The sequence below is a fragment of the Ranitomeya imitator genome, chromosome 10, assembly GCF_032444005.1.
Source record: "Ranitomeya imitator isolate aRanImi1 chromosome 10, aRanImi1.pri, whole genome shotgun sequence".
NCBI lineage: Eukaryota > Metazoa > Chordata > Amphibia > Anura > Dendrobatidae > Ranitomeya > Ranitomeya imitator.
In genome coordinates this window covers 67,209,274-67,281,362 of record NC_091291.1, presented here as the reverse complement: position 1 = coordinate 67,281,362, position 72,089 = coordinate 67,209,274, and positions in this window count along the sequence as shown.

Below are 72,089 nucleotides of genomic sequence, written 5' to 3'. Positions count from 1 at the left end.
TATATACCGTACAGTTGCTAAGGTGGGGCCCCGACATGAGATACTCACCACACACGGGGATATAAACACACACACAAAATGCGCCACACACTACCACATGCTTGAACACATATTACCCTCAGCACACATTTCACCACAAATACACCAACCTCGCCACATAAAAGTCGAAACACAAAAGTCGCCACTCAAAACTCGCCATGCGCAGAACTCGCCACATGCAAAAACTAGGCTCTTGCAAAACTCACCACAAGTGCAAAACTCACCTCATGGAAAACTCGCCACACGCAAAACTTGCACACGCGGAAAAATTGCCACATGCACAAAAGTTGCAACACATGCAAAAGTTGCCTCACACAAAACTTGCACATACTGAAAAGGCACCACACATAAAACTCGCCACGCGCAAAACTCGCCATGCACAAAACTTGCTGCACACAACTTGCTACACTAACCTGTCACATGCAATTTGACACACAAAAAGTTGCTACACGCATGTTGCCACACAAAACTCATCTCACAAAAGTCGCTACATGCATGTCGCCACACGCAACTCAACACACACAACTTGACAAACGAAACTCGCCCTAAAACACACACAAGTCTGGTATTATCCTTCAAAAATAAAAATCTGATTAATAAGCAGACAAACTACAACAAATGTACCATATAGGAAATATGGCAGCTGTCAGTCACATGACCTGTCTATTATGTGTATGTGTGAGCTAATATATACTGCCAGGGGGAGGGCTTCCTGTTGGCTGGGGATTTATCAGGCTGCCAATTTAGCTTACAAATACTGAGGTAAAAATACTGAGCAAATAACGTGTGAACGAGGTCTAATACAGGAGGAGATGACACACAGGTATATACTATATACAGGGGAGATGACACACAGATATTTACTATATACAGGAGAGATGACACACAGGTATATACTATATAGAGGAGGAGATGACATACAGGTGCATACTATATACAGGAGGAGATGACATACAGGTATATACTATATACAGGAGGAGATGACACACAGGTATATGCTATATATAGAAGTTGACATACAGGTATATACTATATACAGGAGGAGATGACACACAGATATATACTATATACAGGGGAGATGACACACAGGTATATACTATATACAGGAGGAGATGACATACAGGTATATACTATATATAGGAGGAGATGACATACAGGTATATACTATATACAGGGGAGATGACACACAGCAGGTATATACTATATACAGGGGAGATGACATACAGGTATATACTATATACAGGAGATGACATACAAGTGTATACTATATATAAGGGAGATGACACACAGGTATATACTGAGGTGAAAATGAGAGGTGTGAGGTGAAAATGAAAAGGTGTGAGTGCAAAATGAGAGGAGTGAGGGAAAATAGTGGAGTGATCAGAAAATGACAGATGTGAGGTCGAAATGACAAGTGTTAGGGGGGAATGAGAGGAGTGAGGGAGAAAATGAGAGGTGTGAGGGAGAAAATGAGAGATGTGAGGCGGAAAATGAGAGGCATGATGGGAAAATAAGAGAAGTGAGGTGCTATAACTAACCACAGATATTTACTATGCCCAGGCAACGCCGGGCTCTTCAGCTAGTATATATATATATATGTATAGTGCCACGAAATTTTATTGTCAACATACAAATATATGGGCCAATATGTCATGATAAGTGTATACCCACTACATACATGAAGGCAAAGAACAATAGTTTCTTTAAGGAATCCCTTAAGTCATCTACTATATAAAGCTGAATGTGTGTGTGTATGTGTGTGTGTGTGTATGTGTGTGTGTATGTCCGGGATTGGCATCTGCACCGTCGCAGCTACAGCCACAAAATTTTGCACAGTCACACGTCTGGACCCCGAGAGCGTCATAGGCTATATTGTGAGGCGAAATTTTAACCCCGCGCGTTCCAATTCACCAAACAATTTTGCCCCTATCTACATAATGGGGAAAAAAGTGAAAGGAAAAGTGTTGGAAGCGTCGCAGCTACAGCAACAAAATTTTGCACAGTCACATGTCGGGACCCCGAGAGCGTCATAGGCTATGTTGTGAGGTGAAATATTAACCCCGCGCTTTCCAATTCACCAAACAATTTTGCCCCTATCTACATAATGGGGAAAAAAGTGAAAGGAAAAGTGTTGGAGGCGTCGCAGCTACAGAAACAAAATTTTGCACAGTCACACGTCTGGACCCTGAGAGCGTCATAGGCTACGTTGTGAGGTGAAATTTTAACCCCGCGCGTTCCAATTCACCAAACAATTTTGCCCCTATCTACATAATGGGGAAAAAGTGAAAGGAAAAGTGTTGGAGGCGTCACAGCTACAGCCACAAAATTTTGCACAGTCACACGTCTGGACCCTGAGAGCGTCATAGGCTATGTTGTGAGGTGAAATATTAACCCCGCGCTTTCCAATTCACCAAACAATTTTGCCCCTATCTACATAATGGGGAAAAAAGTGAAAGGAAAAGTGTTGGAAGCGTCGCAGCTACAGCAACAAAATTTTGCACAGTCACACGTCTGGACCCCGAGAGCGTCATAGGCTATATTGTGAGGCGAAATTTTAACCCCGCGCTTTTCAATTCACCAAACAATTTTGCCCCTATCTACATAATGGGGAAAATGTGAAAGGAAAAGTGTTGGAAGCGTCGCAGCTACAGCAACAAAATTTTGCACAGTCACACGTCTGGACCCCGAGAGCGTCATAGGCTATGTTGTGAGGTGAAATATTAACCCCGCGCTTTCCAATTCACCAAACAATTTTGCCCCTATCTACATAATGGGAAAAAATGAAAGGAAAAGTGTAGGAGGCAAATTCACAGCTGCCAGATGTGAACAAGGGGGACTTAAAGAATGAGAGCGATGGCGCCAAAGAGTATATATCGTACAGTTGCTAAGGTAGGGCCTCGACATGGGATACTCACCACACACGGGGATATGAACACACACAAAATGCGCCACACACTACCACGTGCTTGAACACATATTACCCTCAGCACACATTTCACCACAAATACACCAACCTCGCCACATAAAAGTCAAAACACAAAAGTCGCCACTCAAAACTCGCCACGCGCAGAACTCGCCACATGCAAAAACTAGGCTCTTGCAAAACTCGCCACAAGTGCAAAATTCTCCTCATGAAAAACTCGCCACACGCAAAACTTGCACATGCGGAAAAATTGCCACATGCACAAAAGTTGCAACACATGCAAAAGTTGCCTCACACAAAACTTGCACATACTCAAAAGGCACCACACATAATACTCGCAACGCGCAAAACTCGCCATGCGCAAAACTTGCTGCACACAACTTGCTACACTAACCTGTCACATGCAACTCGACACACAAAAAGTTGCTACACGCATGTTGCTACACAAAACTCATCTCACAAAAGTCGCTACATGCATGTCGCCACACGCAACTCAACACACACAACTTGACAAACGAAACTCGCCCTAAAACACACACAAGTCTGGTATTATCCTTCAAAAATAAAAATCTGATTAATAAGCAGACAAACTACAACAATTGCACCATATAGGAAATACGGCAGCTGTCAGTCACATGACCTGTCTATTATGTGTATGTGTGAGCTAATATATACTGCCAGGGGGAGGGCTTCCTGTTGGCTGGGGATTTATCAAGCTGCCAATTTAGCTTACAAATACTGAGGTAAAAATACTGAGCAAATAACGTGTGAACGAGGTCTAATACAGGAGGAGATGACACACAGGTATATACTATATACAGGGGAGATGACACACAAATATATACTATATACAGGAGAGATGACACACAGGTATATACTATATAGAGGAGGAGATGACATATAGGTACATATATATACAGGAGGAGATGACATACAGGTATATACTATATACAGGAGGAGATGACATACAGGTATATGCTATATATAGAAGATGACATGCAGGTATATACTATATGCAGGAGGAGATGACACTCAGATATATACTATATACAGGGGAGATGACACACAGGTATATACTATATACAGGAGGAGATGACATACAGGTATATACTATATATAGAAGGAGATGACATTCAGGTATATACTATATATAGGGGAGATGACACACAGCAGGTATATACTATATACAGGGGAGATGACATACAGGTATATACTATATACAGGAGATGACATACAGATGTATACTATATATAAAGGAGATGACAAACATGTATATACTGAGATGATGAGGTGAAAATGAGAGGTGTGAGGTGAAAATGAAAAGGTGTGAGTGCAAAATGAGAGGAGTGAGGAAAAATAGTGGAGTGATCAGAAAATGACAGATGTGAGGTTGAAATGACAAGTGTTAGGGGGGAGTGAGGGAGAAAATGAGAGGTGTGAGGGGGAAAATGAACGATGTGATTGGGAAAATGAGAGGCGTGATGGGAAAATAAGAGAAGTGAGGTGCTATAACTAACCACAGATATTTACTATGCCCAGGCAACGCCGGGCTCTTCAGCTAGTTAATTTATATATTTTCCGATAGAACGACCAGGTTGTTCATAACTTTTATGGATACCATCCATACAGTTAGCCCAAGGACCGTGTAATTTCACCTCTTTTTCTTTCCTCATCATATGTCCTGATGAGTGTACTATTTCCATATGCTTCTCATGATCCTTTGCTAGGTGAAGAGAATGGGGCATCAGACTGCGCCTGTCAGGATAATGTACCAGAGAAGTCCAAGTAGATGTAATAGAGAATAGACTTTATTTCTACGCGTTTCGTGGTGATCACACCACTTCCTCAGGACAGTCTATACACATACAGGGTCTTGTATTTATAGCAAAAGAAGGCACATGAGATGCCTCCTGTCAAAAAAACGCCACACCCTGTGGGCGGGGAATCGGCACATATTCAAACACAAATGTACATCATAAAACACTTGAAACAATCATCTATATATACAATTGTCTAAGGGGTACTTCCGTCTGTTTGTCTGTAATGGAAATCCTGGGTCGCTGATTGGTTGCAGCCGGCTGGCCGCGACCAATCAGTGACAGGTGCAGTCCGGCTGCAAATTGGCCCCTCCCTACTCCCCTCCAGTCAGTGCCCCCTCCATTCTCCCCTCCAGTCAGCGCCCACATAGCGTTTTAGGACTGCGTTACACCGCGGCATAATGCGGTGTAACGCAGTTCGTTAACGCTGCCATTAACCCTGTAAGTGTGCCCAACTTTTCACTACTATGCAGCATCAATGGTAAAAACATATAATATTAAAAAATAATAATAATAAAAAAAATCATTATATTCTCACCTTCCGCCGTCCGCGCCAGCCTTTCCTGCCCCTCGCGACACCCCGGTCCCAAAAATGCATTGCGGCAATGACCGGAGATGACGTAGCGATCTTGCGAGACCGCTACATCATCACGTGTTATTGCCGCAAGGCATTTCTGGACACGGAGCGTCGCAAAGAACATCGCTAAACACCTAGGCTGGATCCAGGGGCCACCGGAAGGTGAGTATATAACTATTTTTTATTTTTATTCTTTTTTTAACAGGGATATGGTGCCCACATTGCTATATACTATGTGGGCTGTGTTATATACGACATGGGCTGTGTTGTATACTGCGTGGGCTGTGTTATATACTGCGTGGGCTGTGTTATATACTACGTCGCTGTGCTATATACTATGTGGCCTATGCTATATACTATGTTGCTGTGCTATATACTACATGGGCTGTGTTATATACTGCATGGGCTGTGCAATATTCTACGTGGGCTGTGCAATATACTACGTGGGCTGTGCAATATACTGCGAGGGCTGTGCAATATACTACATGGGCTGTGAAATATACTATGTGGGCTGTGCAATATACTACGTGGGCTGTGCAATATACTACTTGGGCTGTGCAATATACTATGTGGGCTGTGCTATATACTACATGGGCTGTGTTACATACTGCCTGGGCTGTGTTATATACTGCGTGGGCTGTGCTATATACTACTTGGCCTGTGTTATATACTGCATGGGCTGTGCTATATACTATGTGGCTGTGCTATATACTACGTTGCTGTGCTATATACTACGTGGCTGTGCTATATACTACGTGGCTATGCTATATACTACCTGGCTGTGTTATATACTATGTGGCTGTGCTATGTACTACGTGGCTGTGCTATATACTATGTGGCTGTGCTATATACTATGTGGGCTGTGTTACATGCTACGTGAGCTGTGAGACTCTTTCGCCCGGGGCCCTCAAAGACCTGGAGCTGGCCCTGGCTTCACTGATTAGTCATGCCCAGCCGACCACGCACAATCAGCGACAAACACAGTCCGGCCATGAATTGGCGCGGGATTTGAACCAAGCTTCGCTGATTGGTCACGCCTGGCCGGCGGAATCCTGTGTATTCATTGCATTATTCTGAAATCTTCATAAATAATCTAGATACATATTCTAGAATACCAGATGCGTTAGAATTGGGCCACCATCTGGTAAAATATAATTGAGTATAGCACTTAAAACCATTGCTCAAACATGTAAAAATCTAAATACAGAGAGGAGTGCTTGAACAAACGGTGTTAAAACATATATTCTTTGTTAGGACCCTGCTACTGATGCTTTGAACCATTGCGCCATGGGTGGATTTAATTGGATTGCTTTATTTGGTGATAGTTTCACAAGAGTCTGTGAAATCAAAGAGATAACAGTGGAAAACAAAAGAAATCCCCCCCCACGCCTCACACACCGAAAAAAGTCCCTGAGAATTTTTTTCTTCCTTTTCTTCTTCCTCCCTCCTTTTCTCCCCTTTCTTCTTTTCCCTTTTCGTTTTGCAAAAAAATAAATAAACACAAACGTTATAACGTGCGGAGGAATAATGAGGTTCTACATGGAAACATGTTGTGAATTCTGTGGCTGAGTTCACTTCTGTGGTCACAAGTGGTATTGCAGTCTCTGGGCTTCCTCCCTCAGGTGTTTTGGTGAGCTCGTTGGCTGCCTTGCTATTTAGCTCCACCTGAGTCTGTCTTCCTTGCTCCTTGTCAATGTTCCAGTGTTGGATCTGAGCTACTGCATCTTTCCTTGGGCCTGCTGCTCTGCTAGATAAGTGCTTCTAGTTTGTTTTCTGTTTTTTCTGTCCAGCTTGTTATTATCTTTTGCTGGAAGCTCTGAGAAGCAAAGGGGTGCACCGCCGTGCTGTTAGTTCGGCACGGTGGGTCTTTTTGCCCCTTTGCGTGGTTTTCGTTTTAGGGTTTTTTGTAGACTGCATAGTTCTCTTTGCTATCCTCGCTCTGTCTAGAATATCGGGCCTCACTTTGCTGAATCAATTTCATTCCTACGTTTGTCTTTTCATCTTGCTAACAGTCATTATATGTGGGGGCTGCCTATTCCTTTGGGGTATTTCTCTGAGGTAAGTCAGGCTTGTATTTCTATCTTCAGGCTAGTCAGCTCCTCAGGCAGTGCCGAGTTGCATAGGTAGTGGATAGGCGCAATCCACTGCTGCTTCCAGTTGTGTGAGGATAGATCAGGTACTGCAGTCTACAGAGATTCCACGTCTCAGAGCTCGTCCTATTGTTTTGGGTTATTGCCAGATCTCTGTATGTGCGCTGATTACTGCACGCTGTGTTGCCTGATTGCCAGCCATAACAGTACAAGGAGCCATTCAATGATTTCCAATAGAGGGAAAAAAGAAATCCTGACATCATTTTTTTTTCTTAGCTCTGTCTTCAGTCTTTTTTTTCCCCTAGACATTAGAGTGCTTCAGGACACAGCTGTGGACATGGATATTCAGGCTCTGTGCTCCTCAATGGATAATCTCGTTGTAAATGTACAAAAGATTCAAGATACTATTGATCAGAAATCGATGCTAGAACCAAGAATTCCGATTCCTGATTTGTTTTTTGGTGACAGAACTAAGTTCCTGAGCTTCAGAAATAATTGTAAGCTATTTTTGGCCTTGAAACCTCATTCTTCTGGTAATCCTATTCAACAGGTTTTGATTATTATTTCTTTTTTGCGCGGCGACCCACAGGACTGGGCGTTTTCTCTTGCACCAGGAGATTCTGCATTGAGTAATGTTGATGCATTTTTCCAGGCGCTGGGATTGCTTTACGATGAGCCTAATTCAGTGGATCAAGCTGAGAAAAATCTGCTGGCTTTATGCCAGGGTCAGGATGATGTAGAAGTATATTGTCAGAAATTTAGAAAATGGTCAGTACTCACTCTGTGGAATGAATCTGCACTAGCGGCTTTGTTCAGAAAGGGTCTCTCTGAAGCTCTTAAGGATGTAATGGTGGGATTTCCTATGCCTGCTGGTTTGAATGAGTCTATGTCCTTGGCCATTCAGATCGGTCGTCGCTTGCGCGAGCGTAAATCTGTGCACCATCTGGCGGTATTGTCTGAGAGTAAACCTGAGCCTATGCAGTGCGACAGGACTATGACTAAAGTAGAACGGCACGAACACAGACGTCTGAACAGACTGTGTTTCTATTGTGGTGATTCTACTCATGCTATTTCTAATTGTCCTAAACGCACTAGGCGGTTCGATAGCTCTGCCGTTATTGGTACTGTACAGTCCAAATTCCTTTTGTCCATTACCTTAATGTGCTCTTTGTCATCATATTCTGTCATGGCGTTTGTGGATTCAGGCGCTGCCCTGAATCTGATGGATTTGGATTATGCTAAACGTTGTGGATTTTTCTTGGAGCCTTTGCGGTGTCCTATTCCGTTGAGAGGAATTGATGCTACACCTCTGGCCAAGAATAAGCCTCAGTACTGGGCCCAGCTGACCATGTGCATGGCTCCTGCACATCAGGAAGTTATTCGCTTTTTGGTACTGCATAATTTGCATGATGTGGTCGTGTTGGGGTTGCCATGGCTACAAACCCATAATCCAGTATTGGATTGGAACTCTATGTCGGTAACCAGCTGGGGTTGTCAGGGAGTACATGGTGATGTTCCATTTTTGTCTATTTCGTCATCCATTCCTTCTGACATCCCAGAGTTCTTGTCGGACTTTCAGGATGTATTTGAAGAGTCCAAGTCTGATGCCCTACCTCCGCATAGGAATTGTGATTGTGCTATCGATTTGATTCCTGGTAGTAAATTCCCTAAGGGTCGTTTATTTAATTTGTCCGTACCTGAACACACCGCTATGCGCAGTTATGTGAAGGAGTCCCTGGAGAAGGGACATATTCGCCCATCGTCGTCACCATTGGGAGCAGGGTTCTTTTTTGTAGCCAAGAAGGATGGTTCGCTAAGACCGTGTATTGATTACCGCCTTCTTAATAAGATCACTGTTAAGTTTCAGTATCCCTTGCCATTGATTTCTGACTTGTTTGCTCGGATTAAGGGGGCTAGTTGGTTTACTAAGATTGATCTTCGTGGTGCGTATAATCTGGTGAGAATCAGGCAGGGAGATGAATGGAAAACGGCATTTAATACGCCCGAGGGTCATTTTGAGTATCTGGTGATGCCGTTCGGACTTGCCAATGCTCCATCTGTTTTTCAGTCTTTTATGCATGACATTTTCCGTGAGTATCTGGATAAATTCTTGATTGTTTACTTGGATGACATTTTGATCTTCTCAGATGATTGGGAGTCTCATGTGAAGCAAGTCAGAATGGTTTTCCAGGTACTGCGTGCTAATTCCTTGTTCGTGAAGGGATCTAAGTGTCTCTTCGGTGTGCAGAAAGTTTCATTTTTGGGGTTCATCTTTTCCCCTTCTACTATCGAGATGGATCCGGTTAAGGTTCAGGCCATCCAGGATTGGACTCAGCCGACATCTCTAAAAAGTTTGCAGAAATTCCTGGGCTTTGCTAATTTTTATCGTCGCTTCATCTGTAATTTTTCTAGCATTGCCAGACCATTGACCGATTTGACCAAGAAGGGTGCTGATTTGGTTAATTGGTCTTCTGCTGCCGTGGAAGCTTTTCAGGAGTTGAAGCGTCGTTTTTGCTGTGCCCCTGTGTTGTGTCAACCTGATGTTTCTCTTCCGTTCCAGGTCGAGGTTGATGCTTCTGAGATTGGTGCAGGGGCGGTTTTGTCACAGAGAGGTTCTGGTTGCTCAGTGTTCAAACCATGTGCTTTCTTTTCCAGGAAATTTTCTGCTGCTGAGCGTAATTATGATGTGGGCAACCGAGAGTTGCTGGCCATGAAGTGGGCATTCGAGGAGTGGCGTCATTGGCTTGAGGGTGCTAAGCATCGCGTGGTGGTTTTGACTGATCATAAGAACCTTACTTATCTTGAGTCTGCCAAGCGCTTGAATCCTAGACAGGCCCGTTGGTCGTTGTTTTTTGCTCGTTTTGATTTTGTGATTTCATACCTTCCGGGCTCTAAAAATGTGAAGGCGGATGCTCTGTCTAGGAGTTTTGTGCCCGACTCTCCGGGGTTATCTGAGCCGGCGAGTATCCTCAAGGAAGGAGTCATTGTGTCTGCCATCTCCCCTGATTTGCGGAGAGTGTTGCAGAAATTTCAGGCTAATAAACCTGATCGTTGTCCGGCCGAGAAACTGTTCGTCCCTGATAGGTGGACTAGTAAAGTTATCTCTGAACTTCATTGTTCGGTGCTGGCCGGTCATCCAGGAATCTTTGGTACCAGGGAGTTGGTTGCTAGATCCTTCTGGTGGCCATCTCTGTCACGGGATGTGCGTGCTTTTGTGCAGTCCTGTGGAATTTGTGCTAGGGCTAAGCCCTGCTGTTCACGTGCCAGTGGGTTGCTTTTGCCCTTGCCGGTCCCGAAGAGGCCTTGGACACATATTTCGATGGATTTCATTTCTGACCTTCCCGTTTCTCAAAAGATGTCTGTCATTTGGGTGGTCTGTGATCGCTTTTCTAAAATGGTCCATCTGGTGCCCTTGGTTAAATTGCCTTCCTCCTCTGATTTGGTGCCTTTGTTCTTCCAGCATGTGGTTCGTTTACATGGCATTCCTGAGAATATTGTTTCTGACAGAGGTTCCCAGTTTGTCTCGAGGTTCTGGCGAGCCTTTTGTGGTAGGATGGGCATTGACCTATCTTTTTCCTCGGCCTTCCATCCTCAGACTAATGGCCAGACCGAACGAACCAATCAGACCTTGGAAACATATCTGAGATGTTTTGTTTCCGCTGACCAGGATGATTGGGTGTCATTTTTGCCGTTGGCTGAGTTCGCCCTTAATAATCGGGCCAGCTCGGCTACCTTGGTCTCTCCATTTTTCTGCAATTCTGGGTTCCATCCTCGTTTCTCTTCAGGACAGGTTGAGTCTTCGGACTGTCCTGGTGTGGATAATGTGGTGGACAGGTTGCAGCAGATCTGGACTCAGGTAGTGGACAATTTGACCTTGTCCCAGGAGAAGGCTCAGCTTTTCGCTAATCGCAGACGCCGTGTGGGACCCCGACTTCGTGTTGGGGATCTGGTTTGGTTATCTTCTCGTCATATACCTATGAAGGTTTCCTCTCCTAAATTTAAACCTCGTTTTATTGGTCCGTATAGGATTTCTGAGATTCTCAATCCGGTGTCTTTTCGTCTGACCCTCCCAGACTCCTTTTCCATACATAATGTATTCCATAGGTCGTTGTTGAGGAGATACGTGGCACCTATGGTTCCGTCTGTGGAGCCTCCTGCCCCTGTTTTGGTGGAGGGGGAATTGGAGTATATTGTGGAGAAGATTTTGGATTCTCGTGTCTCTAGACGGAAACTCCAGTATCTGGTCAAATGGAAGGGTTATGCTCAGGAAGATAATTCCTGGGTTTTTGCCTCTGATGTCCATGCCCCAGATCTTGTTCGTGCCTTTCATGTGGCTCATCCTGGTCGGCCTGGGGGTTCTGGTGAGGGTTCGGTGACCCCTCCTCAAGGGGAGGGTACTGTTGTGAATTCTGTGGCTGAGTTCACTTCTGTGGTCACAAGTGGTATTGCAGTCTCTGGGCTTCCTCCCTCAGGTGTTTTGGTGAGCTCGTTGGCTGCCTTGCTATTTAGCTCCACCTGAGTCTGTCTTCCTTGCTCCTTGTCAATGTTCCAGTGTTGGATCTGAGCTACTGCATCTTTCCTTGGGCCTGCTGCTCTGCTAGATAAGTGCTTCTAGTTTGTTTTCTGTTTTTTCTGTCCAGCTTGTTATTATCTTTTGCTGGAAGCTCTGAGAAGCAAAGGGGTGCACCGCCGTGCTGTTAGTTCGGCACGGTGGGTCTTTTTGCCCCTTTGCGTGGTTTTCGTTTTAGGGTTTTTTGTAGACTGCATAGTTCTCTTTGCTATCCTCGCTCTGTCTAGAATATCGGGCCTCACTTTGCTGAATCAATTTCATTCCTACGTTTGTCTTTTCATCTTGCTAACAGTCATTATATGTGGGGGCTGCCTATTCCTTTGGGGTATTTCTCTGAGGTAAGTCAGGCTTGTATTTCTATCTTCAGGCTAGTCAGCTCCTCAGGCAGTGCCGAGTTGCATAGGTAGTGGATAGGCGCAATCCACTGCTGCTTCCAGTTGTGTGAGGATAGATCAGGTACTGCAGTCTACAGAGATTCCACGTCTCAGAGCTTGTTCTATTGTTTTGGGTTATTGCCAGATCTCTGTATGTGCGCTGATTACTGCACGCTGTGTTGCCTGATTGCCAGCCATAACAGAAACAGCAGAATCCATACAAATATCCAAATCAATTGAACAAATCAGTTGTTTCGTTGAGTCCATGGGGATTTATAGTGTTCAGCTTGTCTGGACTCTATTAGGATTATCAAGGGGGACATGGTCAATAGGGATCACCCTGAAGGGGGTCCTTTGGTTGTGATATATTGCATAATGCCTGGAAAGGCCATGCTGTAAAAATCCTTCTTTTATATTATACCTGTGCGAGTTTATTCTTTTATGCAGGTGGTGCAAATGGCCTTTTTGTAGTTATCGGCAACGTCTTTGAAAAACAACCAGACTTGGGAAGACCTAACAGTTATACTGTGAACTTCCGTCATGTTGGTGTTGCAGGGAACGGTTGACTGTCTTCTGTCTGCGGCCACCACACTGCTTCTTCCTGCCTGTTAGGGTGCTACGCCTCCCTCCCCATGTGTGCTGCTGTCCTCGCTCTGCATGTCCTCCTGCCAGGTTGCGTCAGTTACTATATCATCCACCATCTCATCTTCCACTTCCGCACCCTGGTCCTCCTCCTGATGTCCAAAAGAAAAAAGGGGAACTTCATCCCTGCATAGATTATAGGGGTCAGAACAGGACCAAAATGGGACAAGAAAGCAGCCCTGCCACACAAACCCCACCAGCCCAAATACTATAACAATCCTCACCCCGATCAGTAAATTTTGCTTTACTTTGTCGTGCCCCTCAGTCTCCTAAAAGGAGATATTTTAAGAGCCACAATAGTGCGTATGATCGACTACAGCTGCATTTACATGGTGCTCTACAGAGCTCCTATGTTCAGGATCATGGAGGTCCCAGCAGTCAGATCTCCAGCAATTGGAAAGTTATCCCCTAACCAGAGGAGAGTGGGTTACTTGGGATAATCAATTTAAACAGCTTTTCCAATATTTTATTTTTATTTGGCCATAGTAATATTGAAAATACTAAACCAATATTGACCCTCCCAAAGTCCAATGTCGCCTCTTCGACAACTGGAAAGGAGAAGTGGTACTGTGCAGTGTATACAGGGCAGGCTCCTGGTTTTTGTGGACCTTAGGTGGAAGAGTCTCAGTGGGCCCCTTTAACACATATCACAATTCATAATGCACAGATATAGCAGAGAAATATAGGTATAGAACAATGCCAAAGATTTCACTTCTTACTTTACATGAGTGATATCTATTGTAGATTCTACAATAAGTCATAAATCAGACAGTAAAGTCCTCCATACAGTACTATGGGCACCACATAGCGCTACATACAGCATTCTGTGCACCACATAGCCCTCCATACAGAATAACATGCCCCATATATTGCTCCATACAGTATAATGAGCCCCATATATTGCTCCATATAGTATTATGGGCACCACACAGCGCCCCATACAGTATTCTGGGCACCACATAGCCCTCCATACAGAATAACATGCCCATATATATTGCTCTATACAATATAATAAGCCCTATATATTGCTCCATACAGTATTATGGGCATCACATAGCGCTCCATAGAGAATAATGAGTCCCATATATTGCTCCATATAGTATTATGGGCACCTCATAGTGCTTCATACAGTATTATGGGCACCACATAGTGCTCCATACAGTATTATGGGCACCACATAGCCCTCCATGCAGAATAACATGCCCCATATATTGCTCCATACAGTATAATGAGCCTCATATATTAATAATAATAATAATAATAATATTTTTTATTTATATAGCGCCAACAAATTCCGCAGCACTTTACAATTAAGCGGGGACATGTACAGACAATAAATTCAGTTAAGACAATTTAAACAGTGACATTAGGGGTGAGGTCCCTGCTCGCAAGCTTGCAATCTACAATACACAATATATGGCTCCATACAGTATTATGGGCACCACATAGTGCTCCATACAGTATTTTGGGCACCACATAGCCCTCCATACAGAGTAGCAAGCCCCATATATTGTTCCATACAGTATAATGAGCCCTATATATTGCTCTATACAGTATTATGGGCACCACATAGCGCTCCATACAGAATAATGAGACCCATATATTGCTCCATACAGTATTATGGGCACCACACAGTGCTCCATACAGTATTATGAGCACCACATAGCGCTCCATACAGTACTATGCTCCATACAGTATTATGAGCACCACATAGCGCTCCATACAGTACTATGGGCTCCACATAGTGCTCCATACCGAATTCTGGGCACCACACAGCCCTCCATACAGAATAACACGCCCCATATATTGCTCCATTCAGCATTATGGGCACCACATAGCGCTCCATAGAGAATAATGAGTCCCATATATTGCTCCATACAGTATTATGGGCACCACATAGTAACATAGTAACATAGTTAGTAAGGCCGAAAAAAGACATTTGTCCATCCAGTTCAGCCTATATTCCATCATAATAAATCCCCAGATCTACGTCCTTCTACAGAACCTAATTGTATGATACAATATTGTTCTGCTCCAGGAAGACATCCAGGCCTCTCTTGAACCCCTCGACTGAGTTCGCCATCACCACCTCCTCAGGCAAGCAATTCCAGATTCTCACTGCCCTAACAGTAAAGAATCCTCTTCTATGTTGGTGGAAAAACCTTCTCTCCTCCAGACGCAAAGAATGCCCCCTTGTGCCCGTCACCTTCCTTGGTATAAACAGATCCTCAGCGAGATATTTGTATTGTCCCCTTATATACTTATACATGGTTATTAGATCGCCCCTCAGTCGTCTTTTTTCTAGACTAAATAATCCTAATTTCGCTAATCTATCTGGGTATTGTAGTTCTCCCATCCCCTTTATTAATTTTGTTGCCCTCCTTTGTACTCTCTCTAGTTCCATTATATCCTTCCTGAGCACCGGTGCCCAAAACTGGACACAGTACTCCATGTGCGGTCTAACTAGGGATTTGTACAGAGGCAGTATAATGCTCTCATCATGTGTATCCAGACCTCTTTTAATGCACCCCATGATCCTGTTTGCCTTGGCAGCTGCTGCCTGGCACTGGCTGCTCCAGGTAAGTTTATCATTAACTAGGATCCCCAAGTCCTTCTCCCTGTCAGATTTACCCAGTGGTTTCCCATTCAGTGTGTAATGGTGACATTGATTCCTTCTTCCCATGTGTATAACCTTACATTTATCATTGTTAAACCTCATCTGCCACCTTTCAGCCCAAGTTTCCAACTTATCCAGATCCATCTGTAGCAGAATACTATCTTCTCTTGTATTAACTGCTTTACATAGTTTTGTATCATCTGCAAATATCGATATTTTACTGTGTAAACCTTCTACCAGATCATTAATGAATATGTTGAAGAGAACAGGTCCCAATACTGACCCCTGCGGTACCCCACTGGTCACAGCGACCCAGTTAGAGACTATACCATTTATAACCACCCTCTGCTTTCTATCACTAAGCCAGTTACTAACCCATTTACACACAATTTCCCCCAGACCAAGCATTCTCATTTTGTGTACCAACCTCTTGTGCGGCACGGTATCAAACGCTTTGGAAAAATCGAGATATACCACGTCCAATGACTCACCGTGGTCCAGCCTATAGCTTACCTCTTCATAAAAACTGATTAGATTGGTTTGACAGGAGCGATTTCTCATAAACCCATGCTGATATGGAGTTAAACAGTTATTCTCATTGAGATAATCCAGAATAACATCCCTCAGAAACCCTTCAAATATTTTACCAACAATAGAGGTTAGACTTACTGGCCTATAATTTCCAGGTTCACTTTTAGAGCCCTTTTTGAATATTGGCACCACATTTGCTATGCGCCAATCCTGCGGAACAGACCCTGTCGCTATAGAGTCCCTAAAAATAAGAAATAATGGTTTATCTATTACATTACTTAGTTCTCTTAGTACTCGTGGGTGTATGCCATCCGGACCCGGAGATTTATCTATTTTAATCTTATTTAGCCGGTTTCGCACCTCTTCTTGGGTTAGATTGGTGACCCTTAATATAGGGTTTTCATTGTTTCTTGGGATTTCACCTAGCATTTCATTTTCCACCGTGAATACCGTGGAGAAGAAGGTGTTTAATATGTTAGCTTTTTCCTCGTCATCTACAACCATTCTTTCCTCACTATTTTTTAAGGGGCCTACATTTTCAGTTTTTATTCTTTTACTATTGATATAGTTGAAGAACAGTTTGGGATTAGTTTTACTCTCCTTAGCAATGTGCTTCTCTGTTTCCTTTTTGGCAGCTTTAATTAGTTTTTTAGATAAAGTATTTTTCTCCCTATAGTTTTTTAGAGCTTCAATGGTGCCATCCTGCTTTAGTAGTGCAAATGCTTTCTTTTTACTGTTAATTGCCTGTCTTACTTCTTTGTTTAGCCACATTGGGTTTTTCCTATTTCTTGTCCTTTTATTCCCACAAGGTATAAACCGCTTACAGTGCCTATTTAGGATGTTCTTAAACATTTCCCATTTATTATCTGTATTATTAGTTCTGAGGATATTGTCCCAGTCTACCAGATTAAGGGCATCTCTAAGCTGGTCAAACTTTGCCTTCCTAAAGTTCAGTGTTTTTGTGACTCCCTGACAAGTCCCCCTAGTGAAAGACAGGTGAAACTGTACAATATTGTGGTCGCTATTTCCTAGATGCCCGACCACCTGCAGATTTGTTATTCTGTCAGGTCTATTAGATAGTATTAGGTCTAAAAGTGCTGCTCCTCTGGTTGGATTCTGCACCAATTGTGAAAGATAATTTTTCTTGGTTATTATCAGAAACCTGTTGCCTTTATGGGTTTCACAGGTTTCTGTTTCCCAGTTAATATCCAGGTAGTTAAAGTCCCCCATAACCAGGACCTCATTATGGGTTGCAGCTTCATCTATCTGCTTTAGAAGTAGACTTTCCATGGTTTCTGTTATATGTGGGGGTTTGTAACAGACCCCAATGAAAATTTTGTTACCATTTTTCCCTCCATGAATTTCGACCCATATGGACTCGACATCCTCATTTCCTTCGCTAATATCCTCCCTTAAAGTGGACTTTAGACAAGACTTTACATAGAGACAAACCCCTCCTCCTCTCCGATTTTTACGATCCTTTCTAAACAGACTGTAACCCTGTAAGTTAACTGCCCAGTCATAGCTTTCATCTAACCATGTCTCGGTTATTCCCACTATGTCAAAGTTACCTGTAGATATTTCTGCTTCTAGTTCTTCCATCTTGTTTGTCAGGCTTCTGGCGTTTGCAAGCATGCAGTTTAGAGGATTTTGTTTTGTTCCAATCTCCTCGCTGTGGATTGTTTTAGAAATGTATACAGTATTATGGGCACCACATAGCCCTCCATAAAGAATAACATGCCCCATATATTGCTCCATACAGTATAATGAGCCCCATATATTGCTCCATACAGTATTCTGGGCACCACATAGTGCTCCATACAGTATTCTGGGCACCACATAGCCCTCCATACAGAATAACAAGCCCCATATATTGCTCCATACAGTATAATGAGCCCTATATATTGCTCCATACAGTATTATGGGCACCACATAGAGCTCCATACAGAATAATATGTCCCATATATGGCTCCATACAGTATTATGGGCACCACATAGTGCTCCATACAGTATTATGTCCACCACATAGTGCTCCATACAGTAATAGGGGCACCACAAAGCACTCCATACAGTATAATGGGCACCACATAGCCCTCCATACAGAATACCATGCCCCATATATTGCTCCATACAGTATAATGAGCAACATATATTGCTCCATAGTTACAGCATTATGAGTACCAGATAGTGCTCCATACAGTATAATGAGCCCGGTATATTGCTCCATACAGTATTATGGACACCACATAGTCCTCCATATAGTATTGTGGCCACCATATAGCACTCCATAATATTGTATGGAGCAATATATGGGGCATGTTATTCTGTATGGTCACCACATAGTCCTCCATACAGCATTGTGGCCACCACATAGCGCTCCATACAGAATAACATGTCCCATATATTACTCCATATAGTATTATGAGTACCACATATTGCTCCATGCAACATAATGAGCCCCGTATATTGCTCCATACAGAATAATGAGCCCCATATATTGCTCCATACAGAATAATAATCCTCATACAATGTTCCATACAGTATGAGTCCCATATATTGCTCCATGCAGTATGAGCCCTATATAATGCTCCAAACAGTATAATGAGCCCCATAAAATGCTCAAAACAGTATAATGCACCCCATATAATACTCCATACAGTATAATGAGCCACATACCTTGTTCCTTACAGAAAGGGCCCATATAATGCTCCATACAAATATGATGTGCCCCATATAATGCTCCAAACTCCAAAAAGAATGGGCCCCATATAATGCTCCATACAGTATATGTTGGACCCTATATATTGCTACAAACTCAAAACAGAATGCGCCATATATAATGGGCCCCATATAATGGCCCCCATATGATGCTCCAGTATATAATGGGCCCTATATTATGCTTCAGTATAATGAGCCCCATATGATGCTCCATATAATGCTCCAGTGTATGATGGGCCTCATATGATGCTCCACTATATGATGGGCCCCATATATTGCTCAACACATTTACAAAAAAATTGAAATCCTCACCTCTCCTCGCTAGCTGCTGCTCTGCTCCAGACTCCTCAGCATCGGCGTCTTCCGGCTCCCTGCACTGTGACTATTCAGACAGAGGGCGCACAGACGTGACGTCACTGCATCCTCTGACCTGAAACATCACAGTCAGAAGATGCCGCAGCGGAGGAGCTGGAAGAGGTAAGTATCGCAAGTGCTGGGACCCTGAGCAAGCGGGGGAGGGGTGGACTCCTCAAGCTTGAGGAGGCTAATTTGCATATTCCAGGTGCCTTCTGGGAAAAGCGAAGAGTCTCCCTAAGCTAGAAGATCGTTGGGTACAGCCGGGACCAGCTGCTTGGAAAGCATCACCAATCCAGGAATTCAAGCTTGAGGAGGCTAATTTGCATATTCCAGGTGCCTTCTGGGAAAGGCGAAGAGTCTCCCTAAGCTAGAAGATCGTTGGGTACAGCCGGGACCAGCTGCTTGGAAAGCATCACCAAACCAGAGATTCAAGCTTGAGGAGGCTAATTTGCATATTCCAGGTGCCTTCTGGGAAAGGCGAAGAGTCTCCCTAAGCTAGAAGATCGTTGGGTACAGCCGGGACCAGCTGCTTGGAAAGCATCACCAAACCAGGGATTCAAGCTTGAGGAGGCTAATTTGCATATTCCAGGTGCCTTCTGGGAAAAGCGAAGAGTCTCCCTAAGCTAGAAGATCGTTGGGTACAGCCGGGACCAGCTGCTTGGAAAGCATCACCAAACCAGGGATTCAAGCTTGAGGAGGCTAATTTGCATATTCCAGGTGCCTTCTGGGAAAAGCGAAGAGTCTCCCTAAGCTAGAAGATCGTTGGGTACAGCCGGGACCAGCTGCTTGGAAAGCATCACCAAACCAGGGATTCAAGCTTGAGGAGGCTAATTTGCATATTCCAGGTGCCTTCTGGGAAAAGCGAAGAGTCTCCCTAAGCTAGAAGATCGTTGGGTACAGCCGGGACCAGCTGCTTGGAAAGCATCACCAAACCAGGGATTCAAGCTTGAGGAGGCTAATTTGCATATTCCAGGTGCCTTCTGGGAAAAGCGAAGAGTCTCCCTAAGCTAGAAGATCGTTGGGTACAGCCGGGACCAGCTGCTTGGAAAGCATCACCAAACCAGGGATTCAAGCTTGAGGAGGCTAATTTGCATATTCCAGGTGCCTTCTGGGAAAAGCGAAGAGTCTCCCTAATTTTTGCCTGTAGGACATTATTGCAAGAGAGCTTGGCTGAGTAGATGACACAAGAAGGAAAACACACAGCAAGTCAGCAGGATCTAGGAGCAACATGGCAGATGTGACAACCTACATGGTGAGCTGCAGCATGTGCTACATGTTCACAGATCGACCAGAAGAAGAATCAAATTTCACCTGTCAGAAGTGTAGACTAGTGGCCCTTTTAGAAGAAAAGGTGCGGGTCTGGAAGAAAGAATAGCAACTTTGAAACTTATCAAAGAGAATGAAGACTTTCTAGACAGAACAGAAGCATCTCTACTTGTCACAGAAGGTGAAAAAAGTGTCAGAGAACCTCCAAAAGCAGATGAGTGGAAGCATGTGACCAAAAGAAGCAAGAAGACCATGGAAAAATCACCAACCACACAACTGAAGAACCGATATCAAATCTTTGTAGAGGATGAAGATGGCACACCTAAGGATGAAGCAATACCAGCAAGCAAAAAAAAAAAGGGCACACAGCAACAAGTGACAGCAAAAAGTACAGCCAAGAAGCAACGAAGAGTGGTGGTGGTGGGAGACTCACTACTGAGAGGCACAGAAGCAGCCATCTGCAGACCGGACATAACTGCAAGAGAAGTATGCTGCCTTCCAGGTGCGATGATCAAGGATGTGACCGATAGGATACCAAAGCTCTTCAGCTCCAAGGACGTCCACCCATTTCTTCTGATACATGTTGGCACCAATGACACGGCAAGGAAGGACCTACCGACAATCTGCAAAGACTTTGAAGAGTTGGGGAAGAAAGTAAAGGAACTGGATGCACAGGTAGTTTTTTCTTCTATCCTTCCAGTAGACGGGCATGGCACCAGGAGATGGAACAGGATCCTTGATGCAAACAACTGGCTAAGACGATGATGCAGACAACAAGGATTCGGATTCCTGGACCACGGTGTGAATTACTTGTACGATGTGAATTACTTGTACGATGGACTCCTCGCCAGAGATGGACTACACCTCAACAAACCTGGGAAACACACATTCGCCAGAAGACTCGCTACACTCATCAGGAGGGCGTTAAACTAGAAGAAGAGGGGACGGGAAGAAAAACATTAGACTCGAACAAAGAAGATCCAGGAAAACATACTCAGAAGGGAGGTAAGAACATTTCTAAAACAATCCACGGCGAGAAGATTGGAACAAAACAAAATCCTCTAAACTGCATGCTCGCAAACGCCAGAAGCCTGACAAACAAGATGGAAGAACTAGAAGCAGAAATATCTACAGGTAACTTTGACATAGTGGGAATAACCGAGACATGGTTAGATGAAAGCTATGACTGGGCAGTTAACTTACAGGGTTACAGTCTGTTTAGAAAGGATCGTAAAAATCGGAGAGGAGGAGGGGTTGTCTCTATGTAAAGTCTTGTCTAAAGTCCACTTTAAGGGAGGATATTAGCGAAGGAAATGAGGATGTCGAGTCCATATGGGTCGAAATTCATGGAGGGAAAAATGGTAACAAAATTCTCATTGGGGTCTGTTACAAACCCCCAAATATAACAGAAACCATGGAAAGTCTACTTCTAAAGCAGATAGATGAAGCTGCAACCCATAATGAGGTCCTGGTTATGGGGGACTTTAACTACCCGGATATTAACTGGGAAACAGAAACCTGTGAAACCCATAAAGGCAACAGGTTTCTGCTAATAACCAAGAAAAATTATCTTTCACAATTGGTGCAGAATCCAACCAGAGGAGCAGCACTTTTAGACCTAATACTATCTAATAGACCTGACAGAATAACAAATCTGCAGGTGGTCGGGCATCTAGGAAATAGCGACCACAATATTGTACAGTTTCACCTGTCTTTCACTAGGGGGACTTGTCAGGGAGTCACAAAAACACTGAACTTTAGGAAGGCAAAGTTTGACCAGCTTAGAGATGCCCTTAATCTGGTAGACTGGGACAATATCCTCAGAAATAAGAATACAGATAATAAATGGAAAATGTTTAAGAACATCCTAAATAGGCACTGTAAGCGGTTTATACCTTGTGGGAATAAAAGGACTAGAAATAGGAAAAACCCAATGTGGCTAAACAAAGAAGTAAGACAGGCAATTAACAGTAAAAAGAAAGCATTTGCACTACTAAAGCAGGATGGCACAATTGAAGCTCTAAAAAACTATAGGGAGAAAAATACTTTATCTAAAAAACTAATTAAAGCTGCCAAAAAGGAAACAGAGAAGCACATTGCTAAGGAGAGTAAAACTAATCCCAAACTGTTCTTCAACTATATCAATAGTAAAAGAATATAAACTGAAAATGTAGGCCCCTTAAAAAATAGTGAGGAAAGAATGGTTGTAGATGACGAGGAAAAAGCTAACATATTAAACACCTTCTTCTCCACGGTATTCACGGTGGAAAATGAAATGCTAGGTGAAATCCCAAGAAACAATGAAAACCCTATATTAAGGGTCACAAATCTAACGCAAGAAGAGGTGCGAAACCGGCTAAATAAGATTAAAATAGATAAATCTCCGGGTCCGGATGGCATACACCCACGAGTACTAAGAGAACTAAGTAATGTAATAGATAAACCATTATTTCTTATTTTTAGGGACTCTATAGCGACAGGGTCTGTTCCGCAGGACTGGCGCATAGCAAATGTGGTGCCAATATTCAAAAAGGGCTCTAAAAGTGAACCTGGAAATTATAGGCCAGTAAGTCTAACCTCTATTGTTGGTAAAATATTGGAAGGGTTTCTGAGGGATGTTATTCTGGATTATCTCAATGAGAATAACTGTTTAACTCCATATCAGCATGGGTTTATGAGAAATCGCTCCTGTCAAACCAATCTAATCAGTTTTTATGAAGAGGTAAGCTATAGGCTGCACCATGGTGAGTCATTGGACGTGGTATATCTCGATTTTTCCAAAGCATTTGATACCGTGCCGCACAAGAGGTTGGTACACAAAATGAGAATGCTTGGTCTGGGGGAAAATGTGTGTAAATGGGTTAATAACTGGCTTAGTGATAGAAAGCAGAGGGTGGTTATAAATGGTACTAGATGGCTGCCCGATTCTAAAGAATCGGGAGTCTAGAATCCATATATACTTTATTTATTCAAATGTAAGAATAATACAATTAATAAATAATAGTAAGAAAGAACAAAAATAATAGGCAGTATATGGAGAAAACACCAAACAAAAGTTCAAAATTGGTGTGAAAATGTCACTGAACCACTTCACAACTAAATATATATAGTTTTGGTAAATGGTATTATCATTTTTTTGACGAAATTCGGCAGGAGCTTGAAGAGCAACGTCACTGGGCCCGCCTCCACGCAGTAGAAACTTGCTGTGAGGTAAAAATTCAAAAATCACACCAAAATGGCGGGCGGAGTGTGTCGCAGTACGGCACGTGTCTGATTGGTCGCTCGCAGCAGGCGGCAACCAATCAGACACTGGACACTGTTGACGTCACTTATCTCCGGACATTAGCTCCGGACATTAGCTCCGGACATTAGCTCCGGACAAAGCCACGGAAGTTGGCAGAAATTGCAGGAAGTAGTATTCTAGGCAATTAATCTCCGGACATTAGCTCCGGACATTAGCTCCGGACATTAGCTCCGGACAAAGCCACGGAAGTTGGCACAAATTGCAGGAAGTAGTATTCTAGGCAATTATATATTAGATAGTCTCTAACTGGGTCGCTGTGACCAGTGGGGTACCGCAGGGGTCAGTATTGGGACCTGTTCTCTTCAACATATTCATTAATGATCTGGTAGAAGGTTTACACAGTAAAATATCGATATTTGCAGATGATACAAAACTATGTAAAGCAGTTAATACAAGAGAAGATAGTATACTGCTACAGAATGATCTGGATAAGTTGGAAACTTGGGCTGAAAGGTGGCAGATGAGGTTTAACAATGATAAATGTAAGGTTATACACATGGGAAGAAGGAATCAATATCACCATTACACACTGAATGGGAAACCACTGGGTAAATCTGACAGGGAGAAGGACTTGGGGATCCTAGTTAATGATAAACTTACCTGGAGCAGCCAGTGCCAGGCAGCAGCTGCCAAGGCAGTGAGAATCTGGAATTGCTTGCCTGAGGAGGTGGTGATGGCGAACTCAGTCGAGGGGTTCAAGAGAGGCCTGGATGTCTTCCTGGAGCAGAACAATATTGTATCATACAATTGGGTTCTGTAGAAGGACGTAGACCTGGGGATTTATTATGATGGAATATAGGCTGAACTGGATGGACAAATGTCTTTTTTCGGCCTTACTAACTATGTTACTATGTTACTATGTATTAGCCAATGTGGCAACATTTCAGTTCCTCCGCAGAGAAAGGGTATGTTATGGATCGGAAACGTTGCCACAATGTTGCTAATAAAGAGTCCGTCACTTTTTTCACAAGTTATCGGAGTGATTATATATATATATATATATATATACAGTGGGGCAAAAAAGTATTTAGTCAGTCAGCAATAGTGCAAGTTCCACCACTTAAAAAGATGAGAGGCGTCTGTAATTTACATCATAGGTAGACCTCAACTATGGGAGAAAAACTGAGAAAAAAAAATCCAGAAAATCACATTGTCTGTTTTTTTAACATTTTATTTGCATATTATGGTGGAAAATAAGTATTTGGTCAGAAACAAAATTTCATCTCAATACTTTGTAATATATCCTTTGTTGGCAATGACAGAGGTCAAACGTTTTCTGTAAGTCTTCACAAGGTTGCCACACACTGTTGTTGGTATGTTGGCCCATTCCTCCATGCAGATCTCTTCTAGAGCAGTGATGTTTTTGGCTTTTCGCTTGGTAACACGGACTTTCAACTCCCTCCAAAGGTTTTCTATAGGGTTGAGATCTGGAGACTGGCTAGGCCACTCCAGGACCTTGAAATGCTTCTTACGAAGCCACTCCTTCGTTGCCCTGGCGGTGTGCTTTGGATCATTGTCATGTTGAAAGACCCAGCCACGTTTCATCTTCAATGCCCTTGCTGATGGAAGGAGGTTTGCACTCAAAATCTCACGATACATGGCCCCATTCATTCTTTCATGTACCCGGATCAGTCGTCCTGGCCCCTTTGCAGAGAAACAGCCCCAAAGCATGATGTTTCCACCATCATGCTTTACAGTAGGTATGGTGTTTGATAGATGCAACTCAGTATTCTTTTTCCTCCAAACACGACAAGTTGTGTTTCTACCAAACAGTTCCAGTTTGGTTTCATCAGACCATAGGACATTCTCCCAAAACTCCTCTGGATCATCCAAATGCTCTCTAGCAAACTTCAGATGGGCCCGGACATGTACTGGCTTAAGCAGTGGGACACGTCTGGCACTGCAGGATCTGAGTTCATGGTGGCGTAGTGTGTTACTTATGGTAGGCCTTGTTACATTGGTCCCAGCTCTATGCAGTTCATTCACTAGGTCCCCCCGCGTGGTTCTGGGATTTTTGCTCACCGTTCTTGTGATCATTCTGACCCCACGGGGTGGGATTTTGCGTGGAGCCTCAGATCGAGGGAGATTATCAGTGGTCTTGTATGTCTTCCATTTTCTAATTATTGCTCCCACTGTTGATTTCTTCACTCCAAGCTGGTTGGCTATTGCAGATTCAGTCTTCCCAGCCTGGTGCAGGGCTACAATTTTGTTTCTGGTGTCCTTTGACAGCTCTTTGGTCTGCACCATAGTGGAGTTTGGAGTCAGACTGTTTGAGGATGTGCACAGGTGTCTTTTTATACTGATAACAAGTTTAAACAGGTGCCATTACTACAGGTAATGAGTGGAGGAAAGAGGAGACTCTTAAAGAAGACGTTACAGGTCTGTGAGAGCCAGAAATCTTGATTGTTTGTTTCTGACCAAATACTTATTTTCCACCATAATATGCAAAAAAAATTATAAAAAAACAGACAATGTGATTTTCTGGATTTTTTTTTCTCAGTTTGTCTCCCATAGTTGAGGTCTACCTATGATGTAAATTACAGACGCCTCTCATCTTTTTAAGTGGTGGAACTTGCACTATTGCTGACTGACTAAATACTTTTTTGCCCCACTGTATATACAGTATATACAGTGGGGCAAAAAAGTATTTAGTCAGTCAGCAATAGTGCAAGTTCCACCACTTAAAAAGATGAGAGGCGTCTGTAATTTACATCATAGGTAGACCTCAACTATGGGAGACAAATTGAGAAAAAAAAATCCAGAAAATCACATTGTCTGTTTTTTTAACATTTCATTTGCATATTATGGTGGAAAATAAGTATTTGGTCAGAAACAAAATTTCATCTCAATACTTTGTAATATATCCTTTGTTGGCAATGACAGAGGTCAAACGTTTTCTGTAAGTCTTCACAAGATTGCCACACACTGTTGTTGGTATGTTGGCCCATTCCTCCATGCAGATCTCCTCTAGAGCAGTGATGTTTTTGGCTTTTCGCTTGGCAACACGGACTTTCAACTCCCTCCAAAGGTTTTCTATAGGGTTGAGATCTGGAGACTGGCTAGGCCACTCCAGGACCTTGAAATGCTTCTTACGAAGCCACTCCTTCGTTGCCCTAGCGGTGTGCTTTGGATCATTGTCATGTTGAAAGACCCAGCCACGTTTCATCTTCAATGCCCTTGCTGATGGAAGGAGGTTTGCACTCAAAATCTCACGATACATGGCCCCATTCATTCTTTCATGTACCCGGATCAGTCGTCCTGGCCCCTTTGCAGAGAAACAGCCCCAAAGCATGATGTTTCCACCACCATACTTTACAGTAGGTATGGTGTTTGATGGATGCAACTCAATATTCTTTTTCCTCCAAACACGACAAGTTGTGTTTCTACCAAACAGTTCCAGTTTCGTTTCATCAGACCATAGGACATTCTCCCAAAACTCCTCTGGATCATCCAAATGCTCTCTAGCAAACTTCAGACGGGCCCGGACATGTACTGGCTTAAGCATTGGGACACGTCTGGCACTGCAGGATCTCAGTCCATGGTGGCGTAGTGTGTTACTTATGGTAGGCCTTGTTACATTGGTACCAGCTCTCAGCAGTTCATTCACTAGGTCCCCCCGCATGGTTCTGGGATTTTTGCTCACCGTTCTTGTGATCATTCTGACCCCACGGGGTGGGATTTTGTGTGGAGCCCCAGATCGAGGGAGATTATCAGTGGTCTTGTATGTCTTCCATTTTCTAATTATTGCTCCCACTGTTGATTTCTTCACTCCAAGCTGGTTGGCTATTTCAGATTCAGTCTTCCCAGCCTGGTGCAGGGCTACAATTTTGTTTCTGGTGTCCTTTGACAGCTCTTTGGTCTTCACCATAGTGGAGTTTGGAGTCAGACTGTTTGAAGGTGTGCACAGGTGTCTTTTTATACTGATAACAAGTTTAAACAGGTGCCATTACTACAGGTAATGAGTGGAGGAAAGAGGATACTCTTAAAGAAGAAGTTACAGGTCTGTGAGAGCCAGAAATCTTGATTGTTTGTTTCTGACCAAATACTTATTTTCCACCATAATATGCAAATAAAATGTTAAAAAAACAGACAATGTGATTTTCTGGATTTTTTTTTCTCAGTTTGTCTCCCATAGTTGAGGTCTACCTATGATGTAAATTACAGACGCCTCTCATCTTTTTAAGTGGTGGAACTTGCACTATTGCTGACTGACTAAATACTTTTTTGCCCCACTGTATATATATATATAGTACAGACCAAAGTTTGGACACGCCTCCTCATTTAAAGATTTATCTGTATTTTCATGACTATGAAAATTGTAAATTCACACTGAAGGCATCAGAACTATGAATTAACACATGTGGAATGATATACTTAACAAAAAAGTGTGAAACAACTGAAAATATGTCTTGTATTCTAGGTTCTTCAAAGTAGCCACCTTTTGCTTTGATGATTGCTTTGCACACTCTTGGCATTCTCTTGATGAGCTTCAAGATGTAGTCACCGGGATTGGTCTTCCAACAATCTTGAAGGAGTTCCCAGAGATGCTTAGCACTTGTTGGTCCTTTTGCCTTCACTCTGTGGTCCAGCTCACCCCAAACCATCTCGATTGGGTTCAGGTCTGGCATACCACCCCATCACTCTCCTTCTTGGTCAAATAGCCCTTACACAGCCTGGCCATGTGTTTGGGGTCATTGTCCTGTTGAAAAATAAATGATGGTCCAACTAAATGCAAACCGGATGGAATAGCATGCCGCTGCAAGATGCTGTGGTAGCCATGCTGGTTCAGTATGCCTTCAATTTTGAATAAATCCCCAACAGTGTCACCAGTAAAGCACCCCCACACCATCACACCTCCTCCTCCATGCTTCACGGTGGGAACCAGGCATGTAGAGTCCATCCGTTCACCTTTTCTGCATCGCACAAAGACACAGTGGTTGGAACCAAAGATCTCAAATTTGGACTCATCAGACCAAAGCACAGATTTCCACTGGTCTAATGTCCATTCCTTGTGTTCTTTAGCCCAAACAAGTCTCTTCTGCTTGTTACCTTTCCTTAGCAGTGGTTTCCTAGCAGATATTTTACCATGAAGGCCTGCTGCACAAAGTCTCCTCTTAACAGTTGTTGTAGAGATGTGTCTGCTGCTAGAACTCTGTGTGGCATTGACCTGGTCTCTAATCTGAGCTGCTGTTAACCTGTGATTTCTGAGGCTGGTGACTCGGATAAACTTATCCTCAGAAGCAGAGGTGACTCTTGGTCTTCCTTTCCTGGGGCGATCCTCATGTGAGCCAGTTTCTTTGTAGCACTTAATGGTTTTTGCAACTGCTCTTGGGGACACTTTCAAAGTTTTCCCAATTTTTCGGACTGACTCACCTTAATTTCTTCAAGCAATGATGGCCACTCGTTTATCTTTACTTAACTGCTTTTTTCTTGACATAATACAAATTCTAACAGTCTATTCAGTAGGACTATCAGCTGTGTATCCACCAGACTTCTGCTCAACACAACTGATGTTCCCAACCCCATTTATAAGGCAAGAAATCACACTTATTAAACCTGACAGGGCACACCTATGAAGTGAAAACTATTCCCGGTGACTACCTCTTGAAGCTCATCAAGAGAATGCCAAGAGTGTGCAAAGCAGTCATCAAAGCAAAAGGTGGCTACTTTGAAGAACCTAGAATATAAGACATAATTTCAGTTATTTCACACTTTTTTGTTAAGTATATTATTCCACATGTGTTAATTCATAGTTTTGATGCCTTAAATGTGAATTTACAATTTTCATAGTCATGAAAATACAGAAAAATCTTTAAATGAGGAGCTGTGTTCAAAATTTTGGTCTGTACTGTATATACATTCGATAGTGGGGATGTGGTTTTTGGTGTTTCACATATATTTTTAAATGTTTTTAGATGTATTGACTAAGGTGATAATAAAGGTTTTTGTAATTTTTTATGCGTGGTTGTGCATGCCTTCATTAGTCTAGTCTTTTTTCAGTTTTTCCATGTTAGTTTTCATAGACTAGGTATGGCACCCCCTTTTCATATATTATTTCAATACTGACGATAGTGCACCCTTTTTCCTTTTTTGGTGTGTTGTGGTATAGTTTTGTCTTGTGTTCCAGGGCGCTTCTTAAGGGTTGCGCACGCATATTGTGGCGTGTTGATAATGAATTATTGATTGGGAAAATTGTGATCTATACTACAATAATACTGGTGTGTTAGACCATGGATTGGGAAGCCAGGGAGGCTGCTTGGTTGGCCAAGCCCGCTAATGTTTTTCAGGTGACAGGGATGCCGACTGATGATTTGGATTCGGGTTTCTCTACATTATGCTCTGATCTTACAAGGGCTCACAAAACAGGTGTCAGACTTTGGTGGAATATGAGAAGCCTGGAAGAATATTTGAAATCAGGCTTTATACCACGTGGTCTCCGGGTACCAATTTTTCTGGCTTGGGAGCCATCGGCCTCCTTCCAACAGACGTGGGAACAGGGGCTCACGCGCTGTTCTAATATTTTGATGAATTTGCTCATGGAGCATGATATAAATCTATTTACCTCTACCAAAGCACTTATTAAAGATTTAGAGACAAACTGGGCACCTTTGAGGTAACCCAGATTAATGCTTTTAAGATTAAACTCAAGGACACTTTGGATAAATATGAGGCAGAAGTGACACATAGAAAACGTAAGAAATTTCGGAGGAATAAGACCAATTATGAACAGCATACTGTATATAAATGGGGACACAGGGGCAATTCTCGTCATAACAAATTCAGTACGAGTCACTCTCCACCGCTGGCCACTGGACCCTCTCTTAGAGAAGCAAGTTTGTGTGATTTTTTTATCGTCCACCGGAAGCGAAATAGACTGTGGACCTGAAGGGGCAAGGGACAAAAGAATTGTAAAAAAGTGACCAACACGCTACAGAAGTCACACACCTCCTTACCGTCACAAATATCCGACCAGACGGAAGTAAATCATATGGACACTTCACATGTAACCACACTAGACTCTGAAACATCCCCACCAACATTACAGGTGATCAACCTTTCGGATCATGTCCTGACTACTGCAGAACTCTCCGTTCTCCAAAAAGGACTGACTTTTGTTCCTACACATACAGGAGATAAATTTATTTTATTAAAGGATCTTTACCTTTTTTGTAGGAACCTCACATTTCAGGTCATCTACAAGAAACCCGATCTCATGCAATCAATTATTATTATTATTGTTATTTATTTATATAGCACCATTGATTCCATGGTGCTGTACATGAGAATGGGTTACATACAAGTTACAGATATCACTTACAGTTAACAAGCTAACAATGACAGACTGATACAGAGGGGCGAGGACCCTGCCCTTGCGGGCTTACATTCTACAGGATTATGGGGAAGGAGACAGTAGGTTGAGGGTTGCAGGAGCTCCGGTGTTTATGAGGCGGTAGCTTCGGTAGTGATGAGGAGGCGGCGGGGTCAGTGCAGGCTGTAGGCTTTCCTAAAGAGATGGATTTTCAGGTTCCGTCTGAAGGATCCGAATGTGGTTGATAGTCAGACATGTTGGGGCAAAGAATTCCAGAAGATGGGGGATATTCGGGAGAAGTCTTGGAGGCGATTGGATGAGGAGCGAATAAGTGTGGAGGAGAGAGAGAGAGGTCTTAGGAGGATCGAAGATTACGTGAGGGAAGATATTGGGAGATTAGTTCAGAGATATATGGAGGAGACAGGTTATGGATGGCTTTGTAGGTCAGTATTAGTAATTTGAACTGGATACACTGAGGGAATGGGGGCCAGTGAAGAGATTTGCAGAAGGGGGAAGCGGAGGAGTAGCGAGGTGAGAGATGAATTAGTCGGGCAGCAGAGTTAAGGATGGACTGGAGGGGTGCAAGGGTGTTAGCAAGGAGGCCGCAGAAAAGAATTTTGCAGTAGTCAAGGCGGGAGATGATGAGGGCATGCACAAGCATTTTAGTAGATTGACGGTTGAGGAAAGGATGGATTCTGGAGATATTTTTGAGCTGGAGGCGACAGGAGGTGGAAAGAGCTTGGATGTGCGGTTTGAAGGACAGGGCAGAGTCGAAGGTTACTCCGAGGCAGCAGACTTCCGGTATGGGGGAAAGCATGATGTCATTGATTGCGATAGATAGGTCAGGTAAGGAAGATCTATGGGATGGAGGAAAGATGATGAGTTCAGATTTGTCCACATTGAGTTTGAGGAAGCAAGAGGAGAAGAAGGAGGATATGGCTGATAGGCACTCTGGGATTCTGGACAGCAGAGCAGTGACGTCTGGGCCAGAGAGGTAGATCTGAGTGTCATCAGCATAAAGGTGGTACTGGAATCCATGGAATTCAATCCCTTTGGATGAACGGCAGACTTTTCAAGATTTATTGGACTTGGAAGAGAATGAATCTGGTCCTAATAGGAGACGATTTCCATACAGAAACAAGTCTCTGAAAACTCCCTCCTTTTCCCTGGTACGTGCCATCAAAATATTTTTTGAGCTCGTCAAACGGGATATCTTTGCAATGCCTGCCCAGGTACCTTGTCTAATTTGAACTCAGTAGAGAGAAGAGCCCTCTTAGTCCTACAAAATAGCAAAGAGTTTATAATCAAGGAAGGCCGATAAAGGGGGCAATGTTGTCTTGTGGTCTATCCACCTTTATCTGGCTGAGGCCAATAGGCAGCTCAGAAACTCATGGGTTTATTAGAGATTACTGTCAGATCCCACACAAGTATTTCTTTCTAAATTTCAGACATTACTCTGCAGGGCTCTGCAGTTTGGAATCATCTCTTCTCAAGGAAAGAAATCACTGTGGGTGGAATATCCGGTTATTGCAACATTTTATATGTTGCCAAAAATCCACAAAGACGACAAGAGACCCAACCCCGGTAGACCAATCGTCTCTAGTATTGGCAGTATCTGCGAAAAGGCAAGTGAGTATTTGGATTTCTTTTTGCAACCCGTAGCGTGTTCTCTACCTTCCTTTGTTAGAGACTCTGCCCACTTTATTGAAATCTGTGGCGGTATTGAATCACCAGTAGATTTTTATCTAGTCACCTGTGACGTTGAGTCATTGTATTCCAATATCAGTCATAATGAAGGCATTAATGCGGTGACCTTCTTTTTGGACAAAAACAGACATACGGATCGTGGACACGACTCTTTTCTTTTAGATCTTTTGAAGTTCGTTCTCCACCATAACGTTTTCTATTTGATAGGGCATTTTTCCTACAGACGTCAGGAGTGGCGATGGGGGCTAAGTGTGCGCCAGCCTATGCAAACATTTTCTTAGGCTGGTGGGAAGAAAATGTTGTGTACCCATCCAGGACCTTTCAAAATCAGGTCCGCCATTGGAATCGTTACATAGACGATATATTCTTTCTGTGCATGGGTACCAAGGATGAGTGCATTGGTTTTCTAAATGGGCTTAACATCAATTCTCACAACAACATTTTTCTTACACACTCCATTTCCAACAGCTCTATCACCATCCTGGATATGAGAATATTTGTACTGAACGATCGGCTGGTCACTGACATCTACCGCAAATTAACTGCAACAAACTCGCTTCTGGAATTTAACAGTTTCCATCCATGGCATACTAAGGTGGGTATACCCATGGGGTAATTCTTGCGCATTAGTAATTATACCCTTGATCAGGATGTTTTTCTGCAGGACCAGGGTCTTACGGATCGTTTCAAATGGAGGAGCTATCCTAATTGGATGATATCCGCAGCGTTTCAACGTGCGAGACAGCACGATCAAGCAACGCTCGTGTCATCTGTACGACGTCGCCAGGAGTCATATACAAGATTTATTACAGATTACAACAGCAATTGGCAGCAGGTGAGGGGTACCCTGTCCAGGCGTTGGCCTATACTCAGAGTGGATGCCAAAACATGCGAGGTTACTAGTGAGAAGCCGCTACTAACGGCTAAAAGAGCCTCCAATTTACAGGATTTGTTGACTAGGAGTCACTTCTCTTGACCCACCATGAAATTAAATAGAGGCATAATCTTGAGAGGGTCATTTCCATGTGGGGACTGCAACATTTGCCCCTTCATGACTCCAATCTGCGACACATTTACGAATCCGGTTAATCATAAAAGTTATCCACTAAGGGCGTATATCAATTGCAAATTTAGGGATGTGGTTTACGCCCTTCTTTGCCCCTGCAATAAGAGGTATGTAGGGCAAACTTCCCAGGAATTGAGGAAGAGGGCCCAGAAACACATATCTACAATAAATCTGGCTGCCACGGATCTTAGGAAGGGCAAGGTCCTGACTCCTGTAGCCGCTCATTTTTTAGCGGCACACAGGGGTTGTCCCTCAGATTTGAGGATTGTGGGATTACAGAAGGTCCTCTCTAGTGGCAGGGGAGGTGACTTATGTTAACTTTTACTACGAGCGGAATCCAGGTGGATTTATGAGCTTCAGTCAGTGGCACCTATAGGGTTGAATGAGGAGCTTCTTTTTACTGGTTTTCTGGGATGAACCAAAATTTCTGTTGTTGATATACTTACTCCTGTTTACTGTATTCACAACAGGAGGCATATTGAACATTCCTGGGGCGTTGAAGAATTCCAGTTATTTGATACCACTCCCTCTGTCACCAGATGGCTCATCATTATCTTCCTCCTCCCCCCTTTTTTTTCCCATGGATTGAGCTCACTTGTATGGAACAACGGGACTAATATATCTAATAATGGGAGGAGATTGGAAAAATCCTAATGGAAGAGGTTATCGGTGGATGCTAATGATTCTTTGGCTAGCTTGTACTCGGCATTAATGGATATTAAACCAGGGACAAGGAATGCAATCAGACTGGATGCTATGGGAAGCATATGGAAATAGCACACCATACTGGATGCTATGGGAAGCATATGGTAGCTAGAAGGAATATAGAGCGCACATAGGGTCTTAGCCGAAATAAAGGGAATATTCAAGAGAGATAATATAAATTCACTCACCTATTATGGTTGTGTGAGACACAACCACTGCACTTAGCATTGGCGGTAGCTGCAAGCCCCGATGTGATAATCCTTTGCTAGGTGAAGAGAATGGGGCATCAGACTTCTCTGCTCACCTGTCAGGATAATGTACCAGAGAAGTCAAAGTAGATGTAATAGAGAATAGACTTTATTTCTACGCGTTTCGTGGTGATCACACCTCTTCCTCAGGGCAGTCTATACACATACAGGGTCTTGTATTTATAGCAAAAGAAAGCACATGGAGACACCTCCTTTCAAAAAAACGCCACACTCAGTGGGCGGGGAATCAGACTTAAACACATATTCAAACACATATGTACATCATAAAACACACAAAACAATCATCTATAATATAACGCTGGGAGCGTCACTCTGTCCGAAGCCTTTATAGACTGCGCAAGCGCCGGCGCAGTCTGGGCCTCACAGAGTGACGCTCCCGGGAGATCGCGGTATGCGTTCACACTGAACGCACACCGCGATCTCCAACAGAGAAGCAGGGACCGCCAGGAGGGTGAGTATCAGCCATATTCACCTGTCCCGTTCCACCGCTGCGCGCCACCATCTTCCCGGTCCTCGGCCTGTGACCTACAGTTCAGAGGGCTCGATGACGCGCTTAATGCGCGCCGACGACGCCCTCTGACTGACCAGTCACAGCCAGAGGACCGGGAAGATGGCGGCGCGCAGCAGTGGAACGGGGCCAGGTGAATATAGTAAGTGCTGGGGGGCCTGAGCTGGCGGCAATACCGGCACCTGACCCCCACAGCGCGCCGGTGTCCCCGCCTGCTCAGACCCCCCAGCACTCGGCGCCCAGCGACCATAGGTGAGTATGGTATTTTTTTTTATATTGCAGCAGCAGCATACGGGGGCATATAGAATGGAGCATGTTAGGGGGGCCATCAACCATAATGGAGCAGTGTACGGGGGCATATAGAATGGAGCATGTTAAGGGGGCCATCAACCATAATGGAGCAGTGTACGGGGGCATATAGAATGGAGCATGTTAAGCGGGCCATCAACCATAATGGAGCAGTGTATGGGGGCATATAGAATGGAGCATGTTAAGGGGGCCATCAACCATAATGGAGCAGTGTACAGGGGCATAGAGTATGGAGCATCTTATGAGGCCATAAACCATAATGGAGCAGTGTACGGGGGCATATAGTATGGAGCATCTTATGGGGGCCATAAACCTTTATGGAACAGCGTACGGGGCATACACTATGGAGCATCTTATGGGGGCCATAAACCATAATGGAGCAGTGTACGGGGGCATATACCATGGAGCATCTTATGGGGGCCATAAGCCTTTATGGAACAGCGTACGGGGCATACACTATGGAGCATCTTATGGGGGCCATAAACCTTTATGGAGCAGTGTACGGGGGCATATACTATGGAGCATCTTATGGGGGCCATCAACCTTTATGGAGCAGTGTACGGGGCATATACTATGGAGCATTTTATGGGGGCCATAAACCTTTATGGAGCAGCGTATGGGGCATATGGATGGGAGCAACAAATTAAAGAACGGTGGCGCAGGATGGGAGCAGCACATGACAGAACGGGGGCGCAGGATGGGAGCAGCACATGACAGAATAGGGCAGCACATGACAGAACGGGGGTGCAGGATGGGAGCAGCACTTGACAGAATGGGGGCGCAGGATGGAAGCAGCAAATGACAGGATGGGGATGCAGGATGGGTGCATCACATGACAGGATGGGGATGCAGGATGGGTGCAGCACATGACAGGATGGGGATGCAGGATGGGTGCAGCACATGACAGGATGGGGACGCAGGATGGGTGCAGCACATGACAGGATGGGGACGCAGGATGGGTGCAGCACATGACAGGATGGGGACGCAGGATGGGTGCAGCACATGACAGGATGGGGACGCAGGATGGGTGCAGCACATACCAGGATGGAGACCATATACCAATATAAATGCTCGCCACCCGGGCGTAGAATGGGTTCAATAGCTAGTAAAATATAATTGAGTATAGCACTTAAAACCATTGCTCATACATGTAAAAATCTAAATACAGAGAAACACATTAAAGGGAACCTGTCACCCCGTTTTTTGAGATTGAGCTATAAATACTGTTAAATAGGGCCTGCGCTGTGTGTTCCTATAGTGTATGTAGTGTACCCCGATTCCCCATGTATGCTGAGAAATAACTTACCAAAGTCGCCGTTTTCGCCTGTCAATCAGGCTGGTCAGGTCGGGAGGGCGTGGTGACATCGCTGGTTCTTCCTCAGCTTTACGTTGGTGGCGTAGTGGCGTAGTGGTGAACAAGCAGCGCGCGATCTGCGCTGTCATCCCTTTCGTCGGTGGGGGCGGCCATCTTCCTGGGGCCGCGCGTGCGCAGATCGAGTGCTCTGCTGCACGGGGCTTCAGGAAAATGGCCGCGGGATGCCGCGCGTGCGCATTAGAGATCGCGGCGGCCATTTTCCCAAAGCCGATATGCAAACTCATATTCATCTGAATTTCCACTGTCTGATGAAAAAGTTTTTGCATCATGAATGATGCTGGAGCAACATAGGCATCTCGGGATGCACCTAATCCCAATCTGGTGCCCCGACCTCCAAATGGCAACAGAGGGGGGGAATTCATTCACAAAAGGAGGTTCACTAATAGCTATTACAAGAGAACTGAGTCCCCCATAGGGAATAGTCCCCCTAAGAAATTAATTTCCATCCCAAAAGGTCCCATCCCATCCTAAAATCAATGAGAACACACACAAGGGGGTTGAACTAATTACAAACAAACCAAAGGCTGTTACAATCCCCAGAGAACAGGTCCCAGAGATCAATCCAATCCACATTTGTGAGTACAAACATAAAAATGGAACAAAAGAAAAAACCCTGTTTGACACTCAAGTCAATTTGAGGCTATCATTGAGCAGATAGAAAAAATAAAAAAGATAGGAAATTGGCCACATCCCCAAAAAAATTGTCTGATAATGAAAGTATTGACCAGTAGGGTTGAGCGAAACGGATCTGACAAATTCAAAGTGGTGTTTCATGAAACCCGACCCGATCCTAGTGTGGGATCAGCCATGAAGTCGCCGATCTGCGCGCAAAAGTCGCGTTTCGTATGACGCTTTCAGCGCCATTTTTCAGCCAATGAAAGAGGACGCAGAGTGTGGGCAGCATGATTACACAGGTCTCGGTCCCGACCATCTTAGAGAAGGGCATGACAGTGATTGGCTTGCTTTCTGCGGCATCACAGGGGCTATAAAGGGGCGTTCCCGCCGACTGCCATCTTACTTCTGCCGATCTTAGCATAGGGAGAGGTTGCTGCAGCTTCATCAGAAGAAGGGATATAGTTAAGGAGGGAAGATTAACCCCCAAACTGCTTGTGCTGTAGCGATTTCCACTGTCCAACACCACCATTTTTTTGCAGGGACAGTGGAGGCTATATTTTTGTGCATCAAATCTGTAGCTTATTAGGCTGCCTTATAAGGCTCCCTGATAGCTGCATTGCTGTTTGCACGCTGCTGTGCAAACCAACTGCTTTTTTAAAAGCAAAAATCCTGTTGCTCCTTTCTGCACAGTTATCTTGTTTATTTGTCCACACTTTTGTGTGCAGCAGTCCTTTTTATTGCTGCCATACTTTTCCTGAGATCATTGTAGGGAGATTGAAATTGTACTACAGTCCTTGTATTTTTTCATATATCTTCCAGCCACTTTCTGCCGCTTAGATTGTGTTGTTTTTTACACTGGACCTGAGTTTTGGTTCAGTCTCCCCCCAAAAAAGTGAGATTCAAATTCTCACAAAGTGGATATACTTCAGTCCTGTTAGTTTGTCGTATATCAGCCAGCCACTTTCTGCCACTTACATTGTGTTGTTATGCACAGGGCCTGAGTTTTGGTTCAGTCTCCCAAAAAAAAGGGAGATTCAAATTCTCATAAAGTGGATATACTTCAGTCCTGTTAGTTTGTCGTATATCAGCCAGCCACTTTCTGCCACTTACATTGTGTTGTTTTATGCACAGGGCCTGAGTTTTGGTTCAGTCTCCCCCCAAAAAAAGGGAGACTTAAATTCTCACCAAGTTTATATACACCTTTTACCTTGTTTTACAGTACCACATAATGGTTATTATTTAGGTTAGATTTTCCAAAACATGAGGAAGTCTCGTGGAAGAGCCCGTGGGCGGAGGTTGCCAGCTGGTACTGATGGTGGTGGTGGTGGTGCATCCATAGAGCTCTTTACACATACCGTTCCTGGGTTAGAAAGGGAAATTGTTAACTGTTAACATTACAAGATGAATCAAACATGGAGTGTACTGATGCACAGCCATAGCTAGATTATTATGCTGTTTCATTGACTCTGATCACTACATTGCCCTCGCAGTGCACTGAGCCAGAATCTGACCCTGATGAGACTATGGTGCCCCGTCCCGAACACTATAGCACCTTACACGGTGACACAGAAGAAGGTGCATATGACATTGAAGAGGAGGTGATAGATGACCCAGTTGTTGACCCATATTGGCAGCCACTGGGGGAAGAGGGTGCCGCTGCCAGTAGCTCAGAAATGGAGGAGGATGATCCGCATCAGTCATCTACATCTACAAAAGCTGTCATCTGCCAGGCCCATATCAGGCCAAAAACGTTTGTCAAAAACAAAAACAGTTGTAGGACAGCGTGGCCATCTGGTGAAAGTAGCACAGCGTACAATGCCTGAAAAGGTATTCCATAGTAGGAAGAGTTTAGTGTGGCAATTTTTAACCAAGATCCGAATGACCAGTCAAAAGTTATCTGTAAGAAATGCTCAAAGACCTTTAGCAGAGGGAAGAATCTTCAAATTTTAAATACAACGTGCATGCTTAGACATTTAACCAGCATGCACTTGCAAGCCTGGACTAACTACCTAACGTCCCGTATCGTTGGTGCACCTGCTCAGAATGAAGGTAGTCAGCAACGCTACATTGCTTCCCTCACTGTAAGCCCACCGGTTAGGACACCATCAGCAGCAAATGTGGAGGTATCGTCGCAAGGCCAAAGCAGTCAGGGAATCACAAGGTTATTGGTAGGAAAACTGTATGTAGGCCAACATCAAGAATACCATCACCCACCCTCTCTCAATCCGCCATGTCCACGACCACCACCACCGCTAGTTCCACCATATGCACCTCTCCAGTAGGCATGGCCAGGGACGTTACGTGTCCATCACGGCGCACTGGGTTAATGTGGTGGATGCAGGGTCAACAGGGGGCAGCCATAGTGGGACAGTTCTGCCTAGCCCACGGTCTGGGAAACAGTTGGCTGTAGGTGTTCACCACCCCTCCTCCTCCTACTCCACAAAGCGCAGTCACTAGGGTTGAGCGAAACGGGTCGGCCACTTTCAGAAGTCGCCGACTTTTGGCAAAGTCGGGTTTCATGAAACCCGACCCGACCCCTGTGTGGGGTCGGCCATGAAGTCGGCGATCTTCTGAATGTGGTATCGGAATTCCGATCCCGATTTCCGATATGTTTGCAATATCGGAAATCGGTATCGGAATCCATATTTAATGTAAAATAAAGAATTAAAATAAAAAATATCGCTATACTTACCCTCTGACGCGCCCTGGTACTAACCGGGAACCTTCCTTCCTTCGAATCAGCGCTTCCAGGACCTTGCGGTGACGTCGCGGTGACGTCGCGGCTTGTGATAGGTCGCGCGGCCGCCCATGTGACCGCTCACGCGACCAATCACAAGCCGCGACGTCACCGCGACGTCACGCAAGGTCCTGCAAGAGCTGATTCTTAGGAAGGAAGGCTGCCGGAAAGAAGCAGGGCGCGTCCGAGGGTGAGTATATACCTAATAGGAATATACTCACCCTCGGACGCACCCTGCTTCTTTCCGGCAGCCTTCCTTCCTAAGAATCAGCTCTTGCAGGACCTTGCGTGACGTCGCGGCTTGTGATTGGTCGCGCGAGCGGTCACATGGGCGGCCGCGCGACCAATCACAAGCCGCGACGTCACTGCGACGTCACCGCAAGGTCCTGGAAGCGCTGATTCGAAGGAAGGAAGGTTCCCGGTTAGTAGCAGGGCGCGTCAGAGGGTAAGTATAGCGATATTTTTTATTTTAATTCTTTATTTTACACTTAAATATGGATCCCAGGGCCTGAAGGAGAGTTTCCGCTCCTTCAGACCCTGGGAACCATTGGAAACCCAATGCACTGCATTGGGTTTCGAGTTTCGGCCGACCCCGACCCCGACTTTTTTATAGGATAGGCCGATTTCACTCGACCCGACTTTTGAAAAAGTCGGGTTTCGTGAAACCCGACCCGATCCTATAAAAGTAAAGGTCGCTCAACCCTAGCAGTCACACGACCACTCCATCCACAGCTGCCAGTGTTGCACACGAGGTGTCCCATTATCGATTAGCTAGTGGTAAGCGTCAGCAGGCTGTGTTACAAATGAAGTGTTTGGGCAACAACAGACACACCGCGGAAGTATTTGCAGAGTACTTGCAGCAACAAACTCAGTCATGGCTAGGCAGTGTACATCTTGAGGCAGGCAAGGTAGTCAGTGATAACGGAAGGAATTTTATGGCTGCCATAGCCCTTTCAGAACTGAAACACATACCTTGCCTGGCTCACACCTTGAACCTGGTGGTGCAGTGCTTCCTCAAAAATTATCCGGAGTTACCAGCCCTGCTCCTGAAGGTGCGAAGACTTTGCTCGCACATCCGCCGGTCGCCCGTACACTCCAGCCGTATGCTGAACCATCAGCGATCACTGAATCTTCCCCAGCACCGCCTAATAATCGACATTGCAACAAGGTGGAACTCCACAGTGCACATGGTTCAGAGGCTGTGCGAACAGAGGCGTGCTGTAATTAATTTGTGGGAGGATACACATACACGGGCAGGCACTTGGATGGCAGACATGTAGTTGTCTGGTGTGCAGTGGTCGAAGCTCCAAGACCTCTGTCAAGTCCTTCAGTGTTTTGAGGAATGCACACGGCTGGTAAGTGCAGACGACGCCATCATAAGCATGAGCATCCCACTAATGCATCTGCTGATGCAAAGTTTGACGCACATTAAGGAGCTGGCGTCTGCAGCCGAGGAGGAGGGAAGCCTTGATGACAGTCAGCCATTGTCTGCTCAGTGAACTCTCCTGGATGAGGTAGCGGACGAAGAGAAGGAGGAGGAGGATGATGGGGATGAATATTTATGGGAGGAGGATGCTTCTCAGGGGGCAATAGAAACTGGTGGCGTTGCAAGGTCAGGTACAGGGTTTTTGCGGTACACAAATGATGTTGATTTGCAAGAAAGTGCTCCTCAACCCAGCACAAGTATTGAATTGACACCTGGAACATTGGCCCACATGGCTGAGTATGCCTTGCGTATCCTAAAAAAGGACCCCCACATTATCAAAATGATGACCGATGACGATTACTGGTTGGCCTGCCTCCTGGATCCACGATATAAAGGAAAATTACAAAATATCATGCCACATGAGAACCTTGAGCAAATATTGGCTACAAAACAAGCAACTCTTGTAGACCATTTGGTTCAGGCATTCCCAGCACACAGCGGCGGTGATGGTTCTCACACGAGCCGTAGGGGCAACATGGCAGAGGTGTTAGAGGTGCACAAATCCAAAGTGGCGTTGGACAGAGGGGTTTTATGACCAGGTTGTGGAGTGATTTCGCAATGACCACTGACACAACAGGTACTTCTGCTGTTGTGAATTCTGTGATCAAGCTCCCTCCTGTGGTCACGAGTGGTACTGCGGCTTCTGAGTTTCCTTCCTCAGGTGATGAGGATAAGTCGTTAGGTGCTGCTCTATTTAACTCCACCTAGTGCTTTGATCCTGGCCTCCAGTCAATGTTCTAGTATTGGTCTTGCTTCCTCCTGGATCGTTCTTGTGGCCTGTCTGCTCAGCATAAGCTAAGTTCTGCTTGTGTTACTTTTGTTGCTATATTTTCTGTCCAGCTTGCTTTATTGGTTTTGCTTGCTTGCTGGAAGCTCTGAGACGCAGAGGGAGCACCTCCGTACCGTTAGTCGGTGCGGAGGGTCTTTTTGCCCCTCTGCGTGGTTGTTTGTAGGTTTTTGTGTTGACCGCAAAGCTATCTTTCCTATCCTCGGTCTATTCAGTAAGTCGGGCCTCACTTTGCTAAATCTATTTCATCTCTGTGTTTGTGTTTTCATCTTACTCACAGTCATTATATGTGGGGGGCTGCCTTTTCCTTTGGGGAATTTCTCTGAGGCAAGATAGGCTTATTTTTCTGTCTTCAGGCCTAGCTAGTTTCTCAGGCTGTGCCGAGTTGCATAGGGAGTGTTAGGCGCAATCCACGGCTACCTCTAGTGTGGTGTGGTAGGATTAGGGATTGCGGTCAGCAGAGTTCCCACGTCTCAGAGCTCGTCCTATGTTTTTTGGTTATTGTCAGGTCACTTGTGTGCTCTGAACTTCAAGGTCCATTGTGGTTCTGAATTCCCTATTCATAACAGTACTGGAGGCCCAAAGTACTATGCTTCTCAATAGAGGGAAAAAAGAAGTTCTGAGACCACTTTTTTTTCTTTGCACTGTGTTTTGCCTTTTTTTCCCCTAGACATGTGGGTGGTTCAGGACACAGGTGTGGTGATGGACATTAAAGGTCTGTCTTCATGTGTGGATCTTCTCACTGCAAGAGTACAAAATATTCAAGACTTTGTGGCTCAGAATTCTATGTTAGAACCAAGAATTCCTATTCCTGATTTGTTTTCTGGAGATAGAGCTAAATTTCTGAGTTTCAAAAATAATTGCAAACTGTTTCTGGCGTTGAAACCTCGCTCCTCTGGTGACCCAGTTCAACAAGTTAAGATTATTATTTCTTTATTACGTGGCGACCCTCAAGACTGGGCATTTTCCCTTGCACCAGGAGATCCTGCATTATGTAATATTGATGCGTTTTTTCTGGCGCTCGGATTACTGTACGATGAACCTAATTCAGTGGATCAGGCAGAGAAAAATTTGCTGGCTCTGTGTCAGGGTCAGGATGAGATAGAGATTTATTGTCAGAAGTTTAGAAAGTGGTCTGTGCTCACTCAATGGAATGAATGTGCTTTGGCAGCAATCTTCAGAAAGGGTCTCTCTGAAGCCTTTAAGGATGTCATGGTGGGATTTCCTATGCCTGCTGGTCTGAATGAGTCTATGTCTTTGGCCATTCAGATCGGTCGACGCTTGCGTGAGCGTAAATCTGTGCACCATTTGGCGGTATTATCTGAGCATAAACCTGAGCCTATGCAGTGCAATAGGACTTTGACCAGAGCTGAAAGGCAGGAACACAGACGTCAGAATGGGCTGTGTTTCTACTGTGGTGATTCCACTCATGCTATCTCCGATTGTCCTAAGCGCACTAAGCGGTTCGCTAAGTCTGCCACCATTGGTACGGTACAGTCGAAATTTCTTTTGTCCGTTACTTTGATCTGCTCTTTGTCTTCTTATTCTGTCATGGCATTTGTGGATTCAGGCGCTGCCCTGAATTTGATGGACTTGGAGTTTGCTAGGCGCTGTGGGTTTGTCTTGGAGCCCTTGCAGTGTCTTATTCCATTGAGAGGAATTGATGCTACGCCTTTGGCCAAGAATAAGCCTCAGTATTGGACCCAGCTGACCATGTGCATGGCTCCTGCACACCAGGAGGATATTCGCTTTCTGGTGTTGCAAAATCTGCATGATGTGGTCGTGTTGGGGTTGCCATGGCTACAAGTCCATAACCCAGTATTAGATTGGAAATCGATGTCTGTGTCCAGCTGGGGTTGTCAGGGGGTACATGGTGATGTTCCATTTCTGTCTATCTCATCATCCACCCCTTCTGAGGTCCCAGAGTTCTTGTCTGATTACCGGGATGTATTCGATGAGCCCTAGTCCAATGCCCTACCTCCGCATAGGGATTGTGATTGTGCTATCGAGTTGATTCCTGGTAGTAAGTTTCCTAAGGGTTGACTGTTTAATTTATCTGTACCTGAGCACGCCGCTATGCGGAGTTACGTAAAAGAATCCTTGGAGAAGGGTCATATTCGGCCGTCGTCATTGCCATTGGGAGCAGGGTTCTTTTTTGTGGCCAAGAAGGATGGTTCGCTGAGACCTTGTATTGATTACCGCCTTCTAAATAAAATCACGGTCAAATTTCAGTACCCCTTGCCGCTGCTATCTGATTTGTTTGCTCGGATTAAGGGGGCTAGTTGGTTCACCAAGATAGATCTTTGTGGTGCATATAATCTTGTGCGTATTAAACGGGGCGATGAATGGAAAACTGCATTTAATACGCCCGAGGGCCATTTTGAGTACCTAGTTATGCCATTCGGACTTGCCAATGCTCCATCAGTATTTCAGTCCTTTATGCATGACATCTTCCGAGAGTACCTGGATAAATTCCTGATTGTATACTTGGATGATATTTTGGTCTTCTCGGATGATTAGGAGTCTCATGTGAAGCAGGTCAGAATGGTGTTCCAGGTCCTGCGTGCTAATTCTTTGTTTGTGAAGGGATCAAAGTGTCTCTTTGGTGTTCAGAAGGTTTCATTTTTGGGGTTCAATTTTTCCCCTTCTACCATCGAGATGGACCCTGTTAAGGTCCAGGCCATTTATGATTGGACTCAGCCGACATCTCTGAAGAGTCTGCAAAAGTTCCTTGGCTTTGCTAATTTTTATCGTCGCTTCATCTGTAATTTTTCTAGTATTGCTAAACCATTGACCGATTTGACCAAGAAGGGTGCTGATGTGGTCAATTGGTCTTCTGCTGCTGTGTAAGCTTTTCAAGAGTTAAAGCGTCATTTTTCTTCTGCCCCTGTGTTGTGTCAACCAGATGTTTCGCTTCCGTTCCAGGTTGAGGTTGATGCTTCTGAAATTGGAGCGGGGGCTGTTTTGTCGCAAAGAGGTGCTGATTGCTCGGTGATGAAGCCATGCGCCTTCTTTTCCAGGAAGTTTTCGCCTGCTGAGCGAAATTATGATGTTGGCAATCGAGAGTTGCTGGCCATGAAGTGGGCATTCGAGGAGTGGCGTCATTGGCTTGAAGGAGCTAAGCATCGCGTGGTGGTCTTGACTGATCACAAGAACTTGACTTATCTCAAGTCTGCCAAACGGTTGAATCCTAGACAGGCTCGTTGGTCGCTGTTTTTCTCCCGTTTTGACTTTGTGGTTTCGTACCTTCCGGGCTCTAAAAATGTGAAGGCGGATGCCCTGTCTATGAGTTTTGTGCCCGACTCTCCGGGTTTGCCTGAGCCGGCGGGTATTCTCAAAGAGGGAGTAATTGTGTCTGCCATCTCCCCTGATTTGCGGCGGGTGCTGCAAAAATTTCAGGCTAATAAACTTGATCGTTGCCCAGCAGAGAAACTGTTTGTCCCTGATAGGTGGACGAATAAAGTTATCTCTGAGGTTCATTGTTCGGTGTTGGCTGGTCATCCTGGAATCTTTGGTACCAGAGATTTGGTGGCTAGATCCTTTTGGTGGCCGTCTCTGTCGCGGGATGTGCGTTCTTTTGTGCAGTCCTGTGGGATTTGTGCTCGGGCTAAGCCCTGCTGTTCTCGTGCCAGTGGGTTGCTTTTGCCCTTGCCGATCCCGAAGAGGCCTTGGACACATATCTCTATGGATTTTATTTCAGATCTCACCGTCTCTCAAAAAATGTTGGTCATTTGGGTAGTTTGTGATCGCTTCTCTAAGATGATCCATTTGGTACCCTTGTCTAAATTACCTTCCTCCTCTGATTTGGTGCCATTGTTCTTCCAGCATGTGGTTCGTTTACATGGCATTCCAGAGAACATCGTTTCTGACAGAGGTTCCCAGTTTGTTTCGAGGTTTTGGCGAGCCTTTTGTGCTAGGATGGGCATTGATTTGTCTTTTTCCTCGGCTTTCCATCCTCAGACAAATGGCCAGACTGAACGAACCAATCAGACCTTGGAAACATATCTGAGATGTTTTGTTTCTGCTGATCAGGATGATTGGGTGTCCTTTTTGCTGTTGGCTGAGTTCGCTCTTAATAATCGGGCTAGCTCGGCTACCTTGGTTTCACCGTTTTTCTGCAATTATGGGTTCCATCCTCGTTTCTCTTCAGGGCAGGTTGAGTCTTCGGACTGTCCTGATGTGGATACTGTGGTGGACAGGTTGCAGCGGATTTGGACTCATGTAGTGGACAATTTGACCTTGTCCCAGGAGAAGGCTCAACGTTTCGCTAATCGCAGACGCTGTGTGGGTCCCCGACTTTGTGTTGGGGATTTGGTTTGGTTGTCATCTCGTTATATTCCTATGAAGGTTTCCTCTCCTAAGTTTAAGCCTCGTTTCATTGGTCCGTATAGGATCTCTGAGGTTCTTAATCCTGTGTCTTTTCGTTTGACCCTTCCAGATTCTTTTTCCATCCATAACGTATTCCATAGGTCATTGTTGCGGAGATACGTGGCGCCTGTGGTTCCATCTGTTGATCCTCCTGCCCCGGTTTTGGTGGAGGGGGAGTTGGAGTATATAGTGGAGAAGATTTTGGATTCTCGTGTTTCGAGACGGAAACTCCAGTATCTGGTTAAGTGGAAGGGTTATGGTCAGGAAGATAATTCCTGGGTCTTTGCCTCTGATGTCCATGCTGCCGATCTTGTTCGTGCCTTTCATATGGCTCATCCTGGTCGGCCTGGGGGCTCTGGTGAGGGTTCGGTGACCCCTCCTCAAGGGGGGGTACTGTTGTGAATTCTGTGATCAAGCTCCCTCCTGTGGTCACGAGTGGTACTGCGGCTTCTGAGTTTCCTTCCTCAGGTGATGAGGTTAAGTCGTTAGGTGCTGCTCTATTTAACTCCACCTAGTGCTTTGATCCTGGCCTCCAGTCAATGTTCTAGTATTGGTCTTGCTTCCTCCTGGATCGTTCCTGTGGCCTGTCTGCTCAGCATAAGCTAAGTTCTGCTTGTTTTACTTTTGTTGCTATATTTTCTGTCCAGCTTGCTTTATTGGTTTTTCTTGCTTGCTGGATGCTCTGAGACGCAGAGGGAGCACCTCCGTACCGTTAGTCGGTGCGGAGGGTCTTTTTGCCCCTCTGCGTGGTTGTTTGTAGGTTTTTGTGTTGACCGCAAAGCTATCTTTCCTATCCTCGGTCTATTCAGTAAGTCGGGCCTCACTTTGCTAAATCTATTTCATCTCTGTGTTTGTGTTTTCATCTTACTCACAGTCATTATATGTGGGGGGCTGCCTTTTCCTTTGGGGAATTTCTCTGAGGCAAGATAGGCTTATTTTTCTGTCTTCAGGCCTAGCTAGTTTCTCAGGCTGTGCCGAGTTGCATAGGGAGCGTTAGGCGCAATCCACGGCTACCTCTAGTGTGGTGTGGTAGGATTAGGGATTGCGGTCAGCAGAGTTCCCACGTCTCAGAGCTCGTCCTATGTTTTTTGGTTATTGTCAGGTCACTTTGTGTGCTCTGAACTTCAAGGTCCATTGTGGTTCTGAATTACCTATTCGTAACATGCTGCATCGATTCAAAGTGTCAGGAGACAGCATTTGTCCAGTATGGTTACAAACTACTTTTCCTCCCTCATCGATGTTCTCCCTCACAGGTCATTCCCTTTTGATTACTGGGCATCTAAAATAGACACCTGGCCTGAATTGGCAGAATATGCAATACAGGAGCTCGCTTGCCCTGATTCTAGTGTGCTATCAGAAAGAGTCTTCAGTGCTGCTGGTACAATACTGACCAAAAAAAGGGCACGTCTGGCTACCCAGAATGTTGATGATCTAACCTTCATTAAAATGAACCATTCATGGATTTCAAATTATTTTGCCCCACCTTCCCCTGCTGACACATAGCTTGCCTGAAAAATGTCTTGCTTTTGGAAAGTCGCTCAACTCTATTGACCAGACAAAAACTTCACCTGATTCTTTTGCAGACATTTAGCCCACTTTATTATTTGGGCTTACTAACTGTGTCTGCCACTCATTACAGTTGTCCTCCACTGAACAAAGCAATGCCGTTTGGGTAGTCCTGTTTCCAATTTTTAACTGCATTTAGCCTAATTTATCATTTGGACCTGCTAACTGTGTCTGCCACTCATTACAGTTGTCCTCCATTGAACAAAGCAATGCCGTTTGTGTAGTCCTGTTACCAATTTTTAACTGCATTTAGCCTACTTTATCATTTGGGGCTACTAACTGTGTCTGCCACTCATTACAGTTGTCCTCCACTGAAAAAAGCAATGCCGCCTGTGTAGTCCTGTTACCAATTTTGAACTGCATTTAGCCTACTTTATCATTTGGGCCTACTAACTGTGTCTGCCACTCATTACAGTTGTCCTCCACTGAACAAAGCAATGCCGCCTGTTTAGTCCTGTTACCAATTTTGAAATGCATTTAGTCTACTTTATTATTTGGGCCTATATCTGTGTTTCCTCCTCATCCTGCCCATTGCCCAGCCACTGCTAGATGAGTCTGCTGGTACATTGACCCAGACCACTACATTCCCCTTTGCACTCTACACAGCCTGAATCTGACCCTGCTGAAAGTCAGGTTCCCCTTCTTGCATACTATACCACCTTACACGGGGACAAAGAGGAAGGTGCAGATGAAAGTGCAGGTTCCTTCATCAGGTAGGGGGGCATACTTGTTGGCACTGGCACAGGGCCCCTCATAGTACGCAAAAGTGTCTCTGGCAGTGGGAGGCGCCACCTGCCATCAAACACACCGCCGTACTATGAGGGGCCCTGTGCCAGTGCCAACGAGTGGGCCCCCCCCTGCTTGCTCAGGATCACAGCACTTGCAAAGTTGAAATACTTACCTCTCCCTGCTCCACCGCCGTGACGTATTCCGCGTTTCCTGGGCCCACGAAAATCTTGAGCCAGCCCTACCCCCCCACAACTTTAGCCAAATGACCTCCAGTTTTCATTGCCTAACTATTATTATAAAGTAAATTAAGATTGACAAGCTTAAGTAATAAGAATTTATGTTTTTGGCACTGTAGGTGTTTTCCTGTCCTCCACTTACTGCCGACTTTGATTCCCCATTGACTTGCATTGGGTTTCGTGTTTCAGTCGGCCCCCGACTTTTCGAAATAATCGGCCGATTTCACCGGCCCCGACTCGATCTGAAAAAAGTTAAAGTCGCTCAACTCTATTGACCAGACAAAAACTTCACCTGATAAAGGGAATACCGATCAGGTGGAGATCAATCTCCTTGATTTCAGTATACACGAGACAGAACAGGGAGCATCTTCTCAAACATCACCACTTATCACAAATGAAATAGGAGCAGATGGAAATAAGGTTGTAATTGACAATACTGGTGTGGGAAGCTGTCTGGTGCCTTTTTTACCCAGGGCTTCCTTCCAGAACAATATCATCACAAAGTACCTCTCAGTAAAATCAGTAAAACGAAAAAACGCCCTAGAGGGAAAAGAGGTGGTAGAAAACAAACAAAAATGGGAGGCCATCCCTGATGTAAAAGTAGTACCAACAAATGGAAATGACATGGATACAGCTACCAATGGTTCTATCACAAAAAGTAACAATATTTTCAATTTATCCAGTTATAACCTTTCCTTTGCAGAAACCTCTCTCCTACAGAAAGGCCTTTCTTCTTGCCCCACCCATAACACTAGAGACATAGATCCATTTATGGACTTCCAAAGAAAACCTCTCCAAAGCACCAAAATAACAGAGGATCCTATTGATCATACATGATTAAAAGGAACATCTAATTTTTACCCCATCCAAAGTCAAAGCCACCATCTGAAAACTTTCTCTGATCTTTTTTCAAACGACCTGGACAAAATAATTTTGACACATAGCAAGGGGGAATTCAATCTCACCCCAAAAGAAAAAGAGGCATTAAAATCCCTAAAGAGCAATTCAGGCTTTGTCATCTGCATGGCGGACAAGGGAGGGGGGGGGAAGTGGTACAGGACTATTATCTAGCAGAAGCATTTAGACTGTTATCTGACCCCAAAACTTACAATAAGGTTGATAACACTCAATATAATAATGCAGTGATTACTTATAACGCTTTGATATCAAAATCTGATAGACAGAACATTCTGAACAAATCAGAGAAATATTTTTTAAGAGTTGTCAATCCCCCGATTGCCTTTTTCTATCACCTTCTCAAAATCCACAAGGATGCTAAAAGACCCCCTGGGAGACCCATAATTTCAGGGATAGGGTCCCTGACATCAAACCTTGCAAATTATGTGGATGTAGTGATGCACACACATGTAGACCAATTACACAGTTACTTGAGGGACTCCAGTAATCTAATCCGACTTACGAAGGACATCCCATGGAAGAACACTTTTGTTTTCATTTCCATGGATGTATCGCCCCCTATTCTAGCATCCCACATGATTTGGTACTGGTGTGTTTTAAAACCTTCATAGACAGTGATCCACGGTTGACACCTATACAAAAAGATTTTTTATATGAAAGCATGCAGTTCATACTCCATAATAATTTCTTTACCTTTCAAGATACCCTATACCATCAGGTACTTGGGACCGCGATGGGCTCGAAGGTGGCACCAACTTATGCAAATTTGTTTATGGCCATCTTCGAGTCCATTTTCATAAACAGCAGTAAGCATGCACCCAACATCATCATTTACAAACATTACATAGATGATTTATTCATTATTTATGATAATTCAAACGATGATGTGGGGTCTTTCCTCAGGAGCATTGAAGATAACACCTGGGGTTTGGGTTTCACCCCCGTAGTAAACCCTGACACAGTTGACTTCCTTGACATCACTTTTTTTCATGACAGTATAAAAATTCATACAAGAACCTACTTCAAACCTGTGGATGCGAACAGTTATAATAATAATAATTTTTATTTATATAGCGCCAACATATTTCGCAGCACTTTACAATTAAGCAGGGACATCTACAGACAATAAATTCAGTACAAGTTAAGACAATTTAAACAGTAACATTAGGGGTGAGGTCCCTGCTCGCAAGCTTACAATCTACAAGGAAATGGGGGGACACAATAGGTGAAAAGTGCTTGTTATTTCAGGTCTGGCAATTATAATAAATAGGGATTTTCATATAAAGCTGCATGATCCGGTCATCAGTCCATGTGTTTAAGTGCAATAGTCAAGTATCAAGTGCAGTTATCATGTGCATGGAGGGTGTGGAGACAGATGAATAGTAGGGTGCAGATTCAGAATAATATTTGGAAGGAGGGAACAGGGCAAAGTTAGTTAACTGAGTAGTTGATGTAGTAGGCTTGTTTGAAGAGATGAGTTTTCAAAGCGCGCTTGATTGGTCGGGGCTAGGTATCAGTCTGATCGTCTGGGGAAGTGCATTCCAGAGAGCTGGCGCAGCATGAGAGTAGTATTGGAGACGAGGTGCGAGGTTCGGATTACGGGGGATGTTAGTCTTAGGTCATTTGTAGAACGGAGGGCACGTGTAGGGCGATAGACAGAAATGAGAGAGGAGATAAAAGGCGGTGCAGAACTGTGGAGAGCTTTGTGGGTGAGAGAGATGAGTTTATACTGGACCCTGTAGCGAATGGGTAGTAGCCAGTGTAATGACTGTCACAAGATGGAGGCATCAGTGAAGCGGCTGGACAGAAATATGACCCTGGCTGCCGCATTCAAGATAGATTAAAGAGAAGAAAGTTTGGTAAGAGAGAGACCGATCAGAAGAGAGTTGCAGTAGTCCAGACGAGAATGAATAAGAGCGACAGTAAGAGTCTTCGCAGTTTGAAAGGTGAGAAAAGGCGAGTGAGTGATTGGATATAGGGAGTAAAGGAAAGTTCAGTGTCGAATACAGCGAGACAGCGGGCATGCTGCTTGGGAGTTATGGTTGAACCCTCCAGGGTAATTTCGATGTTGGGTAGAGTGAGGTTAGTAGAAGGGAGAAACACAAGAAGTTCCGTTTTGGAGAGATATAGTTTCAGATCGAGGGAGGACATGATGTTAGAGACAGAAGACAGACAATCCTTGGTATTTTGAATTAGGGTAGGGGTGATGTCAGGGGAAGAAGTGTATAATTGGGTGTCGTCAGCATAGAGATGATACTGGAACCCAAATCTGCTGATTGTTCAATAGGGGCAGTGTATAGAGAGAAGAGGAGGGGGCCTAGGACTGAGCCCTGCGGAGCCCCAATAGTAAGGGGACAAGGAGAGGAAGAGGAGCCGGCAAAAGATACAGTGAAGGTGCAGTCAGAGAGGTAGGATGAGAACCAGGAGAGTGCTGTGTCCTTGAGGCCTATAGAGCGGAGCATAGTGAGGAGGAGCTGGTGATCCACAGTGTCAAAAGCAGCAGAGAGATCCAGGAGAATAAGAAGGGAGCAATTGTTGCAGAGTGCGTCTTCTTGCAGTCACCGCTGTACTTAGGAAAGCTTCAATCAGCAAGATATCTTGAGTAAACAGTATTTACTTCATACTGGATAAACATGAGATACAATTCAGTGTCACACAGTCCATGCACTGAAGACAACACATTCATGAAGAAAAGCAAAACCGAAAGTAAAAAAAAAAAACAACCACTGAGAGCTTCCCTCCCCACATTACAGCAAGTATATGACTTTACACACTATCGCCATCTGCTGTCTGGTTAGTATAAAGTCCTCCTTTCACTTATAATAAGTCCCAATCTGTTGCATATGCCAACACCCTTTCTCAACAGTAAGGACTTATTCAATCAAACCCAACTTTTTTATTAGTCTCTGATGTTTATCAGCATTCAACGCCTTCGTGAAAATGTCTGCTGTCATTTCTTCAGTAGGACAGTACTCTAACTTCAAGACTCCTTGTTCCTGATGATCTCTCAAGAAATGATATTTCACATCAATATGTTTGGTTCTTGGATTGACTCTTTCCATCTGAGCAAGAACAATACATCCTTGATTGTCCTCTTTTAGTTTTGTTGGTGCCAACTGTGGTTGTCCTAATTCTGTCAACAATTGTCTTAACCACAGTACTTCTTGACTCGCATGTGCTGCGGCAACATATTCTGCTTCTGTTGAAGATAGTGTCACAATTGACTGTTTCTGTTGCTTCTATCCATTTATTAGCTTCTTCCACTGGAAGTTTAGATATTTCTTCCCAAGAAGTAGGTTCATAGATTTTTCTTGTGCTTGTCTTGTATGAGAGACGTTTTGGTGGTTTTCCTTTGTTCTCTCTCATTGAACGTCTTGGTTCTGTGTCTGTTTGTAGTTGTGATTCTTCACTTTCAGTATTTTGTTATTCATTAACTTCTGCTTCTTTCTCATCAGATATTTCTTCAGTTGTGTCATTATTGGTTTTCTCATTTTTTGTTTCAACTGAAAACATAATGTCTTCATTTAAATCTTCAATGAATGTCACACTGTTACTCACCGTAACTCTGTCTGTTTTGGGATCTAGGATTCTGTATCCTTTGCAATTTTCACTATATCCAACAAATATTCCTTCCATGGATCTGTTTTGAAGTTTGGAACGTTTTTCTGTTGGAATGAATAGGAAAACTTTACATCCAAAAACTTTTAAATGATTGACACTTGGTTTCATACCTTGCCACAGTTCATATGGAGTTTTCGTCAGTTTTCTGGAAAAAAGTCGGTTCTGTAGATAAGTAGCTGTCATTGCTGCCTCACCCCAATATTTCTCTGGTAGTTTGGAATCCGTCAGCATACATCTTATCATCTCTGTTAGAGTTCTGTTTTTCCTTTCTGCTACTCCATTTTGTTCAGGTGTGTATGGAACCGTTTTCTGGTGTTTTATTCCATTTTGTCTTAAGTAGTCTTCTATTCTGTGACTTGTAAATTCACCTCCATTATCACTTCTGATGACAATTGGCTTCCTTTGAAATTTGTTACTTGATCTTGTTACATAGTCTACAAGTTTATCAAAAACTTCACTTTTGTTTTTAATTAAGTATGTGACTGTGTATCTTGAGTAATCGTCTATAAAAGTCAACATGTATCTATTGCCTCCTGATGTAGTCACTTTCATGGGTCCACATACGTCAGTATGCACCAAATCAAGTGGTCTTTCGCTTTTCATCTCACTTTCTTTTGGAATAGATATCCTTGTGGCTTTGGATTTTATACAACAATCACATCTTATGGTAATTGAGCAATCTGATATCTTTAAATCTTTTGTCAATTCTTTTCTCTGTAGTTCCCTTATACTGTCAGGGTGTCTATGTCCTAGACGTCTATGCCACATGTGAATACAGTTTTTGTGATCATGTGTACATACCTTCATCTGTTCCTTTGGTGTGTCAAAATGATATAATTGTTTATCTGCCTTGACTTTGGTTATCACCTTGTTTCCTGCAATAATTGCACACTCATTGTCTTTGAATTTCACTGTAAGTCCTTTTGCTGTTAAACGTTTCACAGATAATAATCCGCCTTCCAATTTTGGAACATACAACACATCTTGTACAAGTATCTTTGAATCTTGCCCGAACTTGTTTGAACAATTTAGAATACCTTGTCCGATACCTTCTGCGGTTATTTTGCTTCCATCTGCGAGACAAATGGCTTCTTTCTTATCTAAATCAAGATCAGTAAAGAAATTCTTGTCACTTGTCATATGACTCGTTGCTCCTGAATCAATAAACCAACCAAGTGATGATTTCTTGTCTGTTACTTTAAATATGCCATTCCAATTATTCTCACATGAATCGGAAATTGTGTTTTTTACTTTCTCTGTATGCTTTTTATGTTGTAATTTTTGTTGTTCTACTTTCCATATGGTACAGTCTTTCTTTAAATGACCTTTTTTCTTACATCTGAAGCATTCTCTTGTCTCTTTATTATAGGGTTTTTGGAATTCTGTAGCTTTAAGAGCGTTTTCACTGTCCTTTTCAGTAGAAGAATCATTTCTTTGTTCTTTTCTTCTCTGATATTCATCTATTAGTCTTGTTTTCACAAAATCTAATGTAATGTCAGTTTCTGGTCTCGTTTCAAGGGCATTTATCAAGGCTGTATACGAATCTGGTAAACTGCACAACAATATAGCTGCTACATGACTTTCTTTAATATCTTCACCAATAGATCTTAGCTGTGATATCACTTCCATCATTGAGAATATGTGCTTCTGCATATCGTCATTTGCACTCAATCTCATACTGTACAGCTTTCTTAATAAAAACAACTTGTGATTCAAGCTAGGTCTTTCATACAGTTTTCTTAATGCTTCCCACATTCCCTTAGCTGTTTCTTCATTTCTTATATGTATTAATTGAGCATCATCCACTAATAAGCTAATGGTGGCTCTTGCTTTTATATCCTTCTTATCCCATGTCTGATTATCTTGATCTGGTCTTGCTGTAACAATTACTTCCCATAGATCATCCTTAGATAACAACATCTCTACTTTGAATTTCCATAACTGATAATTTTCACTATTCAGTTTAGCTACTGTAAATTTCAGTTCTGTGTTACTCATCATCTTTATATAGTCTTACTTGTTTAGAGAGTTGTACTGAAGATATTCTCCTGTATGTCCTGTGAATTCTCTGCAATTATATCCAGCTCCTGGGATGCTGAATTCCTCTGTCACTCTGTATCTGGATTTAGTTCCTTCTGTTTACAGAGCTTATCTGTGTGCTCCGTTATCTGGGGTTATAAACCAGGATCCTTCTGCCTGAGCTTGTAGTGCAGACCTGTAGTGTCTGGGGTGCCTGGAGTTATCTGGGGTTATCTGGGGTGCCTGGGCCCATAACCTGTTGCAGAGTGCGTCTTCTTGCAGTCACCGCTGTACTTAGGAAAGCTTCAATCAGCAAGATATCTTGAGTAAACAGTATTTACTTCATACTGGATAAACATGAGATACAATTCAGTGTCACACAGTCCATGCACTGAAGACAACACATTCATGAAGAAAAGCAAAACCGAAAGTAAAAAAAAAACCAACCACTGAGAGCTTCCCTCCCCACATTACAGCAAGTATATGACTTTACACACTATCGCCATCTGCTGTCTGGTTAGTATAAAGTCCTCCTTTCACTTATAATAAGTCCCAATCTGTTGCATATGCCAACAGCAATGACCTTTGGATTTAGTCGTTATTAGATCATTAGAGACTTTAGTGAGGGCAGTTTCAGGTAGAGTGTCAAGAGAGCGAAAACCAGATTGTAAGGGGTCGAGAAGAGAGTTATCCGAGAGATGGCGGATTAGACGGGAGTGGACCAAGTGTTCCAGTTATGTCCATTATCAAAGTGGACACTACATCAAATGGTTGAGGAATATTCCGCTCAACCAATACAAAAGAATAAAAAGGAACTGTAGTATGGACATAGATTTCATTAACCAATCAAAAGTTTTATCACATAGATTTCTTGAAAGAAGTTACCCAAAAAAATTGATCCATAGAGCCTTCTCTGAAAGCAAAAAAATAGAACAGATAGACTTAATCTCTAATAATATAAAAACTAAAAAAATCAGCATCTGATACTAAGTTCAGCTTCAATTTTATTACCACTTTTTCAGCCCAGAACAAGAGAATTTGTCTGGTTCTGAAAAAACACTGGGGCATACTTCTTAATGATCCCATATTGGGGAAGCTTCTTCCCAGCAATCCCCTGATAACTTTTTGAAGGGCCCCAACATTAAAAAACATGTTGGCCCCCAGCCGCCTAAAAAAAAAAGGATCTCAATCCCTCTACAAAAAAGCCCAGACAAGGCTCCTATAGATGTGGCATTCCGAAATGCCTATGTTGCTCCAGCATCATTCATGATGCAAAAACTTTTTCATCAGACAGTGGAAATTCAGATGAGTTTCAAATCAAATACCATTTAACTTGCCAATCCAGTTTTGTCATCTATGTCATTATATGTGAATGTAAGAAATTATATGTCGGCAGGACAACGCAACAGCTGCAGGTCAAGCATCAGCAGGGGTAGCAAAACTACCAGCCTGACCACCACTAGCATGATGAGGCACATGGCAGCAAAGCACCCGACTTTGTGGGCCAAACCCCAGAGTCCAGGAACAGTGTCTGCGGGTGCTTGTGCGTGCAAGCCAATTCCTTGTCCATGGTGCATGCAAAGATGCCTCCTGCCCTGCACCGGTCATTGCACACACTCAACTAGCACCAACAGTAAGCACGTCCACATCCTTGTCCCAACGCAGCGTTCAGTTGTCCATACCCCAGTCCTTGGAATGCAAGTGCAAATACACAGCCAACGCCCCACAGGCCACACTACTAAATTCCCACATTTCGCGACTGCTTGCACTCAAAATGTTGCCTTTTAGACTCGTGGAGACTGAAGCATTCTGCAACCTGATGGCGGTGGCTATCCCTCAGTCCTCGGTCCCCAGCCGCCACAAGAGAATAATGAGTCCCATATATTGCTCCATACAGTATTATGGGCACTACATAGTGCTCCATACAGTATTATGGGCACCACATAGTGCTCCATACAGTATTATGGGCACCACATAGCCCTCCATAAAGAATATGTGTTCTTTGTGTTCTGAAACACTCTTTGCTTACAATCAAAGAGGATGCATTGCAGGCAAAGCATGATGAAATAGAGCAAGGAACCATACAGGGTGATTACACACAGCCCAGCCTCACCTCATCCTAATGTGGATTGGTTGACAATGATGAAGAGGAGGAGGAAGAACAAGAGCTAGTTTCATGCGCTATAAATGGTACTACTTGCACAACTGTCATACCATCTGTTAAGCATAGATGGCCCGAGGACAGCGAGGAGGAGGAGAACATGGTCAGTCGTCATCTTGGCGAGGGCATGGAAGTCTTGTCTGTTAGCAGTCTGGCACGCATGGCTGAATTTATGTTACACTGCCTTTCCCATGACCCTTGTGTTCTCAAAATTTGGGGTGACAGTCATTACTGGATGGTGACACTTCTAGACCCACACCACAAGGAGAACTTTCTATCTCTCATTCCCGAGGCGCACAGGTCTACTAAAATGGGACACAACTCCAATCCATACCAACGTCCTTTGTGATTCCTCTGTGCCTTATAATTATTGGGTATCCAAGCAGGATACCTTACATGAACTGGTTCTCTATGCCTTGGAGGTTCTGGCCTGCCCTGCCACTAGCATTTTGTCAGAGCGGGTTTTAAGTGCCGCAGGTGGAATTACTCAAATTCAGTGTCTTTTTTTAGGAGGTCTATTCTCATACACCTCTTCACACCCACACGTGGGTATACGCTTCCTGATTTTGGCTATTTGCTGTTGTCCTCCTCCTTCTCCTCATCCTCATCCTCCACCACCATATCACCAGGGTCCATGATGGTCCATGATGCAACACCCACATAGTTTAACAAATTGTTATGCAGTATGTTCATGTATACCCCCCAGGGGTAAATGTTTGTCAGCCCATACCTTTAGTGCATGGGCATTATAAGTGTAGGAGACCTGCTCCTTTCTAATTGGACCTTTTTTTTATGAGGCCCTCCTCCAAGTCTCTTCAAAGGGGTGTTGGAGTGCCTCCAAATTTTTGTCAACCCTTGCATTAACTGCATAGGCAAACAGTATGGGAGACCCACTTCCTAATAATGAGAACAATGTTTTCAGGAGCCCCTCCTGTACGTCTCTTCAAAGGGTATTGGGGTGCGTCCAAATTTTTGGCAGCCCAGCTACTCACTGCATACGCAATAACAGTATAGGAGACCCACTGTTTAATAATGGGAACAACAAAGCATAGCCGCTGATGGCTCTCTAAGAATAGTGAGGGCCGACTGCTGGCCCTTTAACAATAGTAAAGGCCGCCTGATGGCCCTATAAAAATAGACTTTCTGACTTTCAGAGTCCCTCCATCATAAATGAAACAGGATGTGTCTGATGATGTGTCACACACCACATGGCCAGATAAGGTTGTAAAATGTTAAAATGACATTTCACAGTAAATGCATTTGTCTTGGTTGAAAGCAACGCTAAAGTTCAAAAACGAATCAAAAACGCTATGTGTGAACATAGCCCAAGGTGTGGAGGAGCATTTTTGGTTTTGGTTATTTATTTTACCTTATATACAAGTCATTATCCTTGAAAGGATGTTCCTTAACATATTTCCAAGGAAAATCCATTTTAGTTTAGTTTTTGTATGTTTTATTGTGAGTCTGTAAAAGTGGCGTAAGACTCTGACAACATTGTTCACAGCAGTGACATGGGAGTCAGAAATGCTTCCAGGGGTCTTCCCCATGCTGTTCCCATGTCATTTGAGCACTGTTCCCATCGATTTTTGCAATTTCTAGTCCCTCTGCAGACCGCCGGGGGGCGCCAGAAAAATGCTCGAGTTTCTCATAGACATACATTAGGCTCGTTGCTCGGGTCGTGTGCCCGAGCAACGAGCACCCGAGTATTTTCGTGCTCGCCCATCACTAGTGATAATGCAATGGAAAGTCTTTCCAGCAAAATTTGAGCGTCAAAAGTAAAATGGTGTTCCTTACTTTTTGAGCGCTGTAATGTGTCTAAACATTAGTGTACAAACAAGAATAGGCTATTGTATATTATGAAAATGGCATAACAAATTGTGTAGTGCTTTTCCTCCCAATACTTCTTGAGAAAATGAGAAATGTAGGACCAAAGCAATATTTTTATGCAAAAAATAGATTTTTTTCATTTTTTCATTCCACTTTGCACTTTTTCCTATGAAGTAGATGAAAAGTATACAAACTTCATGAATGTGGTTTTGAAAACTTTACAGGATTCACCTTTAAAAATTGTTGAGTAGTGGGAGTTTCTAACATGTGCTCACCAAAAGCATTTGAGAACAGAATTGATCCCTAAAAAAATCCCTTCGAAATTTTCAAAAAGATTACTATGTAACTTTTAAGACATCTACTATCAACTGTCTTCAAAAACAACAAATAATAACAATATATAGTAGGTATGAGCATCTGCTTGAAGGGCAAAAACATTAAATGTTTGAAAAATGCTCATTTTTCCCAATGTAATTTTTTTAAGAAATTCAAAATATAAATGTAATATGTTCAGGAAATGCAATGTGTGGCAAAAGCATTCTCAAAATCATTCAGATACATGAAAGTGTGCCAAAATTATTACTGCCTAAAGTGGAATATGCCAGATTTGAAAAATAGGGCTACGTCCTAATGTTCCTATTAGGCCATCTAATTAATTTCCTCTAAGTTTTTGATGTTTTCTTCTGTTGGTGTAGCGGTATTCGTTTAATTTTGCTTACCATTCCTACTCTGTTACTTCTTAGATGTTTAATATTCTTATTTCTCTGGGATACATGGTGAGAAACTGATTACTGCAGTGCTCACAATTCTACTAGGATCATATTACAAGTTAAGTATTTCAAACTGACCTCCTTAACTTCTCTAATGATGGCTATGAACCTTACCCTCTGTATTTGAGGAGAAAAATTGCATTATATAACAGGTGGCTCTCCTTCCATACTTATTCTAACAGGGCATTTTTTTAAATGTGTAAAAAAATTATCTAACATATATCAGTGTACTGACTTAAAGGGGTATTCTCAAGTTTGAAAGTTATTCTCTATCAAAATCACTGTGAGGCCGGGGTCACACTTGCGAGTGTGATGCGAGAATTTCGCCCATCAATACCCGGCACTGCCACCGACACTCAGGGCCGGAGTGTGTGGCTGCATGTATTTCTATGCAGCCACACACTCCGGTCCCGAGTGTCAGCGGCAGTGCCGGGTATTGATGCGAGAGACTCATGCGAGTTTCTCGCATCACACTCACAAGTGTGACCCCGGGCTAAGGCCTAAGTCTGACCACCATGGTCCCCATCAATCCTGAAAACTGGGGCTCTGATCATGCGCATTGCCGCTAAATTCATTTTAATAGGAATGACAAGGACCAGCTGAGTGCAGCATTCGGCAATCTATGGCACTCCCGTTGAGAGTGAATTGTGTATGATTGACCTCCATTCAATTCAAGAATTCCAGATCTTGGGATCACTTAGGGCCACTGCGTTCATACCCACAGGGATCGGAAAATTATAATTAAGTGAAAAATCACTCACCCCTGAGGCGTAATTCCAGTCCAGGATAGGAGCGCAGGAATCCAGCTGCTGCACAGCACTCGGCAACTTGAACAATGTGAAATACATCAACCCCTATTTTATATTTGCAATGTGGTCTGAGACGTCCTAATTGATGTTGTACCATTTTAAAAAGAATTCTTACAAATAAAGCTGAATAAAAGATTTTTATCAACACCCTGGTGTGTGAATTGGAAAATTACCATTAGGCTAGGGTCACATTGTGTTATGTGACCGCATTTAACGGACTACGTTACACCACGGCATAACGCGGTGTAACGTAGTCCGCTAACGCCGCCATAGCCTATAATGGCGAACGCATCGCTACCGCACGCCCACATTGGGCGTGCGCTAGCAATGTGCCGTCATTTGAGTGTCGGACCGCGAACGCTGCTTGCAGCATTCGTGGTCCGTTCCTCGCTAGCGCAGATCAGTTATCTGCGCTAGCGGGATCGGCTAACGTGATCCCTTTTGGGACATTGCGTTAGCGCAGTCCGTAGCGCTATGCGTTAAACGGACTGCCCTAACGCAATGTGTCCCTAGCCTTATTCTGTGGATAGGAGACAACTTTCAAACTAGAGAATGGACTTTTAGGCCATGCGCGCATGTTGAGTATTTGGAGAAATTTCTGCAAAGGTATTGCATCTCTTGGCAGGAAAAAACGCTGCAGAAATAACGTGCATTTTTGTATCCATTTTTTGAATGCTTTTTTATACAGCAATGAATGCTTTTTTGAGCTAAATAAAGATATTTTTAAAAAAAGTTTTGTGATGTAATTTCTTGGTTCAAAACCACCTTTTTCAAGCTGATGCAGTACCATCAGGGAAATGGGATTAGGGCTTGGTGTCAGCAGCTGTCATTGACACCTAGCTCTAGGCTTAGTAATGAAAAGGTGTCATCCAGAAACCCTCAGTACTAAGCCGATAAGTAAACACATACACACAAACATACACAAACCTACACACAAATTGTCACCAGCCTATGTAGGAGCATTACAACAACAAAAGCTGTAAACAGACCACAAATGATAATTTTTAAGAAAAAATTGAAAAAAAATTACGTGGGCTCCCACGTAATTTTAATAACCAGCAGAGGGAAAGCTGATGGCTAAGGGCTGTTGTTAATATTCTGGTAAGGAGCCAATAGCTATAAAGGTTCCCAGGCTATTAATATCAGCTCGCAGTGGTTTGCTTAGACTTTACCCCAGGAAAAAATTGACATAGGGTCCCCTATAAAATCTAACCAGCAAAGGCTGGGCAAACAGCTGCGGGCTGATATTAATAGCCTAGGAAGAGGCCATGGATACTAGCACCTCCCAGAATAAAAGCATCAGCTCTCAGCCTCCCCAGAAAAGATGCATCTATAAAATGCGCCAAATCTGGTGCTTAGACTCGTTCTTCCCACTTGCCCTGTATTGGTGGCAATTTGGATTCATATTTGTGGGGTTGAGGTCCCCTTTGTATTCTCAGGTGACATCAAGCCCACAGGTTAGTAATGGAGCGGCATCTATAAGACACCTATCCATTAGTAACCCTATAGTGATTTTGTATAAAACACAGACACCCATAATAAAGTCCTTTATTTGAAATAATGACACATGCACCTTTAATTGTTGTGAATTCTGTGGTCAAGCTCCCTCCTGTGGTCATGAGTGGTACTTCGACTGGTTCTGTCTATGAGCTTCCTCTGGTGGATGTGAGTGGGGCTGCGGCTTCTGAGTTTCCTTCCTCAGGTGACGAGGTTAAGTCATTAGGTGCTGCTCTATTTAACTCCACCTAGTTCTTTGTTCCTGGCCTCCAGTCAATGTTCCAGTATTGGTCTTGCTCTCTCCTGGATCGTTCTTGTGGCCTGTCTGCCCTGCATAAGCTAAGTTTTGCTTGTGTTACTTTTGTTTGCTATATTTTCTGTCCAGCTTGCTATATTGGTTTTTCTTGCTTGCTGGAAGCTCTGAGACGCAGAGGGAGCACCTCCGAACCGTTAGTCGGTGCGGAGGGTCTTTTTGCCCCTCTGCGTGGTTGTTTGTAGGTTTTTGTGCTGACCGCAAAGCTATCTTTCCTATCCTCGGTCTATTCAGTAAGTCGGGCCTCACTTTGCTAAAATCTATTTCATCTCTGTGTTTGTATTTTCATCTTAACTCACAGTCATTATATGTGGGGGGCTGCCTTTTCCTTTGGGAAATTTCTCTGAGGCAAGGTAGGCTTATTTTTCTATCTTCAGGGCTAGTTAGTTTCTCAGGCTGTGCCGAGTTGCATAGGGAGCGTTAGGCGCAATCCACGGCTACCTCTAGTGTGGTATGATAGGATTAGGGATTGCGGTCAGCAGAGTTCCCACGTCTCAGAGCTCGTCCTATGTTAGTAACTACCAGGTCACTTTGTGTGCTCTTAACCACTAGGTCCATTGTGGTTCTGAATCACCTGTTCATAACATTTAATAATCTTAATTAACCCATACTCACCGAAAGCCTAATCCACTGCAGCCTTTGTCTCCTGCAACAAAAATAAAATAATAAACCACAATATTCCTCACCTGTCCACAGAGAAGGTGACTGCTCACAAGGACAGCCAGCGATGCAATGACGGGAGGTAATCGCTCCCACAGTGTATCACTGAGCTGCCATGAGAGAGTTCACCAGAGTTCATCAGCTGATCAGCTCTGGCGATCTCCCTTACGGCACCACTGCTGCTTGGGAAAGTTCTCTTGAAGGGTGCCGTAAGTGAGAGCACTGGAGCTGATGAACTCTGATGAATAGGGTTGAGCGAAACGGATCGGACAAATTCAAAAATCGCCGACTTTCGGCAAAGTGGTGTTTCATGAAACCCGACCCGATCCTAGTGTGGGATCGGCCATGAGGTCGGCGATCTTCGTGCCAAAGTCGCGTTTCGTATGATGATGCTTTCAGCACCATTTTTCAGCCAATGTAGGAGGACTCAGAGTGTGGGCAGCGTGATGACATAGGTCTCGGTCCCCACCATCTTAGAGAAGAGCATGACAGTGATTGACTTGCTTTCTGTGGTGTCACAGGGGCTATAAAGGGGCGTGCATGCCGACCGCCATCTTACATCTGCCGATGTTAGCATAGGGAGAGGTTGCTGCAGCTTCATCAGAAGAAGGGATATAGTTAGGGAGGGAAGATTAACCCCGAAATTGCTTGTGCTGTAGCGATTTCCACTGTCCAACACCACCATTTGTTTGCAGGGACAGTGGAGGCTATATTTTGGTGCATCAGCTCTGTAGCTTACTGGTCTGCCTTATAAGGCTATGTGCACGTCAGGATTTCTTGCAGAAATTTTCCTGACAAAAACCGGACATTTCTGCCAGAAATTCACATGCGTTTTTACTGCGATTTTACCACGATTTTGACGTGTTTTTGACGCGTTTTTGACGCGTTTTTGGTGCTTTTTTTCTGCGTTTTTTCCCAAATGCATAGAATTGCGGGAAAAACTCAGAAAATCCACAAAAATAATGAACATGCTCATTTTTTTACCGCGATGCGTTTTTTTCGCGGAAAAAAATGCATCCATGTGCACAAACATGCAGAATGCATTCTAAATGATAGAATGCATAATGTATGCGTTTTTAATGAGTTTTTATAGCGTTTTTAGCATGAAAAAACGCGAAAAAACCTGAACGTGTGCACATGACCTAAGGCTCCCTGATAGCTGCATTGTTGTTTGCACACTGCTATGCAAACCAACTGCTTTTGTAAAAGCAAAAATCCTGTTGCAACTTTCTGCACAGTTATCTTGTTTATTTGTCCACACTTTTGTGTGCAGCAGTCCTTTTTATTTGTGCCATACTTTTCCTGAGATCATTGTAGGGAGATTGATATTGTACTACAGTCCTTGTATTTTTTCATATATCTTCCAGCCACTTTCTGCCACTTACCGTATATACTCGAGTATAAGCCGATCCGAGTATAAGCCGACCCCCCTAATTTTGCCACAAAAAACTGGGAAAACTTATTGACTCGAGTATAAGCCTAGGGTAGAAAATGCAGCATTTACCGGTGAATTTCAAAAATAAAAATAGATGCTCCATACCGTTCATTATTGCCCCATAGATGCTCCATATACAACTGTGCTATATAGAATGCTCTGCACCGTTGATTATGGCCCCATAGATGCTCCTTATAATGCTGTGCCATATATGCTCTGCACCTTTGATTATGGCCCCATAGGTGCTCCTTATAATGCTGTGCCATATATGCTCTGCACCTTTATGGCCCCATAGATGCTCCTTATAATGCTGTGCCCCATATATGCTCTGCACCTTTATGGCCCCATAGGTGCTCCTTATAATGCTGTGCCCCTTATATGCTCTGCACCTTTATGGCCCCATAGATGCTCCTTATAATGCTGTGCCCCTTATATGCTCTGCACCTTTATGGCCCTATAGATGCTCCTTATAATGCTGTGCCCCATATATGCTCTGCACCTTTATGGCCCCATAGGTGCTCCTTATAATGCTGTGCCCCATATATGCTCTGCACCTTTATGGCCCCATAGGTGCTCCTTATAATGCTGTGCCCCTTATATGCTCTGCACCTTTATGGCCCCATAGGTGCTCCTTAGAATGCTGCTGGTGCTGCCATAAAACAAAAAAAAAATCACATACTCACCTCTCTTCTCAGGACACCGGCGCTTTCAATAATTACCTGCTCCTCTGCGGCTCCGTCTCCAGCACTGACGCTCAGCAGAGGGCGCGCACTGACTACGTCACAGCGCCCTCTAACCTGAGCGTCACTGCTAGAGGACGCTGCAGACGGAGCCGGAGCGAGGAGCAGGTAAATATAGCGCTGCGCTCCCCTTACCTGCTGCGGCGCGGTCCCTGCAGTCCCTGGCTTCTCCGGCGCTGCAGCTTCTTCCTGTAATTGAGCGGTCACATGGCACCGATCATTTACAGCAATGAATATGCGGCTCCTCCCCTATGGGGGTGGAGCTGCCTATTCATTTCTGTAATGAGCGGTGCCATGTGACCGCTCAGTGCAGGAAGAATCTGCAGCGCCGGAGAAGCCAGGGACTGCAGGGACCGCGCTGGGAGCAGGTAAGTATGACTACACAGCCCCCGCTCCCCCTCCCCTGCTGACACCCGGGTATATGACTCGAGTATAAGCCGAGAGGGGGACTTTCAGCCCAAAAAAATGGGCTGAAAATCTCGGCTTATACTCGAGTATATACGGTACATTGTGTTGTTTTATACATTGGGCCTGAGTTTTCGTTCAGTCTCCCCCCCAAAAAGTGAGATTCAAATTCTCAGAAAGTGGTTATACTTCTGTCCTGGTACTTTGTCATATATCAGCCAGCCACTTTCTGCCGCTTAGATTGTGTTGTTTTATGCACAGGGTCTGAGTTTTGGTTCAGTCTCCCCAAAAAAAAGGGAGATTCAAATTCTCAAAAAGCTTATATACACCTTCTACCTTCTTTTACAGTACCATATAACGGTTGTTATTTTGGTTAGATTTTCCAAAAAATGAGGAAGTCTTGTGGAAGAGGCCGTGGCCGGTTGTTGCCAGCTGGTACTGATGGTGGTTGTGCATCTGGTGGTAGTGGCAAAAGCACAATAGCACATAAGGCTGGTGGTGTTGAGCCAGTGTCATCGACTGGCTACACAAGGCCTCAAAGGCTCCCTTATCTGGGAGTAGGAAAACAGCTTTTAAAGCCGGAGCAGCAGGAAAAAGTTTTGGCTTTCCTTGCTGACTCAGCCTCTAGCTCTTTCGCCTCTTCTTCAGAAAGTTCCAAATATAAAGCAGTGAGTCGTCAGTAGATGCTTCCTTAACCCAAACCAAAAGTGAAGGATGCGTCAGGCGACACTACAGGTTACTCCATGGAGCTTTTTACACATACCGTGCCTGGGTTAGAAAGGGAAATTGTTAACTGCCCATTACAAGATGAATCGGACATGGAGTGCACTGATGCACAGCCACAGCTAGATTATTATGCTGTTCCATTGAATCAGATCACTACATTGCCCTCGCAGTGTACTGAGCCAGAATCTGACCCTGATGAGACTATGGTGCCCCGTCCTGAATGCTATAGCACCTTACACAGTGACATAGAGGAAGGTGCACATGACATTGAAGAGGAGGTGATAGATGACCCAGTTGTTGACCCAGATTGGCAGCCATTGGGGGAAGAGGGTGCTGCTGCCAGTAGCCCAGAAGCGGAGGAGGATGATCCGCAGCAGCCATCTACATCGCAAAAGCTGTAATCTGGCAGGCCCGTATCAGGCCAAAAACGTTTGTCAAAAACAAAAGCAGTTGTAGGACAGCGTGGCCATCCGGTGAAAGTAGCACAGCGTGCAATGCCTGAAAAGGTATTCCATAGTAGGAAGAGTGCAGTGTGGCAATTTTTTAACCAAGAACCGAATGATCAGTCAAAAGTTATCTGTAAGAAATGCTCAAAGACCTTTAGCAGAGGGAAGAATCTTCAAAATTTAAAGACAACGAGCATGCATGTTTGTAGGCCAACATCAAGAATACCATCACCAACCCTCTCTCAATCTGCCATGTGCACCACCACCGCTAGTTCCACCATATGTACCTCTCCAGTCCAGCTCACCCTACAAGAGACTCTCGTTAGGAAAAGAAAGTACTCATCCTCTCGTTAGAGATGATGCCCTACCGGTTGGTTGAAAGCAAAGCTTTCAAAGACCTGATGGCCTACGTAGTATCACGCTATGACCTACCCAGTCGGCACATCTTTGCGAGAAAAGCCATCCCAGCCCTCCACCAGCATGTCAAAGACCGCATTGTCCATGCACTGAGGCAATCAGTCAGTAGAAAGGTGCACCTCACAACAGATGCATGGACCAGTAGGCATGGCCAGGGACGTTACGTGTCCATCACGGCACACTGGGTTATTGTGGTGGATGCAGGGTCCACAGGGGACAGCCATAGTGGGACAGTTCTGCGTAGCCCACGGTCTAGGAAACAGTTGGCTGTTGGGTTTCGCCACCCCTCCTCCTCCTCCTCCAGAAGCGAAAGCTCATCCACAGAGCGCAGTCGCACGACCACTCCATTCGCAGCACACGAGGTGTCCCATTATCAAACAGCTAGTGGTAAGCGTCAGCAGGCTGTGTTACAAATGAAGTGTTTGGGCGACAACAGACACACCGCGGAAGTACTGGCTGAGTACTTGCAGCAACAAACTCAGTCATGGCTGGGCAGTGTACATCTTGAGGCAGGCAAGGTAGTCAGTGATAACAGAAGGAATTTTATGGCTGCCATAGCCCTTTCAGAACTTAAACACATACCTTGCCTGGCTCACACCTTGAACCTAGTGATGCAGTGCTTCCTCAAAAATTATTCAGAGTTACCAGCCCTGCTCCTGAAGGTGCGAAGACTTTGCTCGCACATCCGCCGGTCGCCCTTACACTCCAGCCGTATGCTGAACCATCAGTGATCACTGAATCTTCCCCAGCACCGCCAAATAATCGACGTTGCAACAAGGTGGAACTCCACAGTGCACATGGTTCAGAGGCTGTGCGAACAGAGGCGTGCTGTAATTAATTTGTGTGAGGATACACATACATGGGCAGGCAGTTGGATGGCAGACATGGAGTTGTCTGGTGTGCAGTGGTCGAAGCTCCAAGACCTCTGTCAAGTCTTTCAGTGTTTTGAGGAATGCACATGGCTGGTAAGTGCAGACGACGCCATCATAAGCATGGGCATCCCACTAATGCATCTGCTGATGCAAAGTTTGACGCACATTAAGGAGCTGGCGTCTGCAGCCAGGGAGGAGGGAAGCCTTGATGACAGTCAGCCATTGTCTGCTCAGGGAACTCTCCTGGACGAGGTGGCGGACCAAGAGGAGGAGGAGGATGATGGGGATGAATATTTATGGGAGGACGATGCTTCTCAGGGGGCAATAGAAACTGGTGGCATTGCAAGGTCAGGTACAGGGTTTTTGTGGGCCACAAGTGATGTAGATTTTCAAGAAAGTGCTCCTCAACCCAGCACAAGCAGTGAATTGACACCTGGAACTATGGCCCACATGGCAGAGTATGCCTTTGGTATCCTAAAACGGGACCCCCACATTATCAAAATGATGACCGATGACGATTACTGGTTGGCCTGCCTCCTGGATCCACAATACAAAGGCAAATTACAAAATATCATGCCACATGAGAACCTTGAGCAAATATTGGCTACAAAACAAGCAACTCTTGTAGACCGTTTGGTTCAGGCATTCCCAGCACACAGCGGCGGTGATAGTTCTCACACGAGCTGTAGGGGGCAACATGGCAGAGGTGTTAGAGGTGCACAAAGCCGAAGTGGCGTTGGACAGAGGGGATTTATGACCAGGTTGTGGAGTGATTTCGCAATGACCGCAGACACGACAGGTACTGTTGCATCGATTCAAAGTGACAGGAGATAGCATTTGTCCAGTATGGTTACCAACTATTTTTCCGCCATTATCGATGTTCTCCCTCACAGGTCATTCCCCTTTTATTACTGGGCATCTAAACTAGACACCTGGCCTGAATTGCAGCAAAGGTTAATTGTAGCAGGCATACTCCACGTAGAATAACCCAAAAGGTGAAATGACCATATGGTAAGGATTTAAGACATAATACTGAAATCTACGTGTAAGCATGGACCAGAATAGGGCCCAACTGCAAATATAATATGCACAACAACCACAGAAAACAACAGTCAGAAAGGACCCATAAAACCATGAACTTTATTTGACAACCATTAAAACATAACAAATATCAGGTAAATGTCACAGGGTGGATGATACGATGTGCCCAAAACAAGGCACGAACAAGCATAGAGGACTAAATCAGCACCATACCCCCGCAGCACCACTCACCCATCCAAAAATGAGAATGTATGGTGATAATATCCGTAGCGATATGTATACTGAAAATATGTATCACTGAAAATAACGGCACATAGCCACAGAAAACATACCTCTGTGATGCAGGAGCAGGGAGCCGCAAGTCCTATCCCCGACGCGCGTTTTGGAGTAAAACAACTCCTTCCTCAGGTAAGCTGGGTAGCCTGCAGGCTACAGGGTTCCCCTGTAGGCTACCCAGCTTACCGGTATGTTCCCTTCTCGATTTCCTTCTATATTTGCTATCACAGCAGTTTACTGGATTTATGTGTTTTGTATGTTTTTGTGGATATGACCTTTTGTAATAAGAAAGCATTATTGATTTCTATTTTGTTTTCTGGGACTGGTTCACTCCTTTCTTTGGTCTTATAAATGTCCACCATAGGCCATTTTTATAGCTCCCTAAATGGGCTGACTCCCCCCACAGGGCCGTGGTCACCACCTGGCGCAAGCATCCGTGTGAGTGCCGTTTGCCTGGACAGGTGGGTGCACCCACTCTTGGGCGACGGCACTGGCACAGGGTCCCTCATAGTACAATGACGTGTCTCTAATGGTGGTGGTGCACAACCAACGTCAGTCATACCGTCGTAATATGAGGGGCCATGTGCCAGTACCGCCGCCCACGAGAGAGTGTTCCCCCCAGCTCGAACAGTGCTCTACCACTTGCAATACTTACCTCTTCTTGCTCCACCACTGTGTAGTCTGTGCTGTTAAATCCTTCAATGGCACTGCCAATACAAATTTGTTGAAATGATAGATGATAGTTAAAATATACAGGGGCCCTGGCCTCCATTTAGACCAGTTAATACTTTGCGCCTACTACCACTGTCTGCTACTCAGCAGAGGAGCCCACTCCAGTACCTAGCTATGCCACCTGTTTATTTATAAACTATTTTTTGGCAGACATTTAGCCCACTTTATTATTTGGGCCTACCAACTGTGTCTGCCACTCATTACAGTTATCCTCCACTGAACAAAGCAATGCCGCCTATTTATTCCTGTTACCAATTTTTAACTGCATTTAGCCCACTTTATTACTTGGTCCTACTAACTGTGTCTGCCACTCATTACAGTTGTCCTCCACTGAACAAAGCAATGCCGTTTGTGTAGTCCTGTTACCAATTTTTAACTGCATTTAGCCTAATTTATCATTTGGGCCTACTAACTGTGTCCGCCACTCATTACAGTTGTCCTCCACCGAACAAACCAATGCCGCCTGTTTAGTCCTGTTTCCATTTTTTAACTGCATTTAGCCCACTTTCTTATTTGGGCCTACTAACTGTGTCTGCCACTCATTACAGTTGTCCTCCACTGAACAAAGCCATGCCGCCTGTTTAGTCCTGTTACCAATTTTTAACTGCATTTAGCCCACTTTTTTACTTGGGCCTACTAACTGTGTCTGCCACTCATTACAGTTGTCCTCCACTGAACAAAGCAATGCCGCCTGTTTAGTCCTGTTACCAATTTTGAAATGCATTGAGCCTACTTTATTATTTGGGCCTATATCTGTGTTTCCTCCTAATCCTGCCCATTGCTCAGCCACTGCTAGATGAGTCTGCT